General features: G+C 38.7%; 3 protein-coding genes across 8 annotated transcripts; all 3 read left to right on the top strand.

The window, feature by feature from the left end:
- The first annotated feature begins 18,353 nt into the window (after positions 1–18,353).
- On the top strand, positions 18,354–24,473 carry LOC137739638 (factor of DNA methylation 1). Of its 2 annotated transcripts, none has more exons than XM_068479279.2 (8): positions 18,354–18,806; positions 19,383–20,283; positions 20,433–20,614; positions 21,290–21,379; positions 21,499–21,786; positions 22,624–22,836; positions 23,539–23,776; positions 24,214–24,473. In XM_068479279.2, exons 2-7 carry the CDS (start codon positions 19,383–19,385, stop codon positions 23,767–23,769), a joined length of 1,905 nt encoding a protein of 634 aa, XP_068335380.2. In that variant the 5' UTR covers positions 18,354–18,806; the 3' UTR covers positions 23,770–23,776; positions 24,214–24,473. The 2 variants fall into 2 exon arrangements, with proteins under 2 accessions (XP_068335380.2, XP_068335381.2); XM_068479280.2 differs by having other exon boundaries at positions 18,555–18,806; positions 24,057–24,473.
- Positions 24,474–25,814: 1,341 nt separating this feature from the next.
- On the top strand, positions 25,815–27,391 carry LOC137739936 (putative CCR4-associated factor 1 homolog 6). Of its 2 annotated transcripts, none has more exons than XM_068479692.2 (2): positions 25,815–26,153; positions 26,303–27,391. In XM_068479692.2, exon 2 carries the CDS (start codon positions 26,434–26,436, stop codon positions 27,256–27,258), a length of 825 nt encoding a protein of 274 aa, XP_068335793.2. In that variant the 5' UTR covers positions 25,815–26,153; positions 26,303–26,433; the 3' UTR covers positions 27,259–27,391. The 2 variants fall into 2 exon arrangements, with proteins under 2 accessions (XP_068335793.2, XP_068335792.2); XM_068479691.2 differs by having other exon boundaries at positions 26,300–27,391.
- Positions 27,392–29,710: 2,319 nt separating this feature from the next.
- LOC137740285 (sister chromatid cohesion protein PDS5 homolog D) lies at positions 29,711–40,641 on the top strand. 4 transcript variants are annotated; one of them, XM_088700223.1, is made up of 13 exons: positions 29,711–30,087; positions 31,890–32,093; positions 32,233–32,414; positions 33,824–33,950; positions 34,070–34,267; positions 35,102–36,148; positions 36,278–36,367; positions 37,205–37,278; positions 38,319–38,370; positions 38,646–38,726; positions 38,837–38,880; positions 39,493–39,567; positions 39,738–40,641. In XM_088700223.1, the coding sequence occupies exons 1-13, from the start codon at positions 29,983–29,985 to the stop codon at positions 40,276–40,278; spliced, it is 2,820 nt and encodes a 939-aa protein (XP_088556349.1). In that variant the 5' UTR covers positions 29,711–29,982; the 3' UTR covers positions 40,279–40,641. The 4 variants fall into 4 exon arrangements, with proteins under 4 accessions (XP_088556349.1, XP_068336245.2, XP_088556351.1 ...); XM_068480144.2 differs by having other exon boundaries at positions 39,729–40,641; XM_088700225.1 differs by having other exon boundaries at positions 29,957–30,087; positions 31,838–32,093; positions 39,729–40,641.
- Positions 40,642–71,786: the final 31,145 nt, after the last annotated feature.

Genomic DNA, 71,786 nt, shown 5'->3' with positions numbered 1-71,786 from the left:
TATGAACGTTTAGGCACTCTTCTCTTCCTCGTTGTTGTAGCACAAGGTCTAAGATGAGGTTTGGTGGTGTGAATGGTTTGGGGAATGGTGTTTGGATTAATAGGGAAGAGAAAAGTGTTTTGGTGGCTGCTGCAAGGGTGTGGAGAGGTTTTGACGAATTTCTGGAATATGGAAGAGTGAATGAGAATGAATCCATGTTGTGTGAAGTGTGTATGGTTTTTATAGGGAGATGAATGGATGGGAGAGGGAACATGACAGCTAGGTTAAGTGAATGCATGTGCAAAACAGCTAGGATGGCTGAAATTGTAAGGGGAATGCATGTGCAATGTTGGAAATCTGATGGGAGAAAGGTGGATGCATGTGTTGGCTGATTTAAAGAATGTGAGGGAATGATGAAAGGGGAAACATGACAGCTAGGTTATGATGATGAGTGCATGTGCAATGTTTTAAAGGATGGAATGCATGTGAATTAAGTTGGAAATGCATGTGGAGTGGCTGATTAGAATCTAGGGTGCATGTGGGTTGGAAATGATGAAGGAAATGCATGTGAGTGACAAAGTGTGAATGATTATGAGTGCATGTGGGTTAATTAATTAAGTGTATGATATGATAAGTGAATGATAAGTATATGATATGATAAGTGTATGATATGATAAGTGGTGAATGATAAGTGGTGAATGATATGTGGTGAATGATATGTGGTAAGTGATATGTAGAAGTGGTGATGATAAGTGTATGATATGTGATAAGTGATATGTAGAAGTGGTGATGATAAGTGTATGATATGTGATAAGTGGCTGAAATGAAGGAAATGCATGTGCAATGACAATGTGTTAGAATGGATGTGTGTTATGCATGGCATGATTGGGATTAGGAAAGGTTTAAATGTCCTAAAACTAAAGGGAACAAGGTTCCAACACTTTGGTCTTCAATTAGGTCTTCAATTTCGTCCAACACTTTGGCTCCAAGCATAAGCTATCCATCCTTAGCCCAAAAATGCTCCAAAAGTCTCCAAAATGCATCTTTTTGCTCCTTTAGCCCTTTGGACCTACAAACACACGAAAATAGCTTAAAGTACTAAAATAACTAAAGAAACATAACATAAATGCATGAGAACAAGCTATTTAAGTCGCATGAATATGCTCCTATCAGTAGCACCACCCATGCCGCAGCCATCTAAGCCCTCCCATCCGTCCATCTCAGGTAATGTTGTCCCAAATGTTGTGATTTCGAACACTAATCTGCCCAATGTTCATTTCCCTCGCAGATTTGCACAATCGAAGAAGGAAGAAAGCAAAAAGGACATTTTGGATACCTTTCGAAAAATCCAAGTAAACATTCCCTTACTTGATTCCATTAAGCAAGTGCCCAGGTATGCAAAGTTTTTAAAAGAGTTATGCACAACTAGGAAAAGAATTTCAAACAAAGAAGTTGTGAAAGTAAGTGAAAATGTATCCGCGGTTTTGCAACGAAAGTTACCTCCAAAGTGTAAGGATCCAGGGAGCTTTACTATCCCATGCATAATTGGAAACACTAGATTTGAACAATGCATGTTAGATTTAGGTGCTTCTATTAATGTCATGCCATATTCCATTTATGCATCTATGAACCTTGGTGAGTTAAAACAAGATGGCGTTATAATTCAATTAGCCGATCGTTCTAACGTTTATCCCAAGGGAGTCCTTAAGGATGTTTTAGTGCAGGTCAATCATCTCATATTTCCTGCAGATTTTTATGTCTTAGAAATGGAGGATTCGAGCCATGCTCCATCATTGCCAATCTTGCTAGGCCGTCCATTCATGAAAACAGCCCAAACAAAGATTGATGTGGCCAAGGGAGCACTAACAATGGAGTTTGGTGGTGATATAATTAAATTCAATGTTTATGACTCTATTAAGAATCATAATGATGGTCATTTTTGTTTTGCCATTGATGTGCATAAGGATATAGGGCCAAAATGATCTATACCTATCAAGAATGATGTATCAAGAACCACCATTGGAGAGGAACTTGGAGTGATTGCCCTACAACCACCCAATATGGCCGAAAGTAGCCATAGTGACATTGTTGATAGGGCTGCCGCTTTTAAGCCTTCACCATAATATGTTTGTAAGTCTTCAATCCCAATTTCAATTCTCATTTCAACTAATAGGTTGTTACCTTCTTTGGTGCAAGTGCCCAACCGATTTCAAGGTGGTGGGAGCATTTACATGGACTTTCGAAACCAAAACACCACCATCAGGGAGGATCACTATCCCCTCCCATTCATTGAGCCATATTATGCAAATGTTGAAGGACATGATGTGGAGGAGACCACCCACTATGCCGTGGGTTCCCATGAAGGTTAATCAATGTGGCATCGTCCGACTGCAAGACGTAAAAGAAAGCACTACTCGGGAGGCAACCCATGCAATCAACAAAGGAAGAACTTAGGAATCGCTCCAAACTCAGATTTGCGTCCCTAAAACTTTTCCTTTGTTGCTTACTTTATGTTATGTGTGATGTGTTTATTTGTGTGTTCTTTTGCTGTTAGTTTAGTTTAAGTGTAGAGGGGTAACATTCTGTTTTGATCTATTTTTTGCATGAAATTCGTAGGGTATTACACCTAACATGTCTAAACTTGTTTCCCACTGTTTTAAGTGTTTTTAACATGCTTTGAAGTCTTTTTATGTGTTACTTTGAAAAAATCCGAAAAACAGTTTGAAACAACTAAAAAGAGTCAGTTTGAGTCAGTTTTGTGTTTGTTTTTGTGTGTTTGTGTCTTAGGATACCTTCCAACACAATGATGAGGATTTGATTTTTATGTGCATGGCTGTGAAAGAGAGTTATAAACATGGATGGAAGTTTGATATATTCTTGGTTTATACTTGGTTATAGTTGTTGTTTATGAATTCATGTTTAATCCCAAAGGAAAAAAAAAAAGTTTTTGTAATATGCTTGAAGGAAGGAACTTAGAATAACATTACAACCCTGAGAGACTTGAGCTTTAAACATTCTTTGGAGAGTATTAATCTGTGATTCTTGTTTTCAAACTCGTTGCATGATCTCATTATTCTTGCTTGGTTGCTAATTAGAAGGCGTTTCATCATTTAGTTCCAAATGCTACAACTTGCATCCATTCCATTCAAAGCATGATTGCATAATATATATCAAGATGAAGTGTGTAGTGAAGCCATCAACCAAACAGCCAACCCATGCACTATATATTGTAGGTCATAACCCTCATTGAGCCATTGTTAGCCTTTGTTCTTTGTTTACCCATATCATCCTTACCTAGCCTAGATTAGGACCACCCATACCCTTGTTCTTGAAGCATAGTAAGCATGACTTAGAGGGAATACATTCGATTATGCAAAACAACAAGTGTGGGGGAATTTTTGTGTGTGTGTTGATATGCCACGAAAAGAAATAAGGCATGAGTGAAAAGAGAAAAAAAAAAAAAAAATTCGTGGAAAAAGAAAAAGAAAAGAAAAAGTTGTGAAAAGAAAGAAAAAGAGTATGAAATAAGTGAAAATAAGCTCACATGTTTGTGGTAGTTGAAGAAAGGGTCCAAAACGTTGAATATGGCCCTAAGAGTGGTGTGAATTCTTCCCTTGTGTGTCTAAGTGAGTTTCTACAATCATAAGTGATTCTAAGTGTCAAATTTCATTACTTTGCTTGCTATTGCTTAAAGAACGTTTGTTATCCTTACCTTTCATTGTTAGTCAATCACCCTTACCCCATTACAACCCTTATGCTTCAATCTTGATCATTATGTTTTCAATAATGTGGAGTTTGGAATTGATGTAAGCATATGGTGTCCCTGGTTCTCGCATCTAATTAGTAGCATTCATGAGATCATATTCATATACATTCCAGAAAAGTGTTTTCCTTGTTATAAACATATGTGAGTGTTTAGTTTCATATTTACATCAATCTTCTCACATATACTTAGTGTAGGGTGTGTAATCCGAAATTCTGTGTGAAAATAAGAGAGTATCTTGTAAGGAATTAAGTGAATTCTCTAAGGCATGTTACTACACTCAAATGTTGTTTTAAATTGATTAAATGAGAACTAGTAAGTAGTGATTATGATTACGTATGTGCCTAAGCGTAAGGATGACTAAAATCTATGTGAGTAATGATCTTGAACATGTCATGTGCATTAAGAATCCCTGAGACCATTGTTGGAAGGTTTAGGTTTTGTTTTGTTTTTCCGTTTTGCTCGAGGACTAGCAAAAGCTAAGTGTGGGGGAATTTGATAGGAGCATAATTATGCGACTTAGTTTGCTTGTTTTCGTGCATTTATGTTATTAATTCTTAGTTATTTTAGTTCTTTAAGCTTCTTTTGTGTGTTTTCAGGTTTATGAGACGTATTTGGCGAAATGATGCATTTTGGAGCCTTTTGGAGCACTTTTGGGCACAAATTGGATAGCTTATGCTTGGAGCAAAAGGAATGGACGAAATTGAAGAGTTGATGTCGCAAGGATTCCTACTACGAGGAGGATTCCAATTACGAGAAGGTTTCTAAATTGAAGGAGGTTTCCCACTCACATAAGGATTCCTAGTTGGACGAGGATTCCTAATTACACAAGGATTCTTACTTGAAGTAGGAAAGTTAAGCCACTAGGCTAGTCGTGTGGGGTTGATAAACTAAGCCTATTAGCCGAGTTCCAACACTTATTTCATCACTCATTAATAAGCGTCTGGACCATGTAAGATTGATCGTTGAGGATACTGAGTTATGACGATGACTGTGTAAGCTTGAAAATATGGTCTGATATTCCGAGCCGCAATAACTAACACCAAAATTAATTTCTCAATCTTTGGATATCTGGTTTCCACATCGAAAGGAGCTTTAGAAGTGCAGAACATCGATAGTTGAGCCCCTAGCTCTATTCGTATGAGGGAAAAGTTGATTGCTACTTCCGAGAATGCCAAGTAAATGTATAAATCCTCCGTTGCTTCCGGTTTGGATAGTAAGGGAAGTGATGTCAAGTACTGTTTCAGGTCTTGGAAAGCTTTTTCGCACTCATCATCCCATTTGTCTCATTGTGCCCTTTTAATAACTTTGAAAAAAAAGCATATATTGATCGGTGGACCATTAAAGGAAACGATTGAGTGTGACTGCTCATCGGGTCAAATTTTGGATCTCCTCAAGATAGTTGGAGATTTCATCTCTAGGATTACTCGGATTTGCTTAAGATGTGCTTCGATTCCTCATTGGATTACTATGTACCCTAAGAATCTACCTGAAGATACTCCAAAAGTGCATTTGGCGGGATTGAGCTTTATCTTGTATTTTCTAAGGATGTCCAAAGTTTCCGCCAAGTTATCGATGTGGTCTGATGGCTGTTTGCCCTTCACCATGATGTCATTGATTTAGACCTTCATGGTTACTCTAATTTGCTTCTTGAACATCATATTTACTAATCGTTGGTAAGTGGCTCCAGCGTTCTTGAGGCCAAAAGGTATAATCTTGTAGCAATAGGTGCCTCGCTCGATCACAAACACGGTTTTCTCCTTATCGGGCTCGTGCATGGCTATTTGGTTATAGCTAGAGTATGTATCCAAGAAATTGAGCAGCTAGTTCCCAGAAGTTGAATCTACTAGTAGATTGATTCGGGAACTGGATATGGATCATTTGTGCATGCTTTGTTAAGGTCGGTGTAGTCTATGCAAACCCTTCATTTGCCTTTCTATTTCTTCATCACTAGCACGATGTTGGAAAGCCATGCTGGGTGTGCTACATCTTCTATGAATCTAGCCTCCAATAGCTTACTGATTCCTGCTTCGATGATCGCTACTTGTTCGGGTGCACAATGTCTCCTCTTTTGGATTACCGATTTGGCAGCGGAGTCGACGTGGAGTTTATGGCAAGCTATCTTAAGGTCAATGTTGGGCATGTCGGAAGATGACTATGCAAAGACGTCACGATTTTCCCGAAAGAAAGCTGTAAGTTCCTTCTTTTTCTTCTGGCTCAGACGTAAGCCGATTCTAATAGTCTTCTCCAGCTACTAGTATCAAGAATGATGTGCTCAGCATCCTCTTCAGGTTTCCATCCCGTCTCGTCTGTTGGTGCATTAATTTGGACACCATCTTCTTGATTTGTCTGTTATAATTGCTATTTGGTAGCTTCGCCATCCCTTTGGACCTCGGTAGCCTCTACGGGTGTAAAGGTCTTCTTTTTTTACTCCTTTAGTACTTGCATAGTGCATTGTCTAGATGTGGCCTGCTCAGACTTGATTTCTCCAACTCTTCCTCTTAAGATGTAGAGTCGAATTTTTTGATACTTGACGGAGGTTACGGCATCCAGCTTTATCAGCCAAGGTCACCCTAGAATCCCATTGTAAGAAGATAGGTCGCTTACTATTGTGAACATCTACTTTGAGACGACTAGGCGGTGTTCTCACGTCAAATGTAATGTTGCCGATGGCAGTCGTGGTGTAACCGTTGAATCCGGTGAGTACCTCTGCTACCTCTGCTCGGAGTATGATTGTGTTTTTCAGGCCCATCTTCTAAATTACTGAGAGCTAAAGTAGGTTAACTACACTTCCATTGTCAACCATCATTCTGTCAATTATAGGTTGAGCTAGTTGGACAGATATCACTAGTCTGCTCGCTGAGCCTCATCCCAAAGTGCATGCTTCTCTTCCAGGGCGAAAGACTCTGCCAAAGTTAGATCTTCATTCATGATTAATTCTTCAAACAACAGATGGTCTACTAGGAGTCTTTTTTGGAAGGCCATATTAGTTATCGAGTCATCACATTCGACTATCTTTGACTTATCTGCTTTGAACCTCTTCACATAGTCAAGGAGCGACACCTTTGGATTCTTCTTCACATTGAACAATTGGTTGAACTTTTTCTTGATCGACCGGTAGGATGAGTACTCTTTGGTGAAAACCAAAGAAAGCTCACCAAAATTTCGAATTGATTATGGCGGCAGGGTGTGGAAGCATCTTGTGCCTCGCCTTGTAAAGTGGTGACGAATATCTTGCACATAAGAGCATCATTGTTCCGATAAAGGATCATTGTGCTTCAAGTGTCTTTCGGGTCTCCATCTCCTTTAAAGGACATGAAATGTGGCATGCTGAACTTACGTGGAGCCTCTGCCTGCTCGATCTCGTCTATGAAGGGTGATGTGAAATGTAGCGCCTCATCAGTGACCTCGTTACGTTGAAAATCATGCAATTGTTCAATCAAAAGCCTCTCTACTTCTTCTTGAATTTGCATTTGTTGGGGGTGGCTGAGCTCTCGACTACCCCCAGTCGTGACCTACTAGTCTAGGTTACTCTTCCATGTGTTTGGCTCGTCTATGCCGCAGCTGCAGTGTATGTGGTACATTCTTAGCATGCAAGCGAATTTCTCGCAGGCTACCGGTTGAACTTGAGCCGGATTGAGTGACTACTTCTCTCCGTCCGTCATGCTGCCTACTCCGATGTAAGGTGGATGATGCTCCTTGCAGGCCTAGCCACAAATGAACATTTCGCCTGAAAGGCTGCTCATGTTGATTATCAGAATATAGCCCCAACCGTGAATGTATGTTCGTTTATGGGCCTAACCGAGAGTGCACGCTCATCCGCGCGCTAAGAAAAAAATTATACACTATCTCAGGGGCTAGTCGAGAATGTACACTGCCAGAAAGTTCGATTCGTGACTGGTCGAGTGGTTGCTTATCGGGATGTTGTTGGAGAGGTTTCTCATCTGCCCTTGTCCTACTTCAGGACACCTCATCTGGGGCACGTTACATCTCAGAGTGCTGTAAAAGTTAATTCACCAAGGTCGTCTGCTGTGTGAGGGCACTAGTCAACTCTATGACTTGTCAAGACAAGTACGGTTCACCATTTGGGTTAGAAAAGCTTGGACGGTATGCGTCACTGATAGGAGCATATTTAGGCGACTTAGTTAGCTTGTTTTCTTACATTTTTGTTGTTAGTTCATAATTGTTTTAGTATTTTAAGCTATTTTCGTGTGTTTGTAGGTCCATATGGCTAAAGTAGCAAGAAGGTGCACTTTGGAGCCTTTTGGAGCAAAATTAGACTTGGAATGGATAGCATATGCTTGGAGCAAAAGGAATGGACGAAATTGAAGACCTAAAGATGTTAGGATTCCTAATCAAAGAAGGATTTCTAATCAAAGAAGGATACCTAATCAAAGAAGGTTTCCTACTTGAAGTAGGAAAGTTAAGCCAAAGTTTCCTATTTTGGTTTGACCTTTTCTAATTCTAAAAGACCTAAGTTTGAGCAACATTGAAGGTCTCTTATGCATTTTAGGACATAAACTAAACCTTCCTTGCACCTATATTGCCTTTGTCGTGGCTTGCCCTAACTTTTCCTTTCCTTGTCGTGCAAGGGGATTGCTTATTCCCTATTTGTGTCCCAAGATCACATTCCTTTTTCACCTTAGTCAATGCCGCACCTTACATTCCTATTCTATCCTAAATCCTTGCCTAATTCCAGCCTTAAACACATTCTCTTTCCTACCCTTTTTCTTGCCCCATGTCACCTTCCTATTACCTTGAATTTCTGATCTTAATTACTTATTTTGAGGAGATTCTGACCCTTAATGCTCTTGGACAAAATAGCTAAGTTTCATTGACCTTTCCTAACACTTTGCCGCACCATACTGATGCGAGTTTTATACGCGCACAAATTAAACCCTCGTTTGACAATTGTAGTATAGTTATAAGTAGGGATCGTTCTTGGCCGGGGATTAGGAGGGATTGCTAATCTAATGAAAACTGACTCAAAGATGTAAAAATATACTTCAAAACACGTAAACAAAATCAAAAGACTCTTAACTAAACTTGTATGACTCAAAACAAACTTAAAAGACTCAAAACAACTCAAAACAATAAAAAAAGACTCAATTTAGACTCTAGGACTTGACTTGGACGAAAATAGAATTGGTTTTGACTCAAAAACACTCAAACTCACAATTAGGACAGATTTGACACAACTAAATAAAGGGGATTAGGTTTTTGACGAATTTAAAAGAAAAACAAGTAACTAAAAGACTTAAGTAAACTTTGGACGAATTTGGGGATATGGATGGGTGATTAGCTAGCTAGAGGGTCCTTCTCCACACATGACACACTTGCATACAAATTGATTTCCAGTTGCTTTTCGATAAACCATGAACCTCAACACCCTAGATTAACCGTGACATCACTAATTAACCCTCAGATTTTCCTTAAGTTATTGGATTGGATGACATCATACGACAACCCAAAGCATTCTTCAAAAGTCCCCTACATGACATCATAATAGAGATACAATCAAAGATCATTACGTTCTATGAAAATCATAAGTATTGACAAAGCAATTGTAACTATGACATCATGATACTCATGCTAGGAATTTACTTAACATGATTGTGAAAACAACCTTAACTACTTGTGAATATAAGTTTGTAACGATTATGTGAAACTCCCTTATATTCTAGCCCCAAATTCATGCATGCAAACTAAGTGTGCACCCTTAATCAACAAACAAGAATAAGTTATCCATCAAACGGTTAAGTAAATTGCATTCACAATTTATGAAATCACAACTGGAATTAATCAATTCATATTGCAAATATAATCATGGTTTCAAAGTCTCCCCTAGCTAAAACAAGTTTAGCTCCTCATGTTTACAACAAAACAAAGAGAATATAAATTAAACATTGAAAACAAAGATTGAATACACCTAGAAACGCTCCAACAATCCAAGCTTGAATAGCCAAAACGACCAAGGCTTCTCCTCTCTTCTTTCTCCTTCTTTGTTGCGGCACAATAGCATAAGGTCTAGGGACAATTGGTTTGGGGGATGGAAGTGTGGAATGGAAAAATGGTGTTTGGATTATAAGGGGAGAGATGGGAAGCTCACGGCTAGGGAAGGGAGAATGTGTTTGTAATGTGTTGTGTATGAAAATGAGATGTTCATGAATGAATGAATGCAATGGTATTTATAGGAGTAGTGGAGGGAACATATGGCTATGTCATTTGTAGGTGAAGTAGGTGGATGTTGTAGGTGAAGTGGATGTTGTAGGTGAAGTAGGTGGATGTTGTAGGTGAAGTAGGTGGATGTTGTAGGTGAAGTGGATGTTGTAGGTGAAGTAGGTGGATGTTGTAGGTGAAGTAGGTGGATGATATGTTAAGTGATAAGTGATAAGTGATATGATATGTGGTTATGATATGATAAGTGGTTAAGTGGTGATGATAAGTGATAAGTGATTAAGTGATATGATATGTGGTGATGATAAGTGATAAGTGCATGTGGGTTAACTAATGAAGGAAATGCATGTGCAATGACAATGTGTTAGAATGGATGTGTGTTATGCATGGCATGATTGGGATTAGGAAAGGTTTAAATGTCCTAAAACTAAAGAGAACAAGGTTCCAACACTTTGGCTCCAATTAGGTCTTCAATTTCGTCCAACACTTTGGCTTCAAGCATAAGCTATCCGTCCTTAGCCCAAAAGTGCTCCAAAAGTCTCCAAAATGCATCTTTTTGCTCCTTTAGCCCTTTGGACCTACAAACACACGAAAATAGCTTAAAGTACTAAAATAACTAAAGAAACATAACGTAAATGTACGAGAACAAGCCATTTAAGTCGCATAAATATGCTCCTATCACATACACACATCTATTCAGTCATATACACAATTAACCATCATTCACGAGGACCACCAACCTTTGCCGCAGCCTTCATTCACTCTTACATCATTCCCATACTTTCATACCTTTAACCACACATCCATACACCATTCCTACCCCTTGCCGCACTCCTTCACCAACCTAAATCCATTCCTAACCCAGAAACACATCTAAAACCATCCCTAAACCCTTGTGTTGCAGCATAGCAAGGAAGAAGAAGAGAAGAAGAAGCCTTAGACGTTTTGCATTCAAGTTGGATTGTTGGAACGTTTTTAGGTGTAATCTATCTTTTGTTATTCAATGTTTAATTCAAGTTTTCTTTATTTTGTTGTGAACATGAGAGGCTAAACCCGTTTTAGTTAGGGGAGACTTTGAAACCATGATTATGTTTGTGATATGAATTGATTAATTCCAGTTGTGATTTCATAAATTGTGAGTGCAATTTACTTAACCGTTTGATGGATAACTTATTCTTGTATGTTGATTAGGGAGGCCTACTTAATTTACATGCTTGAATTTGGTGCTAGAATATAAGGGAGTTTCACACAATCGTTACAAACTTATATTTACAAGTAGTTAAGGTTGTTTTCACAATCATGTTAAGTAAAATTCCTTGCATGAGTATCATGATGTCATAGTTACGAATGCTTTGTCAATACTTATGATTTTCATAGAATGTAATGATCTTTCATTGTATCTCTGATGTCATGTAGGGAACTTTTGAAGAATGCTTTGGGTTGTCGAATGATGTCATCCAATGCAATAACTAAAGGAGAATTTGAGGGTTAATTAGTGATGTCACGGTTAATCTGGGGTGTTGAGGTTCATGGTTTATCGAAAAAGCAACTGGAAATCAACTTGTGTTCAAATGTATCATGTGTGGAAAAGAATCCTCTAGCTAGCTAATCATCCATAGTTTTCCCCCAAATTCATCCAAACTTTGCTTAAGTCTTTTAGTTACTTGTTTTTATCTTAAATTCGTCAAAACCCCAATCCCCTTTACTTTGTTGTGTCAAATCTATGCTATTGTGTATTTTTGAGTATTTTGAGTCAAAACCAATTATATTTTCGTCCAAATTAAGTCCTAGAGCCTAGTTTGAGTCTATTTGATTGTTTTGTGTTGTTCTGAGTTTTTTGAGTTTGTTTTGAGTCATATAAGTTTAGTTAAGAGTCTTTGAGTTTGTTTAAGTGTTCTTAAGCATATTTTTGTATCTTTGAGTCAGTTTTCATTAGATTAGCAATCCCTCCTAATCCCCAGCCTAGAACGATCCCTACTTACATCTTTACTACAATTGTGAATAAAAGGGTTTAATTTGAGTGCTATTATTTATCACATCAAATTTTTGGCGCCGTTGTCGGGGATTAGCAACTTTGCTAATCCCCCGTTGTTTCTTTTTGTTTCTTTTTCATATATTTTGTTTTAGTTGCTGACCTTGTTTTCTTTTCTTGTTTGTAGGTACTAGTTTATGGCTCGTAGCTCTCAACCTGTTCGTGCAAACATCTTGGACTTTGATGACGATTTTGAGCGCACTTTGAGAATGAAGAGGAAGGAGCCAGAACTTAACCCATCAAGTTGTAGCAAGAACAACCCACAGCAAGGGAGGAAGAAGAGGTATAAGTCATGGTAGCGGACAATCGAACAATCAAGGAACTTTCCGCCTCGGGAATGGACAATGCCGCACCATTATGCATCCAATACCCTAAGGCGGCTCAAGACAAGACCGATGAATTTGAATTGAAGTCTAGTTTGTTGCACCACATCCCAAAGTTCCATGGGCTGTCTATGGAGGATCCAAACAAGCATTTAAAAAAGTTTGAGGTGGTGTGTTCAAGCATGACTCCAATTAATGTTGATAGCAATATTTTGAAGATGAAGGCCTTTCCATTCTCTCTATTGGAAAAGGCTAAAGATTGGTTATATGAATTAGCACCCGGAACGGTCACTTCTTGGGAGAGCATAAAGAGGGCGTTTCTAGAGAAATTCTTCCCTACTTCAATAGTCATTCTCTTGAGGAAGAAAATTAGCAGAATCCAACAAAGCCAAGGAAAGTCTTTTCTGGCGTATTATGAGCGTTTTAAAGCCCTTGTTCCATCATGTCCCCAACATCAAATGAAGGAGGAGCTTCTACTTCAATATTTCTATGAAGGCCTTCTTCCAATTGAAAGGCAAATGCTCGATGCTTCAGCGGGAGGTGCATTGGTGGACAAAACTCCTATGGTAGCCAAGACCTTAATTGCAAACCATGCTTAAAATGCACAACAATACGAAGGAATTGGGCAAAGAGACCCCCCACGGCAGCAAGTGCATGAGATAAGTTCTACATCTGACATTCAATCTCAATTAGCTAATCTTACTTTTATTGTGTCTCAGATGGCCGAAGGAATGAGGATACAAGGACCAAGTGTATGTGGCGTGTGTTATATCCAAGGACACCCTTCTGAAAAGTGCCCTCAATTGATTGAGAATGGGGGATGGGAGAGTGTGAATGCTATTGGATTTCCAAGCCAAAATCAGCCACAGAATGATCCCTATTCCAACACATACAATCCGGGTTGGAGAGATCATCCAAATTTCAAGTGGAGGGAACCTCAACAACCTCAACAACGAGGAGGATTTAGGCAACAACCCCGGAGGTTCTACACCAAGCCATACGCACCAAATCAAGCCCAAACACAACCTGCCCAAAACAATCAAGGTAGTCTTTGGACAATGATACACTTATTAAGTTACTTACCAATTTGTCTCAGGGGCAAGAGAATCAAAACAAAGCCATGAAAAATTGAGACAAAAGGGTGGATCACTTGGAGAAACAAATTGGGTAGATAGCGGAGTTTGTAGGACAATTCCGAAACCAAGGCAAACTCTCTAGTTCAACCATTGTCAATCCAAAGGGAGGATTCGAATCTGCCAAAGCAATCACATTGAGAAGTGGAAAAGAAGTTGGCACTAATCCAAAATCATCAAAATCAAGCCCCAATGAAGATGAAAAGCTGCAATTGGAAGAAGATGAGCAAAGCAAAGCCACGGCAAGGGTAGAAGCACCCTTGCCGCAACCTCTTAGGGACCCCAATTCATCTAATTCGGCCAATATAGGTAAGTTGGGTTCAAATTCGATTAATTCTAACCCTATTCCACCCAATGTTCCTTTGCCTTGCAAATTTATGCAAGCAAAGAAAGAGGAGAATGTCAAAGACATTCTTGAGATGTTTAGGAAAGTACAAGTCAATATTCCGCTCCTCGATGCCATCAAGCAAGTTCCCAAATATGCCAAAATCTTGAAGGAACTTTGCACCACAAGGAAGAGGGTTTCGAATAAAGAGGTAGTTAGGGTAAGTGAAAACGTTTCCGCTGTTTTACAAAGAAAGTTACCTCCAAAGTGCAAAGATCCAAGTAGCTTTACAATCCCTTGCATTATTGGCCAAACTAAGTTTGAACATGTTATGTTAGACTTAGGAGCTTCAATTAATGTCATGCCATATTCTATTTATGCATCCATGAACCTTGGAGAATTGAAAAATGATGGTGTGATTATTCAATTGGCCGATCGATCTAATGCCTATCCAAAGGGAGTTTTGGAAGATGTTTTAGTGTAGGTTAATAACTTGATCTTCCCGGCGGATTTCTATGTTCTTGGGATGGAAGAAACCACCCATTCCACATCCTTGCACCTCTTTCTTGGAAGGCCATTCATGAAGACGGCCCGCACCAAGATCCATGCTTCTCTATTGATATCTTTGATTCATTGGCGCAGGAACATCTTGAACAATTGCATGAGGATGCACTTGAAACGGTCATTACAAGTGGAATAGAATTGACAAATCAAATGGTAGCACCAATAGCATCCCACGACACCAATTTGGAATTCCATGTCGTGCCCCTTTGTGATGATGTAATTGAGGTGGTGGTTGCCCTAGAGTCATTGCCACGGCTCAATGGTAAGTCCTCAATCCCAATTTCAATTCTAATTTCAATTAACAAGTTGCTTCCTTCCATAGAACAGCCACCTACCCTTGAGCTTAAACCGTTACCAAACTATTTGAAGTATGTTTTCTTGGGCGAACACGAGACATTGCCCGTCATAGTGGCCTCCTCACTCACGGCACAAGAAGAGGACAAGTTGGTGAGGGTTCTAAAGGAGCACAAAACAGCCATTGGGTGGACTTTGGCCGATATCAAGGGAATAAGCCCTACTACATGCATGCACCGTATACTCATGGAGGAAGGGGCTAAACCATCTAGAGAAGCTCAACGCCGACTCAACCCTCCAATGATGAAAATCGTGAAGAAGGAGATTATCAAACTCCTTGATTGTGGCGTGATCTCCCATCTCGGATAGTTGTTGGGTTTCACCGGTCCAAGTAGTTCCAAAGAAGTCCGGAGTCACAATGGTGAAGAATGAAGAGAATGAGCTTGTGCCCACACGCATCCAAACAGGTTTACTTGAGCCGTTTATACTATAACTACCTTATTATCTTGCAAGTATTTTGTGTATTTTTATCTCTACTTTTGCAGGTGGTAAAAATCTCTATCAAGAAAGAAACCTACATCTTGAGGAGGGGGCTTCCCTTGAATCACGTGTGGAGAAAGGCTAGCTTAAGCATTCAAAGCGAAGCCATTAGAGTCAACAACATGAGAGGAAAAGGGGGAATAAGGAGGTTGGTAGTCGAAGGTGATTGGTTTTCAGTTGTGGCTAACAACAATATGCTACACTTCGATACACTCTAGAGAAGTTGACCTACTAAATTAGTTTATTGGAACCAAATTCGAGCACCACCCATGTGCGGAGAAGATGCACAAACTCGACTACTTGTAAAAGAACAAACGATCATAAGATCATTTTAGAACCGGTGGGGTACCAGCCAAAGGCTCTTCAACGGTCAAGTTGGCAAGCAATTTATGAGACTCAAGCAACAACCAAGACAATAGAGCATGTGATAATTGCGTTTCTCAAAATGAATCCTAGAATGGTGTATTTATACTAGTCGAGAGAGAGTCATTTTAAGACATAAAATATGTATTAAGTAAGGAGAATCCCAAATGATATCTAGAAGTAGATATTGCATCTTCTTAGAATTTTGATTACTTACGGCGCATGCCAATCCATAGATTGTAGGAATTTTCAAGAATATAGAAACTTATCTGATCCATGACCGGATCAAGTTTCTGTATCTTATGAAACAAGAATGGTCAATCTTAGCCTTTTTGGGACACAAGATAATGGTGGCATCGCTAGTCTGTTTGTACAGCTTAAGCTGATTGGAACTGTTGGGTACATCACCAGAATTGTTAGGTACTTATATTTCGATCCATCTTACTCCAACCCTTGAAAATCATGGTCCCACAATTTCCCTTAACTATTTATCTAAAGGGTTGCTCCGCTTAAAGATAGATAATTATCCAAAGATCATGCCTTTCGGAGTAAATCAGAATACATACTGTTTATAGTTCTTCTGACGCGTGGCTATCCAACCTCATAGTTGTTGCCTATTGCAAGGTAATTGAGATGTTCCGAAATCATACGTGTGCTCCTGAAGAGCATGCCATAAATGCTACAATAGAAGGGATGCCTTAGTTGTGTGTGCGCAAGAAATGAGGAACTACTTTTTATGTTTCTAACCTATTTAGACTGTCGGATTCGTAGATCTCAAGGCATGACGATCCAGAATCAACAGTAGGATGAATCTAAAATATCTTCTATAAATATCCTCAAATTTCTTCTTTGTCTTCTTCACACCTCAAAGTGTTCAAGCCTTCAACTTTATTTTAAGATTTCTACAGAACCTTCGATTATTGAACCTTCTACTTTCATTGCCGAAAATTCTCACTTCCAATGTTTTCCCCACACCTTTCAAATCGAGATATGACTTATTTGAATGTTCTTCATGCCTTTGTATCAAACTATGACTCTTACTAGAACCTCATGTGGTCAAAGTACGGAGTAAAGAAGATGATGAAGCCTTCGTTCGCCATTGCCGAGATCTACTAAATGACTACAAGGTCTGGTTGGAAGCTAACCAAAACATCCGAGCAGCTTTGCCTGATTCTTCTGATCCTTGTCGTCCATGTACTAGAATCCACCTATGGTACTTATATTTGAGTCTAAAATTCCCTCTATCTGCACTCCTGAAGGAGATTCTGGTATGCTAAAATTCCCTTCATCTGCACTTCTTGACGTGGTGAAGAGAATGGTACCTTTTTCGAAGGCTAATTTGTCATGGTTTGGTCGAAAAACAGCTCGAAAGTGGCTAACTTTTCGACCAAACCACAACGAATTAGCTTCGGGTAAGGTATTATTCTCTTCGTCTCGTTGAGAAGTATGATTTTCGTTTTTGAATCACTTGATTTTGTTGAGTATTGAAGAAGTTATGATCGTTTAAAGTTTGCCCAGTTTTCGGCAAGTTTTTCAATTTTCCCGCGAACCAGTCACCTTTCAGGCTATTTTCCAGCCGTCTCCGGTAATCATTGGGCTTCCAAATATGTATAATCTTGTTTTCTACTTTCCTATCTTCATTTTGATATATTATGAGTTGAATTTGGTTAAGAAACAATAAAGTTATGAAGCTTTGAAAATTGCCTAAACTTCCGGCCAAGAGCTCCAAGACACTTAATGGGACACTTAATGGATGATGGACAATCTCAGGGACTATTTCTATTGATTTTCAATCTCAGGAACGAAAATGATGTGTTATGTAAATGTCAGGAACTATTTTGGTTAAAAAGCCTTTTTATATATGAAAAAAGGGGTGTCTTGAAATTTCAATGCATCAAGAGTGTGTCTACCACCCTAGTAGAAAGAGGAATTTCCTCTCACTGGCTCACTTCTCTGTAAGAGCAGCTTCAGCGGGAGTAATTGTTCGATGGACAGGCTTCAGTACAGGGCCTAATTGCCCGAGGGAGGAAGTCCAGTGTTGGCTGGTGAGGGAGCTCGAGCAAGCCCAAGCGCCAGGTCCGTGGATTCGTGTCGGCCCGAGCGCCTGAGTCGAGTCTGACGTCATACGCCTATTTTAATTTTTTTTTTCTGTTAGGAGACCACATAGCCCTCCTATTTCGACGAACTCCAAACCACCGTCACAACCTCAACATCATTGTGAGTTTCACGAAACCAGGAAATAGGGGGAAAATCCCTAAGGTCCATTAATCTCTCCATTCTCTCTGCCCATAACCCTCATTGTCTCTTTATATCCTTGCAAACACAGAGACACTGACAACCACCACCTCGCCGTCCTAACGAGCTTCATGCCACGAACAATACCCACCTGCAAAGTCTTCGATCACCGAAGTCTTGCAACATAATATCAACCAATTTCAGGGCTTCCCAACTAAAATTCAAAAATAAAATTAAACAAAAAAATGAAGAAAAAAGTGACCTCATCCTTAAGCAGAAGGTGGAAGGAATGGGAACGGAGTCAGGGAAAACATCAGTGATGTGAGGGATGTTGAACCGCTTCTCGAAAATCCTCTGGAACCTGGATTTCTAGTCGGGATCGCTGAAATCGATCTGTTGCCTGCTCTGGCTCTTGCTTTGGGCGAAGATGCGGTTGCTGTTCTTGGCGACTCCCTCGAAAGTAGTCAGTAGTCTCAGAGACGACAGAGATAATTGGTGAGAAGTGCGGTGGTGGACAGCGAGTCCCGGCGGGGCGATCGCGTGCGAGAGAGTGCCCATGAAACGGAGATGTTGAGGTGCAGTGAAGTTCTGAGTTTGCTTGTTCGATAAATGCGAGTGTTTGGAAGATTTGCAGAGAGACAGAGAGTGAAATAAATTAAAAGGGAAAATCGAAAGCACGAGGAATGGTCGTACGAACTGACTAATTAGTAGGAAGCAGAGAGGGAGTGGGGCCTTGGTCACCTATTATTTTATTGCCTATTGTCAAGGCTATTGAAATGCAACTGTGTAGATAAAAAAACGGTTACTGTTCATTAAGGGCAGTTACTGTTCATTAAGGGCAGTTACTGTTCATTAGCTGAATAGGATAATGAATTGCGGGTCCCACGCTGGAACTGTAACGAATAATCGCCGGGCGAGTGTAAGCAATTCACGTGATCGTCATCTCACCTTCGGATACTCGGAAACAGTATCTAGGGCTTGCTACTGAGTGCTGACCATTCAACTCTTTCGCCCTAAGAAGAAGACGAAGAGGGGGAGAGAGAGACCCATTTGCCCTCATTGACTGTCACTCTCCACTGTAAGTGTCACTTTCTCTCGCTACAATCTCAGCTTAAGGACTCAAAATTTCTTTGATTATGGCAACCCTTTGCTGTATGCATGTTGAAATGTGGCCTCAAATTTTGTGGGTTAGCGAATTTATGCATTTATTTTTTCGCATTTGAAATGTAGTTTATGCGATTGAAGATTGAAGCATTAGATTGAGATTGAAATGTAGTTTTATTGCAATACAAATTACTTTGTTCAGAACATGTTTAGAGAAACCGGGTTTTGTAAGTATGAAGAGAAACTGTTCAATTTTTGGGTTTTTGTAGAGAAACTGTTGTCATTCTTGAGTAATTTGCAGAGAAACTGTTCTGATTGTTGGGTTTTTGTATTCATTAGCTTCAAACTCGCTTAAAGCATTTGATTGTTTATTCAATTTCTCGTTATGCTGTAATTATTTATCACCTTGACCTTTAGGAGTGGACATGCTGTAATGTCCATTAAACTGTCTCCTTGCAAGTACTCCAGTTTTGTGTGTTTGGAGTTTTTTGGATTTACGAAACCAAGTCTGTTTTCAAACAATGATTTGTGATGTTTGTATACAATCCAGATGGACTACAGCTCTGAAGATGAATCTGATATTAGTGATTCCGAGATCCATGAATACAAAGATAAACCTTACGAGCAGTTACGGGAGGGAAAATATAAAGTAAAGGGTCCTAATGGGACTCTTAGATGCCCCTTTTGTGCGGGGAAGAAGAAACAAGATTACAAGTTTAAGGACCTCCTCCAACATGCTTCAGGGGTGGCCAAAGGTTCTGCTCTCAGAAATGCGAAACAGAAAGCCAACCACCTTGCCTTGGCACTGTACTTGGAGAATGATCTAGCCAGCGAAGGAGACCAAATACAGCGTCCACCGTTTCCTGCTCCTGTTGCTCAGCAAGAAAAGCAAGAAGACCTCTATGTGTGGCCTTGGACTGGCATTGTTGTAAACATAGTGAGCCAGCCAAAGGATGGAAAAGATCTTCTAGATTCTGGATACTGGATGAGAAAGTTTTCAAAATATAAACCTTTAGAAGTTCGTACTTTGTGCAATGAAGGCAATCCAGCTGCATGCGCTGTAGTATATTTTAGTAAAGATTGGAATGGTTTTGGGAATGCTACTGATTTTGAGAAGATGTTTGAAACCGACTGTCTAAGTAAAAAGGATTGGAATGCACAAAAGGAACAGCCTGGCTCAAGCATCTATGGGTGGTGCGCTCGTGCTGATGATTATCATTCCCAAGGGCAAATAGGGGAGTTTCTTCGCAAGACAGGAGAGCTAAGAACGGTATCTGACATTGTACAGGAAGCAGCTAGAAAAAGAAATGATGTTGTGGCAAGCCTGGCCAATGAAATTGATATGACAAATGAAAATCTGGATGAACTGCGATACAAGTACAATGAGAGGACACTGTCTTTAAGTAGGATGCTTGAAGAGAAAGACCGGCTGCACAATGACTTTGTTAAAGGTTTTGCCCTGCCCCTTCTTCTATGCTTTGTTTTTTATGTGCATGCGTATAGCACATCCTCTTGTTTAAATGTACCTATGCATTTGGATTTTATTATCTTTGCTTGATTTGTTGGGGGTTCCTTGACAAACTGTTTTCGTGTTTATCAGAAACGAGAAAGATGCAGCAAATGGCAAGAAATAATGTGCAGAGAATATTAGAGGAACAAGAAAAATTGAATTATGAGTTGGAGTCTAAAAAAAAGAAACTTGATACCTGGAGCAAAGAATTAAACAAACGGGAAGCACTGACTGAGCGTGAGAGGCAAAAACTTGACGAGGATAAGAAGAAGGTAACATATATGACATACTTGTACCACTCCATATTTTGCATTAAACGAATTTAAAGTAAGCATTGAATCTACTTGTTTACTAGCAGTCCATACGTTGCATTTCTGTTTGCTATCCTTGTATTCTGGCAGTTAGCTACAAATAGAGACAAATCTTGTTTAATTGGAATTGATTTTATTAGTTAATCAGAGCTGTAGATATTTCAAGAATTTGAATTGTCAAATTCTGTAACTTAGAATCATTTCCTGTCTGTATAAAATTTAAGTCATACCCAGTTTCATATGTGATTAATGTGAGATTGGAACAATTTGAGACCTCAATAAAAGGGGTTAATTGTCTGCATTAGGAGTTAAGTAGTAAATAGTCAGTTAGCGTTTATAAAAAATGATTCATTATTTCCGTTTAATTTCTAGGATGCATCAAAATTTGACTTCTGTTTCATATTGGTTTTTTATTTTATGGGGTTTGTGATATCCAGTTTGGTTTTTAAATTGGTCAACAGTTTATCCTCATAATCATACAAGTTAAGCTCTGGTAAACTTGTCCCTGTAATTCAAACACAGTCATGTACATAAGCATTGCCATGTGTTAAAAATTCAAATTTAGAAATGTGCAGCCAGTAGGTAAAGCCGTTGCTTGGTTTGTGTTCTGGGTACTAATATAGTTTGCCCCTCCAGAATGATGAGAGAAACAATTCACTCCAATTGGCTTCCGAGGAGCAGAAAAAGGCTGATGAGAGTGTCTTGAGGCTGGTTGAAGTGCAAAAGGTGTGGAAATTTAGTGTTAAACTCAATAGAAACTGCAAAACTTCCTTGCTATATCTGTCTTTTCCATGCTATATCTGTCTTTTCCATGGTTTTCACTGACTAGAATCTGAACTTTTCAGAGAGAAAAAGAGGATGCCTTAAATAAAATACTTGAGTTAGAAAAGCAGCTGGATGCTAAACAGAAGCTGGAGATGGAGATTGAAGAGCTAAAAGGGAAATTAGAGGTGATGAAGCATCTAGGGGATCAAGATGATGATGCTGTTCAATCAAAGATAAAAGAAATGGAAGATGAATTAGGGGAAAAAGTTGATGAACTTGAGGATTTAGAATCTCTAAATCAAACTCTTATCACCAAAGAACGCCAAAGCAATGATGAGTTACAAGAAGCGCGTAAAGAATTAATAGCGGTATGCATTTTTTCCTCCTTTTTATTTTGAACTTTACTTATTAATAGTTATACTTATTTTATATACCCCGCTACAAGGATGCCCCCATTTTAAGAAAAGTAAGGACCACATTGTTGAAGCTGGGCCCACACTGTGGTTCCACAATGAAAACTGTCTGGTTTTTTTAATACTCAATTAAGAGCATCCAAGAAAAACAACCGAATTGGAAGCCATTTTGGTTACCATCTGATCTTACCTGGTTTGTTGAAACACTGGTCGTCAATTTCTTTGTCAAAAATTCTTTAACAATAGGTTTTAGATTTTGTTGATTTTTCGCAATGATGATTGTGGGGAAGCCTGTATATTGATTAATAATTAATACATACATTTTTATTTATTTATTTTGTATAGACTTAACGTACTTCTGATATTCTATGAAACATATATCCCACTTTCGAATGTTTAAATAGTGACTTATTATGACTATTCTCTCCTTGTTACATTGCCTTGGAAGGTAATCGAATTGGAAGCTAGAAAAAGTACATTAAGAAAGAGGTGCTTTAGAGTGATGAGTTGGTAATCTATGGTAAATTCTGTTTTAGTAATCATCTAACCTCTCGTACTTTTTGTTTGGCATAATCACAGCTCAGACGAGAGTATAAGATAGAGATTGGAAAATGCTGGTTGTCGTGTTTTCTGTTTGGCATAATCTTGTGGTTCATACTTATAAAAACAAAAGTATACTTCCATTATCTTGTCAGAGAAGGAACAAATAAAAAAATTATTTGTAATTAGCATATTTTCGTCATATGATAAAGAGAGATAATGAAGTCATGAAAACTCTTACTGTTTATTCAGGGTTTGAGTGAAATGTTGAGTGGTCGATCTAATATTGGGATAAAGAGAATGGGTGATCTTGATCAGAAGCCCTTCATGAACACATGCAAGGAACGATTCACTCTTGAGGAAGCACAGGTGCAGGCCTCCACTCTATGTTCCTTGTGGCAGGACAATCTAACAAATCCTGATTGGCATCCTTTCAAGGTTATAACAGTCAATGAGGAGCCCAAGGTATGATTCTTAAATACCTTCAAATTGATGGTTTCGGAACTCATTTATATACCAACAATGCAAGTGGAGATGTGCACTCCAACTTGCAGTGGTATCATGATAAAAAGCTCATCTAGTAACTCGTTATTTCAACAAATACACACAGTATTCTTGTTTTGTTAATTTTTGTTTTCAACTATTTCCTGGTGTTTTTGTAATCATTATACCAATTCTGAAACATAAAATTAGTATCTGGGAAGAACTAGGCACCCTACAAGAGTTTCAAAGATGGAAAATTTTAGGATTCTAATCATAGGTGTGCTGTGTTTGGCAACCAACACAGTTTCTACAATTATATATATGGTGGGAGGAGTTATGCTATCTGCTTGTGATAATTTACATTGGCTCTGCTACGTGTATATTTTTATTTCTTATACCCAGGTATAAATCAGAGTTACCTTGCAAATGTATTGATAACTACGTAATAGGAGTTTGTTTTTTCCATCTGTTTTGTGTTAATAGATATTGGGTAAAAGTTGTGCTGAATAACAATTTCCTGGTTGAGATGCAATGCAGTGTGAAAGAAACTTAGAGATTGAAGTTCTTATGCATGTGAAGATACTATGTGTATTTATGTAAATGTCGTGTTAAATCACCCATTCATAATGACGATTGGAGGGTGGTTAGAAGATGATTAATTTTCCGAGATGCCATGTGATGCAGGAAATACTTGATGAGGAAGATGAGAAGCTACGAAATCTGAAGGAGGAGTGGGGCAATGAGATACATGAGTGTGTCGTTACAGCCTTGAAAGAACTTAATGATTACAATCCAAGTGGGAGGTATGTTATCTCTGAACTTTGGAACTTCAAAGAAGGAAGGAAAGCCACACTGAAGGAGGTTATCAGTTTTGTCTTAAAGAGTATGAAGACACTCAAGCGAAAGAGAACATGAAACGAAGGTTAGTTTCATTATTATTTGGAAGTTAAATGCTTCTCAAGATATTGGATTACTGTTCTCTTGTTGGGGCAATTTGTTAAATTCTCTGTTTGGATGCATTCATGATTGCACCAATGATAATCCTCGGCTGTATTTAATCTTATTAAAATGGATAGATTTGAGACATGCATTTGATGTCCTCGGCAATTCATCAGACCACTTTAGATATTGCTGTTGATTCGTACTCCACTTTGTCTTTCTTTTGTTTTATCTCAATGCATCTCGTGCGAATTCAACCTCAGAATATCGTTGTTGCAAGCACTCAATTGCGTTTAAATGACTTGAATCTGAAGGATTCGAGTAACGCAATAGTGTATAGAATCGTTGACTGTTGGAATCAGAACCATTCTTCCCGTTGTTAAGAATTGTACTCCTACTATGTGAGGTGTATTGTGGCAGGCCTGGTAGCAAGAGGTAGAAGATGAACTCCAGAGCAGCGAGGGTCGATGGTAAATCTACAACCAGTGGGCAGTGGTTGGATCGGATGGCAGGGAAATCATGTTTCGCAGGGAGACACTCACTTTGTCTGATTGCATCTACTCTACTCCTATGACTACTTGTGAACCTCTATTGACGACTCTACTACATTTTAATTTTAAATGCCGAGAGAATTCCTCCTGGACAAAATGATTTATAATTTGAAATTTAATTTTGGATTAGAGATTTGAATCCAACGCGAAAGTTATGCTTCGAATCAGAAAATATTTTCGAGAAATTTGAATGGAAATGTAAAATGTATGTAACCATAAATGTAAACAACTATGCAAATGGCGGATCATAGTGATGGGGCATTTTTATTCAATGCATTGCTGTCCAAACATTTCCCCTCCACATGACGACAGGAACTTTCGTTGCATATAACGTCACGCTTACAATAAGTAGTTGTCACGTAAGTTTCTCTACTATTTTCGTAGGTGTGGGCCATCGAGTACATTGTCACGATGGTATCATGGTCTAATAATAAGTTAACTTTATTTTGCTACACATGACATTGTGCTATTTCAGGGCAACATTGCGACTATGTTCAGCAACGTCCATGACCCAAACCCGCACCACAGGGACATTTGGAAAAAAAAATAACTAAAATTTGGCCTCCCTCTACGCCTCCAAACCCGTCTCCTTTTCCAGAACAGAGATTAATTCTGTTCTTCTCCTGGCATTGTAAAATTCCTCATCTTCTTGGTCGTCCATGACTACGTCACTGCGCTCTGGCACTTGACCTATGTGGTCTCCGTGCTCAAGCCCATCTACGTTTTCGGGTACTCGACCATCTGCGAGATAATTGATGCGGTTTTCGGGTCGGTTGTGGTGCACAGCGGGTAAGGTCCGTAAGGATTATGGGGCTTTTCTGTGAGGATTGTGGTTGGTGGCTATTCTGGTGATTGTAAATTTAATAGAATGACTTTAATTGCGACTTAGTACTACGTTTTATTGTTATTTCTTTTTACATGTAAGTAAAAGGAATATCACTAGATTTCTCACTTACAAGAAAATAGGACCACTAGATCACAATACTAGTTTCATAAAAAAACTGATATTAACGCTCTATAAATCTCATTTTACACTTCACACAAATATATTTTTCTTTTTAATTATATAAAGTTTAAGAGTGTACGAATGCATAAGCGCACTGAAGAAAATGGAGGTACTCCTGTTTGGATGCTCTTCTCATGCCTTTCTATTTTGTGCGATCACGGTTAAGCGACGTTAACATTTTATATTGATTTTTTTATAGAGATAATAAGACAAAAAACAATAGAAATATAAAATGTTGACGTATCTTAACCGTGACCTTACAAATAGAAAAGGATGCGAAGGACATCCAAACAAGAGCGCAGACAATCTGCCTTGGAAGAAAATTCAAAGAAAAGAAAGTGACATAGTGGATCCCACGGCCACCTGCCAACAATACCATGTCATTTTCACCTGAAAAAATACAAAAATAAAAAAAATAAAAATCCTCGGTGTCTATATTTATTTCATATTATCGCTTTGGTATCCATTCATCCTTTTTGTTTGTTCTTCGTTCCTCTCTCTCTCTCTCTCTCGAGTCTCTCTGCCTCTCGTTCAGCGCAAGAAGCCAAGAACAAACCAAAAACACCAAAAAATTAAAACAAAAAAACTGTTAAAAAATCAGATTACCGCCATTTTAAGACCCCATAATATTTATCTCCTTCTTCCTCCACCGACCTTCTTCTCTCCCACCATACCTCTCTCTCTCGATCGAAACCTCAACCTCGCTTTCTGGCTTCCTTCTCCTTTGAATCCGCAAGTTCTCGATGCACTTCGTTAAAAACCGTCGGATTTTTTATGCCATGTTGATGTTCCTCTGATTTGAGGTTGGTCTCAATTCCTTTTCATTTATCTCAGTTTTTTCTTTTTGGTTTTTGTGTGTTTGTATGCATATTTCGATCAATTAATAAAAAATTTGGAGTTTGGTTGATTGATTTTTGATGGGTTTGTGTTGTTTTTAATTGTTGTGTAGCAGAGTTGAACGGGGTTCATGTAAATCCCGTCGATTCAATTGGATCCGCTGCATGCGTATTTGATTGAATTTGTGACTTGGGTGTTCAAATCTCACGGTTTTGGTCCAACTTCTTGGTGGATTTTCACTGCGGAATGCCGCTCTTACCGAAAATTGATTCGATTCAAATTCGTGAGGTGTGGAACGACAATCTTGAGGAGGAATTTGCGTTGATACGCAAAATTGTCGATGACTACCCGTATGTTGCCATGGACACTGAGTTTCCGGGCATTGTTATTCGTCCGGTGGGCAACTTCAAGAACAGCTACGACTACCATTACCAAACCTTGAAGGACAATGTGGACATGCTCAAGTTGATTCAACTCGGTCTCACGTTTTCCGATGAGCAAGGGAACTTGCCCTCTTGTGGAACTGATAAACAATGCATTTGGCAGTTCAATTTCCGCGAGTTCAATCTCAACAAGGATGTATTCGCCAGTGATTCTATTGAGCTTCTGCACCAAAGCGGCATCGATTTTAAGAAAAACAATGAAAAGGGAATTAATGCAAAGCGGTTTGGGGAGCTCCTAATGTCGTCTGGGATTGTGTTGAATGATAATGTGAATTGGGTCACCTTCCATAGCGGCTATGATTTTGGATACTTGCTGAAGCTTTTGACGTGCCAGAACTTGCCCCAAACTCAAGCAGGGTTCTTTAATTTGATCAATATATACTTTCCGACAGTATACGATATCAAGCATCTGATGAAGTTTTGCAATAGCCTCCATGGTGGATTGAACAAGCTCGCGGAACTGTTGGAAGTGGAGAGAGTTGGTATTTGTCACCAGGCAGGTTCGGATAGTTTGCTCACGTCCTCTACATTCAGAAAATTGAAAGAGAATTTCTTTAGTGGTTCTTTGGAGAAGTATGCCGGTGTCTTGTATGGTTTAGGTGTGGAGAATGGACAGAATACTTTCTGAAGAGAAAACAACAGGAAAAAGAAAACAAGACCCGAAAGCGGTTTCTTTCTTAACCTTGTCTGTGCCTGATACTGCATATTCATGTATTAATTTATGAGTTTACATATTTTTATTGAAATCTTCTTGTGCACAACTTTGGTACTTGTCACTTGTCGTTGCATGCACTTTGTTCGATCATTGGATTGACGGATTGGGTTGCATTCGCGTATAAAACCATTGTTTGCGTGTGGAAACAACTGCGTCTGGTGGAGGTACCAATTTTATCACTGGCGGGTTTTCGGGAAACTCTGTTTCTGTTCAAGTTGATCTTTCTCCACCTATTTGTGCTCTCGATGGTTTATGCACGTTACGTTAGAATGCGTAGGCTGCTTCTTTTGCTATTTTCTGTTGCTAATTCCGTTGAGTTTACAACACGTTGGATTTCTTGTGCCTTACGCTTTGTTTAAAGAGCATGCCTTCCTGCTAATGTTGCCATTCCCTTACATTTTGGTCACTTTACATGGCCTTGTCTTTCTTGATGTGAAATATGCCTTGATGAACATTTTAGTGCTTATAAAATAAAGGTTTTTTTAGCCAAAATGGTCTTTTAGATTTGCATAACTCCTCATTACAATCAGTTACATACTAGTACGCGGCCAGTGCCAACTTTTGCCCCCTTTGGGACATGCTACTCGTACGCACAGATACTCTCCATGTGACCCATTTTCAAACAAACACTACGTACATTCCCGGAAATACACACCTTATAGCTTGAGAGAGCTCTGCCTTTTAAACAGACACAAACTAAAAAATTGAACAAAAATTTCACAAATCAATCAGTCTATCAGTAACATTAGAGAGAGCTTTTGCCTTCACATCCTTCAGCTGAGCCAAAAGATCTGCTGGTTTTGTGCCTGAGCTCATGGACTTTAATCATCTCAATTACATAAAAAAATTAAGAAGACAAAGAATTAGACAAACCCAAATTCGATTTCAAAAGAAATTAAACGAGGAAGATGAGAATTTAGCAGATGATACCAGTTGTTGGAATTGGGTTGCGGCGGCAGGTTGGGGAAGCGCAGCAGCGCGGGTTGCCAAAGCTGACGAATCAGCACGGGTTACCAAAGTAGACAAGGCAGCGCGGGTTGCCAAAGCAAATGAAGCAGTGCAGGGTCTTACACCGTCTCCAAAGCAAGGAGTTGTCAAATTTTAAACATAAAATTTACATTTGAAAGCTTATGTGGTATATTGGTTTTTTTTATAGATTTTATTCTCTGCCCGATATGTTAAATTTAAACTATTATTTGTTATATTATTTACTCTTCATAAATCATAAGTGTGATTAGTATTTTTAAAACAAAGGATAATAATAATAAATTATAAAAAGCATTTATTACTCACTAAATATAGATTTGAAGCTAACTCTCTCTGTTGCCATTCCATGTCATGCTACTTAGGAATTAACATTTCGGTTGGAAAACACCATTGTTGGCTTTTTTTTAACGCTATTGCTGATGTGGACTTTTTGACATCTCATTTGGAGATGTTCTTAGCGGTCTTGTGATATTTTGGGGGAAGGGGGGGGGGGGGGGGGAGAGGTTGTTAAGAACTTCTAGCGAGGGGTTGAGTTTGAGTGAGTCGTGGGTAATCCCATTAAACATAATCTAGCTGCCTAACAAACACGAGATTAGATTAATAATTAGTCCAATCCAGTCCAATAAAAGAAGTGAGTCCAAACAAACACACCCTAAGATGACAAGAAGGTAGAGAATAAAAAATCAAATTGACAAAGAATGATATCATTGTGTAACTTGGCTGAATAGGGATTAAGAGTTGTCATTTTTATGAATTTGTTGTCGTTCTAGCCAAACATGGTGATTGCGATAACCATTTGGAGAATACTTTTGCATAATGTTGACATATCAATGTCTAAAATCGAATAAAAATTTATAAATTGCACTTAGCTCTCGTGATTAAAAAATTACCTTTCTCGTGTGCATCAGTGGGCGTAGTGAGATTAATAGTAATAATAATTTGGCATGTGTTATATGCATTCTACCAAATTGGTCATCCAAATACTATTTTTGACATAAATTAAAAAATTAACAAATTATACAACTTTAAACTCTTTGCCTACTAACTAGAAATGCTTTTCTCTCTGATTGTTATGAAACTGGTAGCGGTAGAAGTTTCTGTCTCTGAATAAATTATTTTTCTATAATAATGAGCACTCTTGAAAAATAGACGGTCCGGATCGTTGAAATTCGATGTGTGACATATAGCATGCGACTTATTTCACCTAAAATTGGTGCTACAAGAATTTTAGTAGCCCATGCAATACAAGCAAATTATCATCCACCATTGCCCCTCCAAATTCAAACATTACAAGGGCAAAGTTGTAATTTGGCCAAAAATGGCACTCTTTTACTTTAGGCCAGCAATCAAAGAACGAGCATTAAAGCGCCAATATGCACATTCAGATGGCGTGAGAGGCAATACCCAAAAAATACCCAGTACAGTAAACTAGAGAGAGAGAGAGAGGGAGAGAGGGAGAGAGAGAGAGAGAGAGTGTAGCGGAACAGCCCCCATTTGTACCTTGTGTTTGTATGCCCGAACACATGGGCTTAAATCCCTAAAACTTGGCTGTTTGTTTTCTGAGTTGGTATCTTTGTCTCCTTATCGTTTTTGGGGAGATATAGATTAATGGTCTTTCAGCTTCCACTGTAATTCTGGGTTGTTGTCGCAATGTCTTGTTCCTCTGAGAAAGAGGTGGAGCAGCAGCTCAAGGAGGCTGGAACTACTCTCCTCAACCCTCCTTTTGCTACCGACGAGCTTCTCAAAATCCTTGGCGTAATGCCGCCCTGAGACCCTCTCTCTCTGTTGTATTTTATTGTTTAGACAAACACACAGATAGATACACACATATATGTTCATATGCATGTTTACTGAGCTCATTTTCTTTGTTGGGTTTGATGAATTCACCGAAATGCTGAAGTGGGTTGATCATCATTTTGTTGAATTAGTGATTGTTGGTGTGTTGTAAGTTTCTGTGTGTGTATTTGGGTCTCTTTTGTGCTAATTGAAAGCATTAGAATACAAATAAGTGATGGCTTGAGATGGGTTGATCATCATTTTCTGAATTCTTTGGAGTCGGGCTTAAATGGGGGCTTATTTTTGCCGAATTTTTACCAAAAAGTCTGGCCTTTTAATGTTGTTTCGGTTTCTTGTTGATGTTTGTTTGCTCCAGTCAGTATTGTGTTTTAAATGAACAGATGACTTTTATTTCCCAATTTTTGTATGTAATGTTTAATTAGCTGATTAGCTTATGGATTATGAATTTATGACCGATTGTGAGCAATTTCCTGGCATACGATTTTTAAATGTTTTGATGTATACTGTTGCTTATTAAAAGGTGATGTGTGTGTATGTGTTGAATGGCTTGACAATTATACATTAAACCAGATGTGAGCTGTTTGTTTTCTATGATTTTTCATATTTGAATATTTGATTCACATTGTTGCTTATCAGAAGATATTGAATGTATACTGTTGCTTGTTAACAGATGTGTGTGTGTGTGTGTGCGCACGCGCGCGCGCATGCGCATGGGGTGTAGGTTCTTGAACCTTCAGCATGGTGCTTAAATAAAATCATACTTAGTTATTGATAGGTCCAATTGCAAGGCATGCTTGTTTACTTGATAAGGGTATAGTTCCAAAGGCTTAAACTCATTGATGATCTTTCCTCATTGTTAGAGCCTGTTTGTTTGTCTGGTCTTGGACATGATTATCTGTGATTTTTTTATTGATTTTTTTATTGTCTCTTTAGTTTCACAAGGCCCTGCATATTTGGGGTAATTAGATTCACCTCCATTGAGTGTTTATCTTAGAGCATCAATTTGGCTTGGCCATGTGATCTAGTGGTTGTCAGGTTCAAGCTGTGAAAGCCGTCTCCCTGGAAACAGTCGCAGCAGGCTGCCCTGTTTTGGACTGGCTTGCGTGTGAGAGGCATTTAACCTGTTTTGAACTCGATATACACTTTTCCCCTACTTCCAACAACTATGGCATGGGACTGTCATTTGCTTAAATTAGATAAAGTTGATCTTCAATGCCATTCAGTTGGTATTGCCTCTTTAGTATTTTCGTCTGCATTAAATCATATTGCTCACATATGGCTTATTTCTTGGACTCCTATTTTCTCTAGAAGGGGAAATGCTGGCCAAGAAATAGCCAGTGAGAACTGGAAGATGGAAGTGGTTTCTTCATGGATAATGGCTCGTAGCTAAGGATGTTACTGTAGTGATATTGCTGATTCTTGTGGTGGTTCAAGTATCATAATAGATGCAAATATCAGGCTCTTGTTCACCTTGCTCTTTCACGGATGTTACTAGATGATTACAAATGCAGTAGTTGATTGTTCTGTCTTGATGGTATGCATAAATCTATTTATGATTTGTTCTCATTAGTTGCGTAGTCGTTAAAACTATCTCTATGAATATGTTTTGTTGAAACTCATCAGAAAGTCTAGTCTGTTGTGAAAGACAATGTTTCAAGCTGTGTTAAGCATAGCTATAGCTTATATCTCACTTTTTTTTTCTCTTTAGGTCTTTAAAGATTGCGAAAACCTGGGATCCTTTGTTTCTTTTTATATTTTAGGAAGCTGAGGGTTTGTTGTCAAATGTTGAGCAAGCACCACTCAGATCCATGCAAGATGCACTTCTACCAATAATGAAGGCATTGATTTCTGATGAGCTGTTTAGGCATTCAGATATGGATGTGAAGCTATATGTTGCTTCTTGCATTACTGAACTTATGAGAATAACAGCACCGGTTCCTCCATACAACGATGAATGGATGAAGGTATAACAGCTCCAGTAAACTGTCTAGGATCTGAAGTAATCATTAATCATTTTGAAGTCCTACATCTTGCATCCTCCAATGCTTATATTTTAATTTTATGGGCTCTTAGGACTTCATTTCTCATTTATTGGTTGAACAGGAAATCTTTCAGCTGACTGTAGCAGGTTTTGAGAAGCTTTCATATGTTTCCAGTCCCTTTTATAGAAAGGCAGTTTCCATTCTTCACATTGTTGCAAAGGTTAGGTCAAGCTTGCTGATGCTGGACCTTGGTTGCAGTGCATTAATTATTGAGATGTTCCAACATTTCCTTAAAATAACCCAGTAAGAGCTTTATTCATGTTGTTTATTACTTTTTGACTTCTGATGGTGCTTTGCTGGAAAGTGATTTGTCGTTACAACAACAACAAAGCTTTATTCCCCTAAGTGGGGTCGGCTATATGAATCCTAGAATGCCGTTGCACTCGGTTCTGTGCGGAACGTGATTTGTCGTTGAATTGAAATATGAAATTTGTTTGTATCATGAGCATGGGAATTTTGTTGTCACAAATTTTTATATTGTGCATGGCATGAGTAAAACTGTACTGCTCCATTTCTTCTTAATAGTTAGGCAAGTGTTTGCATGGAATTGTAGAGGTTTCTTGTCTTTATACGTTTGTATCACGAGCATGCTATTCTGAAGTGGGGCAGAATTTTCACTCAATATTGGGTTTACTTTCCTTCAAAACACTGTTAGCTAATCATAGTTATCGAGAGTGAAACTGTATGTTTTATGCATCAAAAAAGTATTGATGAGTTTGTTTCTTCAGAGTGTATGAGCACTGAATTTGAGAGTGAATAATCCACTTTCTTTTTCTTGGAAAATTTATTCATACTTCTTAAGAGTTTGAGGCAGAGATACGTAGGGTTTCCCATCTGCACTCCAAGAAGAGGGAATAAGAAAAAAACATACGACTGAAAACTTGATTCATAGAATTCGATTGTGTAATGAATTTAGACAATTTCACTCATCAGATCGTCATCTTTACAATTTCTCTTGTTGATATTCTGCTCTCAAAGGTCCATTTTGAATATATTCCTCTCATCTGACTAGAAAACAAGGGGCAAAAGAAAGTAGCCAAGAAGACCACTAAAAGAAAAGAAAAAAGCAGGAGAGAAAGAGAACCAGCCTAAAACCAGTCTAAAAAAACTATAGCACCAGTGTCTTTCAGTCCCACCAAATATAAGAGAAAGAAATAATCCTAAACCCTTAGAGACAGAAGTCCAAAGAGCCCAAAACTGAACTTTATCCCAGAGCCTTCTTGTTTCCCTCAACCCAAACCTGCTAACAAAGAATAACCGTTTTTACTTTTTATGTCAAACCCATACCATCAAAACAGATGGACTCTACACCAAATTTTCAAAGTGAAAGAGAAAAATTAAATAATATTGCTGAGTATTCTCACCTGAATCTTTTCCCAGAAGACATGATTGTGGAGGAAATAAACAGGGTCTTCTTTGTTTAGTCCTAATGAGAGAGCAAGTTTACGAAGTTAAAAAATAGATAGTCATTGTATCTGTGGGGTTCAATTTATTATTTTCTTTATAACTTATTCATATAAACAATAAGTTATAGAATAGACAATCTCTCTGTGTGTGGTGTGTATTGATTTTAATGATAACTTGAAGCCTTGTCTTCCATCTCAAATATTGATTTTAATGATAACTTATGCCTTCTCCTTCTTACTGTTAAGGTTCAATCATCCGCATTCTGTATTTTCAGCCATGGAAACTATTATGACCATGGTTTTAGATGAAAGTGAAGAAATTCCCGTGGATCTTCTCAAAGCTCTTCTATCTAGTGTTAGAAAGGAAAATCAGGTCATAATCTTCTCCTTTACATCTTGTTTTGTTTGTTTTGTTCTTTTCTTTTTATTTATTTTTAATTTATTTTTTTATAATTCATTCTTCTTTATATAAGAGGCCTGTTACTGTTTCAGACCGTTTCACCTTTTTCTTGGAAATTGGGGGAGAAAGTTATAGACAATTCTTCAGCTAAGCTTAAACCTTATCTCGTGGAAGCAGTGAAGTCCATGGACGTCGCTTTGGACAATTACACTCAAATAGTGGCTTCTGTGTGCCAGAATGGATCTGATGCTGTCAAACATAATCAAGTCAATGATTCTGCGAAGAATCTGGTAAGCCAAACTGGTGATACTGTCTACAGGCTTGCCTGTTTAGTGGAAGTTATTCAATACCGGCATATAGATTTGTTTGTTTTTTAGTTTTTAGTTTTTTGTTTTTGTGTTTGTGTTTGCTGAATCTTTGTTCTTCTCTTGTTCCCTTTTTTTTCTTTTTCCTTTTTTTTTTTATGTTTTCTTTCGGCGAATTGAAAGCAGAACTTCTCTTGCTAACTAAGAGAAGAACGAAATCTCTCCTTCCCTCCCTCCCTCCCTCTCTCTCTCTCTCTCTCTCTCTCTCTCTGAGGTAATCATATTATCAAATTCTCTCTAATGGGAAGGCCTGTTGTCTCCCAGTGTTCAGTAGCCATATTCTTTTTTGTGCACAATGGTGTCTACTATTTGAGTAATGTTAAAAATGTTCTGTATGACAATAATAAATAAGAGACTAATGTGGATGTATAGGATTACACTGAATTGAAGATGCTAGCCGGTACCCCAGATTTATGAAATCAACATGACATCGGGGAAAAATTAATAACAAGTCAATTCCCCCTCTTTTTGTGTACCTAGCTATGCTACATTCTATGTAGAGATTGTTAGAGAAATTGGAATAGCATTGCTTTGCTTAAATTACATGGCATGTCAGGAAAAATTATTGGGAGGAAAGTTGTTTGATCTGGCTTATGACATAAGTCTTTGTGCATGTGTGCTTGTATGTGAATTAGGAAGTTCTGAATGATTTGCTCATGTATGTTACTGTTATGTCCATTCTTCTCCTCTTTTGTTCCTTTCTTTTTTTCATCTTCATTTGATATTACACCTGTCTAAGAAAATTTCTTCATTATCCAGGTGACTGAGGGGCGTAAGCCCAGTGCTTATTGTCCTACAGAAGTTGAAAAGACTGTAGCTGCTTCTACTGGGGATGAACACGTCAGACATAAAAATTCTACTGCAAGATTACAGCATTGCCATCATACTAAACCCTCCAAGGTTATTGATTCAAGAGATAGTGCTAAACCAGACAACTTCTCTTCAAAAGCTGTCAAATCAGCAACGGAGCCATGCTTGGCTCTCAAGAAGAGAGTCCAGAAGTCAAACTTTCTGAAGGATCCAAAGGAAGGGTATGACAATGCTCAACCCAACAATTCACTCTCTCTGAACATTCTTAAATCAGAAATTGAGCCATCCCCAGCTGCCAAAAAGAGAGGCAGGAAGCCAAATTCTTTAATGAACCTGGCAGAAGGCTATGACCATTCTTGGATAAGTTGTGGGAGAAAAACTCAGAAACCATCTTCCAGCAGTAAGTCTGATTACAGGGGGTCTAATCCTTCACGTACAAAAGATTGTCTTTGTGCAAAAGCAGATGTGCCCTTGATGCTTCAAAGTGCTAGGGAGCGACCTGGTTCCCAACCTAAAACTGAAGGGGATATTGGAGCTTTTTGGTTTCTTCCGAACAATCCTCTTGGTGGATCCCAACACAGAAAGGGCTGGCCGAAGAAGAAAGTTGTAGCAGACCATGCTGCTAATCCTAGTTCCCTTTCAGCTGTGAAGCAAGAGCTTGCTCAAGTTGAGGAGAGAACTCCACAAGAAGAAAAGCCCAAGCTGAGAAAGAAATATAAGGGGACTGTTAACATAGGAGAAAGACTACGGGAGCAGCTTAGAGATATTAGACTCGCTGAAAAAACAAATGGGGGCTACACTCTCTCTTCTGCAAATGTGGTCACAGATAAGGAATCTGAAGTTCCCATTGATCCTGGTAAAAAATCACATCAACACTCGTCTTTGGACGTAGAAACGAAGAGTACCACTGATCAATCATCCGTCCGTCAGGTTATTTATAAATATAAGGGGAATGGTACTTCTGGAAAGGACAGTACTGAAGCATCTGGTAGCAAGGTACTTTCTCTGACAATTATGCAAAAAAGAATAGATATTGAAATTTTAAGTTGTCACCTGTAATGACTTTTACTTGTCTTCTATTATTTGGCCGGGTCTCCCATCTGCAATTGTCCACTTTTGCAAAAGATTTCCAAGTCTGCCAAAAAAATGAATAAAGATAATGAAGGAACCCCTAAAGTGGTTCTCAAGAGGAAGCATTTCATTGAAGAGGAAGAGGTAAGGATTCTTAACTTCATTTGCAGTTTAAAGTCTACTTAGTTATGCTTTGGTGCTAAATCATACTTATATTTTTTTCTCTTTTGAAAAAAAGGTATACCTTTGTTATTGTTTTTTTCTCTTTGGTCATTCAACTCAACTATTAACCTTTATCACTTTGGACCATTTTCCGAGTAATATAGGTTGGTTGTATACTGTATTGGCCCTAACTTTATTATTTCAATCTAGATGACCCTATTAGCATCGTCTTGTAGATGAAGTAGTGCAATGAACAATATTAACAGTGTTATTGGATTACACACGATATAAACCGAGTAAAATCTCAGTGATTAAAATGTAAAAGGTGTTCTCAATGACCCATACATAAAATGTGTTCTCAAATAAAATGCTGTTTCTGTTCAATTTGATCTTTGTATGTCCGAATATTCAGTCCAACAATAAAGTTCTGAAATCTGGGGTATTTGAGTTAAGTAGTGACACTATATTGATGATCCATGCTTTCTTTTCGTTGATGATAAAGAAAGTATTAAACTAATAGCAAGGCCGATGCATTGGAATAAGGTGTTGCGTCTTATACTGTTATTCCGCATTTCTTACTCCTTTAATGGGCCTTTAAAAGAGCAGAAACAGTGAGGTAGGGGCAGCCTCTGTGGGTTTCAATTTTCAACTGGAGATTTAATATCTTAAGGAGCTCACATTGGATTTGGGACCATGGTGTACTTTTTGAACTTGGGTATCCTCCAAAGTTAACATGTATCCTCGTTGATCTATTCATTTACTGATATATTTTATAATTTTTTGTTTTTAATTATTGTAAATTTTACTTTTCTAATCTAGGCCTCTCAAATGCCTGATCTTGGTGAACGGTTGGTTGACAGAAGAATAAAGGTTTGGTGGCCACAGGATAAAAAGTGAGTATTGCAGAATTGATGATAAAAATGACATGATATATTTGTAATTAGTCAATATTTACTTGCATCTTATACCGTCAGTGGTTTTCATGTTTCTATGTTTGATAGTTTTTATTGATCAGTAGTGCCTTTAGGACTTGGAAACATTGCGTATCCAAGAATATTTTGCTATAATTATAAGGATCCATGACATTTAGTGGATTTGGGTAGACACTGATGAATTATGCTTGTGCATATTATAATTGGGTATGCTTAGCTCAAGAGGGAACTCGCCATTTTGTTTTTAGTTTTATAAATACTCTAGTTAGGCTTTTGCAGAACCATGTGAGGGCTCAGCTGTGAAATTTTATACAAGATGAATTTACAGTTAACATAAGATAAAAATTGATGTAAACTCTTTAGTAGGTGTGAAACCCAGTCCGGGAAACAGAGAAAGGCAATTGGGTGGCAGTTTACATTTTGGTGAAATTGTGGGCATGGCTTGAAAATGCAGTATATGCATCAGTGATGGATTATGAGGCAATGCTTGGATCAAGTTATGTTGGATTCTTCCAAAATGAAAAAAGGGATTGCAAATTATATTTTAATGGTAATTTAGGACTGTCAACTGAAATTATTCTGAATGGGTTTTGTTTCTTGAATAAAGGAGAAGGTTGATATAGTGATATATGTCATACAACAGGACCTTTTGGGGTGTAAAAAATGGTGAATGTGATTTTTTGGCACTGAATTTTGGATTTGTATTGTTTGCCGGGGAAACCATATCTCTGCTCTTGATCCAATGCAAGAAGTCAGTATTTTGGCCATGACTTGCAGGAGGTCTTCATGTGTTATTTTGTTTCCAGTTCTGATCTTCAAAAGGTATAGGTGAAATTTCTGGCTTCCCAAGCTGCTAGAAGATTCAAAACACCCTTGGGTTAATGCTTTATTCTTCATGCCATTTGTCTATTCCCTTTTTATATGGCCCCACTAACGTCTGTGACGGTGGAGTTTTAAGCCCCAAATGATTATTTTCTTGCCTGAAAATTCTGTCTCTGCAGGTTTTATGAAGGTGTTGTTTCCTCTTACGACCCTGCCAAAAAGAAGCACTTGGTGAGTTGGATTTATGGCCTTCATGCTATATTGTCTGTCTTCTTTTGTGTATCACAAAGATGAAATGCTGGATTGAAGATCTCCCAATACTAGAGTCCTTGAGTTCTAGGCATGACCTCCTTGGCCCTCTTATAGTATTTGACTATTCGTCATAACATCAACTTGGAGCATGATCTGGTCATCTAGCCTGACATCTGCCATGATAACTTCAGTTACGGTTCCTTTCAAAATTTTCTTTGCATGATGCATAGTTTTTTGTTTGACTACTTGCACAGGTGTTGTATACTGATGGGGATGAAGAAAATCTGAACCTCAAAAAGCAGTGCTGGAAACTGATTGGAGATGGTTTGCCAGATGTATGTGTTGTGTCTTAAATTGAACTTTTTTGTTATTCATATTTTGATCATTGGTGTTAAACTTATTCCCTAATGAATTATCCTGCATAATTTTTCTTTCTCTTCAACAGGTCGAAATGGAGAATCTGCTAAAACCAGATGCTGCTTCTGATATGTAAGTTTTATTCTCTAAATAATATCTGTAAACTTAATAGAAAATTTAGTCGTTTGTGCCTCTGACAAGTGTTCGTCTTTTATGGTTAAATGGTGTTTGCAAAATCGATTATTTTTTGCCACTTTAGACGATTAAGGGAAGCACAACCAATCCTTCTAGTCATCATTACTCCTGAAGTTCTCTTGTTATGTTCTGGACAAACATTCGATGTTCTTTGCATTTTGCACGACTACATGGAAAAAGGTTATCTTGAATATTTGTCACAATAACATGACAGTAATGAGCTCCCGTAATTGCTAGAATTTTCAATGTATTTTCGGTATAAAATTTGTTTCCGTTTGAGTTTTCTTTTAGTGGTTAACCTAATAATGCAGATGCAATTTCATACTACTTAAAGAGTAGAATGTTCAAGCCAAAGGATCAATGCAATAGGAGTACTCTAGCAATGGAAAAACAAATTAACCACAACTTTAATTCTATACAGTCAAAGTCTTTACGCTACCGAATGGTTGATATCCTAATTGCCTCGCCTAGCACACTTTGGCTGCTTCCATGTGCATGCCTCTCTGACTTAATCATCTTATTTATCATTTGGTTGTGCTTTTTTATCAGATCACCACAAAAGAGAAAACGGAAGCCAAAATCAGAGCCATCAAAACAAACGCACGCTGGTCTGCCCTCAAAAAGGTTGGATTTGTGTATTTTCTTCCTCTTTCACCTACTCTTAGATCTGCTTTGAGGATGCCACATGAGCATCCAATTAAGAAGCTTGCGGAGTGGGTTGGTTGCTTTCATATTTTAATGAACTGTTATTTTCTATTGGTCTTGAACTGAAACTTTGTTTGAAGGATATCTAGACGTGGAGACTCAGCTGGAAGTAAATCTGCAGACTGTTCTGTACTAGGTGGGAATAAAATTATTGATGACGGTGATCAAGCCAAGGAAAGTGACAGATTGATGGATGATGACCAAATATCTGCTGGTAAATTGGAGGCGGATATGAAGACTGGTATTGACTCTGCCACAGTAGGCGAGCATAAAGTTATTGAACGTGAGGATGATAAGGCAAAGGAAAACGACGGATTAAAGGATAATGGCCAAATTTCTGTTGGTGAATTGGAGGCCGATATGAATACTGGTATTGACTCCGCCACAGAAGGTGAGCATAAAGTTATTGATGAAAGCGTGGGCGATCAAGCCAAGGAAAATGACGAATTGAAGGATAATGGCCAAATATCTGCTGGTGAATTGGCTGCACAGCTGACACCTGTGACTATGACCTTATCAAAGGGAGAGAGTCCCAAAGTTGATATTGAACCTTCTGGTAGGGAATGCTTCAAAGAACTAATGGAATTGGGCAAGGGTGCAGAGAATGCAAGATCACTTAACGTTAGTTAGAGTAAAGTGTGTCTAGAGATGCAGGTAGTGATTGATGGGCAGGCTCAAAAGTGCGTGATTTTAGCTCTAGTACTGAAAGCGTCGGTTAGTCTCTGTTATGTTTCTTTTGTAGAGACAGTGACATGCACCCAGTGGGGTTTTGCCTTTGATGTAGGTTTAATATGAAGTAATATACTAACAGTGGCAAAAGGGCTGTTCGCTCTCACTTAGGTGGTGCATTCCCATCACATATTATGGCTTTTTACTTCAAACATGAGTATTGTATGATTTCATATCCAATCCAAGGGTGCATGGCATTACCTTGGACTGGATAGTTGGTCCGATTCAAAGTAAAATGCAGGACTGTATGGTGTTTTTTATTTATTTGTCTGGGCTTAAACCCTACTCAGCATTTGTCATTATCTCGGTTCATTTTTCCAGTACCATCCTGCCAGGTATTCCTCTGCCCTCTCTCACTCCAACACACACTCACTCTCACTCCCTCAGTTCTATGTAAGAATATCGTTCATTTTTTGTGGTTGCCCTTTTATTTCATTGCTCAATAAAGCGGATCAGGAAAAAATAAAGTTCATTGTGCCAGGCCTTAGGCCAATTTTTAGCCCCTTTTTTACAAAATCCAACTCCAGTGGAGAGCTGCCTGAAAACCAAGTGGATCTCATCAAGCGAAATTAGAGCCTTTTGGCTATCGGGCTGGGTATGTTGAGCCCGCCTAACAGCCTGTTTGTTTTGGCGGGGTTTTGGGGATGAAATTAAAAAAAAAAAAAAAAAAAAAATTCTAATTTTTTTTTCTTATAAATACCTAAGCTATTTGTACACTATTTCTCACATCTTTTTCCACCATTCCATACTATCTTACCTCATTTTAATCCAATTCATTACACATTCTATTCATCTCAAACACTCTTCATATACACCCCTCTCTTACGTCTTCTAATAATTTAAATTTAAAATTTTCAATATTTTTTCAAATGGCACTCAAAATATGTCTGGATAGCCTTATTGAATTAGCGACAAGTGAAGCTCAAAATGTCTAGATAAACTTATTTTAATATGGTAGTTTAATTCAATTAACCAATAAAGAACAAACTTAAAAATAATAAATTATTGAGGGAGCTAAATGATGCGTGATTTATACGCACACAAACTAAACCCTCTTTTTGACAATTGTAGTATATGTATAAGTAGGGATCGTTCTGGACCGGGGATTAGGAGGGATTGTTAATCACTTGGATTTTGACTCAAAAACGTAAAAACAATATAAAACACTATGCTAGACTCAAAGAATGCAAAAATATTTTAAAACACTAAGACAAACTAAAGACTCAAAATGCTTTAAAAACACAAACTAAATTGATTTCTAACTAAATTGAACAATAAAGTAAAAGGGGGATTGATTTTGGACGAATTTAAACTAAAATGGATAGATTGTAAAGAAAACAAATTGTAAATATGAAATTGACGGAAATGAATGGATGGTATGGCTAGCTAAGGGGTTCATCTCCATACATGTTACACTTGCATAATAAAATGATTTCCAATTGTATTTCAATAAACCATGAATTCTCAACACCCCGGGTTAATTAGGTCCGCTTAAATTAACCGTCAAGTTTTCCTTAAGTTAATGAATTGGATGATTGCATACGACAACCCAAAGCATTCCTCACAAGTTCCCTACATGAATTGCATAATAGAGATACAAGCAAGAATCATTAAGCATCATGAAAACTATAAGTGTTGACGAGGCCTTCGTTACTATGGAATACGCATGAAACTAGTGCCAAGAATTCATTTAACGCGATTGTTTATAAGCAACCTCCACTACTTGTGAATATAAGTTCATAACTATTAGGTGAAACTCACTTATATTCTAGCGTCATATTCATGCATGAAAATTAAGCGTGCACTCTCAATAAACATACATAAATAAGTTATCAATCAAACGGTTAAACAAATTGAAATCACAACTTATAAAACGCAATTAGAAGTAATCAAATCAAAATGCAAGCATAAACATATATTTCGAATCCCCCCCTAGCTAAAGGGGGGTTTAGTTCCTCATGATTACAAAACAAAGAGAATCAAAATTAAACATTATAATCGAGGAAAAGAAACACCTAAACATTCCAACAACTCAAACTTGAATTGTATGAACGTTTAGGCACTCTTCTCCTCCTCTTCGTTGTAGCATAAGGTCTAAGGGATGTTGTTGATGTGTTGAATGGATTGGGGAATTATGGAAATGGATGAGGAGTGGTGTGTTGTGTATGAAAATGAGATGTTGGATGAATGAATGCAAGGGTATTTATAGGAGTAGTGGAGGGAACATATGGCTATGTCATTTGTAGGTGAAGTAGGTGGATGTTGTAGGTGAATTAGGTGGATGTTGTAGGTGAAGTAGGTGGATGTTGTAGGTGAATTAGGTGGATGTTGTAGGTGAAGTAGGTGGATGTTGTAGGTGGATGTTGTAGGTGATTATGAGTGATAAGTGTATGATATGTTAAGTGATAAGTGAATGATTATGATAAGTGATAAATGAATGTATGATATGATAAGTGGTGAATGATAAGTGATAAGTGGTGGTGATATGTGATAAGTAATGAGTGGTGATGATAAGTATGGAGCATGTGAATTAACTAATGAAGGAAATGCATGTGCAATGACAATGTGTTAGAATGGATGTGTGTTATGCATGGCATGATTGGGATTAGGAAAGGTTTTAAATGTCCTAAAGCTAAAGAGAACAAGGTTCCAACACTTTGGTCTTCAATTAGGTCTTCAATTTCGTCCAACACTTTGGCTCCAAGCATAAGCTATCCATCCTTAGCCCAAAAGTGCTCCAAAAGTCTCCAAAATGCATCTTTTTGCTCCTTTAGCCCTTTGGACCTATAAACACACAAAAATAGCTTAAAGTACTAAAATAACTAAAGAAACATAACGTAAATGCACGAGAACAAGCCATTTAAGTCGCATGAATATGCTCCTATCAAATACCCCCACACTTATCTTTTGCTAGTCCTCGAGCAAAACAAAACAACAAAAGAACACGAAACTAGACAAAACGAACAAAACACAACCTACACCTTCCAACAATCGTATCAGGGACTTCCAATGCACATGACAAATTAAAAATCATTATTCTCACAGATTTGAGCCATCTTTACACTTAAGTACATTCTTACTCATAGTCACCACATACTAGTTCACAATTAAGCATTTAAAACCATGTTTTGAATGTAGTAACATGCCTTAGAGAATTCCCTCAATTTCTTACTAGATGTACTCTCGTTTTTCACACAGATTTTCTGACTACACACCCTACACTAGGTATATGTGAGAAGATTGATGTAAACATGTAGACGAACACTCACATATGTTATAATAAGGAAAGCATTTTCTGGAGTTAATAAGCATGTTTAGTTATGATCTCATGAATGGAATGCTACTACTTAGACGCGAGAACCAGTGACACCATAAGCCCATACCAAGTTCAAACTCCACAAATTGAAATACACAACACTCAAGATAGAAGTCAAGGGTTGTAACGGGGCTTGGGGTATGTGGATAACAAAGAAGGGATATGGAAAACAAAGGTTTTTAAAGAAATAGTGAGCAAAGCATTTGAATCAACTTAGAATTCACTTTTGAATGAAAACTCAACTTTTGAACAAAAAGGGAGAGTTTAGACAAATTACACCCAGAATTGGTGTTTTGGAACCTTTCTTCAATCACTTATTCTTTCATTTTTTTCTTTTCTCTTTTTTTTTTTTTTTTTTTTTTTTTTTTCTTCTTTTGAATCTCAAAACATCAACACTTAAACATTCTCTCCCCCACACTTATTTTTTTTCATAATGTAACTCAAAAGGAATTCAATTAAGTCATGCTCACTATCTTTTAAGAACAAGGGTGGGGATTGTCCTAAACTAGGCTAGGTGAGGAAAATGTGGGTAAACAAAGAATAAAGGCTAAACAAGGCTCAACGGGGTTAAAACTTACAACATATAAGAAGTATGGGAAGTAAGGCTATTTGGCTATGGTGGTGGTCACTACACAACTTCTTCTTGAATATGTGTTATGCAAATCAATAACATGCTTTGAATGAAATGGGCATGAGTTCTAGCATTTGGAACTATATGATGAAACGCCTTCTAAGTAGTAACCAAGCAAAGAATAATGAGATCATGCAACTACTTTAGAAAACAAGAAATCACAGATTAAACTCTCCAAAGAACGTTATAGGCTCAAGTCTCTCAGGGTTGTAGCGTTTGTTTGAGTTCCTTCCTTCAAGCATGTTATAAAAACGAATTTTTTTCTTCTTTTATGATTGCATGTGAAGTCATACATTATAACCATAACCAAGCATATACCAAGAGTAAATCATACTTTTCTCTATGTTTATAACTCTTTCTAACCGTCATGCAATTATAAACCAAATCCTTGTCATTGTGTTGGAAGGTATCCTAAGACACAAACACACAAAAACGACTCAAAACACTCTTTTTAGGCTTTTCAAAACAATTTTTTTTTTCAAATTTTTATGGTATTTTCGGAGTTATAAAAATAAAACATACTAAAATACTCTAAAACAACTTAAAAACGCCTTAAAACAGTAAGGAACAACATTTGAAGTTATGGGTGATAAAATCTCACGAATTTGTATCAACAACATTAGTTACCCCCCCCACACTTAAATCAAACATTGTCCTCAATGTTTTAAGCTTAAAATCACACCAAACAAAAGTAAATATAAAAACAGCAACTAAACATACTAAACATGGCAGAATGTAAATAACAAAGAGAAGAGTTTAGAGACGCAAATCTGGTTGTGGAATGTACATTCCATCTTCTCCTTGTTGATTTCATTGAGGCTTGATGTTGTTGATTCCACAGGGGTTCCTCCCATCGTTGATTTTCCTTTGTGCTACTTTTGAACTGGGCAGCAGGATTCTTTTGGTCTCCCCCGGAGGTCTGAGCTTTCCCCTTTTATCTGTTTCTTTGTTCAATCTTTGCAGGAGTGGTCCCTTCTCTGGAAGTGTATCAACCGTTGAAGATGACTACTCGAGAGCAACGCTAGGTAAGCAATCAGGAATAGATTCCAGGCAGTTGGCTCCAGATCGGAAGACTGGTTCCAAGTGCCGGCTGATTGCTTCTTTTACCTTGCCATGCGAGTAAGAACAAGGACAAAGAAAAAGACAGGGAAAGAGCATGATATGAGATACTTTTGCTTTTGACCTTGATGATATGAGATACCTTTGCTTTTGAAGAAGCGGTGAATGAATCAGCACATGTATTTGTTGTGCTGTTTCCTCCTGGGTCATATGTACTCCAGACATCTGGTATCATCTTTGGGGAAGAAGAAAAAATTGAGTAATTCGAAAGGCTTTGCTGGGAGTGCGCCCTCAGAGGTGAGGGAGAGTTGGGCATTTTCTTCAGGTTTGCCCTGCCATAAAAGACGAAGGTCGACATATATAGAGATAATATCAAGTGGTGGTACTTTTTACCTTTGTCGACAAACGTTTTGATCCCGCAAATCCGGCTTTTTGAAATAATGGCGCCTCTTCGATCTCTGAACACGCCTCTTCGATTTCTGAGCAGGCGCCCCTTCGATTTCTGAACGACGCCCCTTCGCTTTCTGAACGACGCCCCTTCGCTTTCTGAACGACACGTGGTAGTGCAGATGCGGCTCCTTTTGACAAAGCTGCACGCGTCTTCTGAAAAGCTGAGAAAGCGTCGCCGAACTTTGCGCTTGTCGGCTAAAGATGTGTAGTTGCGATGATGGCCTCCACGTGTTGTCTGAAAAGAAGAACTCTTTTGACAAAGTTGAACACGTCTTCTGAAAAGCTGAGAAAGCGTCGCCTAAATTACGCCGGAAATTCCGGCTTTTTGAATTGGTGGACGCGTCGCCTTGGCTTTTTTATTGAGCTATTGATCACCACAACAAACACACTCTGAAGATTTCCCATTCTTGATAATCGACTCCGGCCCTTTGAAATTTAACTCCATCCCTTCTCTTTGAACACTTTTGAAAAATGGCAAACTCATCGAACCTTAGCTTGGAATTGAGCCTTAGCAGTGATACGGGCGCGCCGCGTCAAGGTAACGTATGGCGCCCTTCTTTCTTTTCTTCTAACGGTCCTCTCACAGGTGAAGACTCCGTGATGCAGGACGCCACAACAGCTACAATAGTAGCTAGGAACCTCCTCACTCCAAAAGATAGTAGGCTGCTGTCAGGACGGTCCGATGAGTTGGCCGTTCAAGAGTCCCTCGCACTTAGTGTTCAGTGTGCGAGCTCTGTGTCCAATATGGGCCAACGCCTGCTTGCCCGCTCCCGTCAGGTGGAATCATTGATGGCTGAGGTGGAAAGTCTCAAGCAAGAGATCAAGCAGCTGAAGTATGAGAATAGAAGTTTGCATGTGCTTGCAAACAACTATTCGACGGGCATGAAGAGGAAGCTTGATGAGCTGCAAGAATCCAATGTTCGAATGCAAAGTGACCGTCAAAGTGACCGTCAAAGGCTTTCGGCTTACTTCCAGAGGCACATTTTTCCTGGCTCGTCCAGCGTTTGGCCAAGTATTGGGGCCTGGAATGCTCCCGCTCCGATGCCTTCCGCTCCGATGCCTTCTGCTCCGATGGCTTCCGCTCCGATGCCTCCTGCTTCTATGCCTTCCACTTCTATGCCTTCCGCTCCGACGCCTCGTAGTGGGGCTTCACGTAAACAACCTTTGTGAAGCTCCATCTTTCTCCATGTTTATTTTTATTCTTTTTTTTTTTTTTTTTTTTTTTTTTTTTTTTTTTTTTTTTTTTTTTTTTTTCAAACGGCATGGAATTGATCTTTGAATGGAAGGTGATACTTGAAATGATCTGGTAATGGTTTAAATTCTAGAGTGGATGCCTGAATCATTAACAACATATTAGTATAAAAGAAAATTGAAATTCGGGGAGGCGGCTTACCTTTGTGCTCCGAAATGAACTTAAGAATAAACACCCCTTCGAAAGTTATGACATGTCCCGTGTCATAAAATCCAACTTCTTTGGGAATTGTTGTCTCAAGTATATCCTCTTTGATGAATTCATGAAATTCCATACTTTGCACCTTTGGAAGGGCTTCCAAGATGTCTTCTTCACTTTCTTCTTCCTTGGAATTCATGAACCTGCAAGGAATAGGGATATTTGTTGGAACGGGGTTAGAAATAATGCAATTTGGAACAACCTTACCTGAATTAGATGGCGTAGGAGCGATAGGTGCCTGCGGTAAAGGTGTTTCCACCCTTTCCGTGGGTTGGGTGTATTCCTTTTCCTTGTGATTTGATTTTGATGGTTGAGGGTCCGTTCCAACCTCCTTGTCACTTCTCAACATGATAGCATTGGTGGTTTCAAATTCTCCCTTCTGATTTGCAATGGTTGAACTAGGGAGTTCGCCTTGGTCGCAAAATTGTCCTTCGAACTCCGCTATCTGCCCAATTTGCTTTTCCAGAGTAGTAAGTAATTGAAAAATCGTATCATTATCATTTGAATTACCTACATTACTTTGGGCAGGTTGTGGTGGCTGCATAGGCGTTGAATAGAACTCCTCATACGGCTGCCAATATCCTTCTTGTTGAGCCTCATTGTCTTGATTTTGTAAGCCCTGCACCAAACAAATTAATTCATCAAGCTTTTGATTATAATCTATTGACGAACTTAAATTTGGTTGGGCATATTGAATATGAGGTTGTGGTGGCTGCATAGGCGTTGTATAGAACTCCTCATATGGTTGCCAATATTCTCCTTGTTGAGTCTCCTCGACTTGGTTTTGTGAGCCCTGCACCAAACAAAGTAATTCATTAAGCTTTTGATTATAATCTATTGACGAACTTGAGTTTGGTTGGGCATATTGAATATGAGGTTGTGGTGGATGCATAGACGTTGAATAGAACTCCTCATAAGGCTGCCAATATCCTTCTTGTTGAATATGTTGAGGTTCCCACCATATAGAGTTTGAATGATCACTCCAATCGGAATTGTAAGTATTGGAAAACACGTCGTTCCTTGATTGATTATGATCAAATGTACCAACTCTTTGCGTTTGGTACTCTTCCATAAGCTGTGACAAAAGAGAAGCACTATCAAGTGCCATGTCTTGCGTCTAAAATAAAACTAAAAATATATACACACAAACGAAAATAAAACAATCCAAGAGATTAGCAAAGTTGCTAATCCCCGGCAACGGCGCCAAAATTTGATGCGAGAATTATACGCGCATAAATTAAACCCTCTTTTTGTCAATTGTAGTATATGTATAAGTAGGGATCGTTCTGGACCGGGGATTAGGAGGGATTGTTAATCACTTGGATTTTGACTCAAAAACGTAAAAACAATATAAAACACTATGCTAGACTCAAAGAATGCAAAAATATTTTAAAACACTAAGACAAACTAAAGACTCAAAATGCTTTAAAAACACAAACTAAATTGATTTCTAACTAAATTGAACAATAAAGTAAAAGGGGGATTGATTTTGGACGAATTTAAACTAAAATGGATAGATTGTAAAGAAAACAAATTGTAAATATGAAATTGACGGAAATGAATGGATGGTATGGCTAGCTAAGGGGTTCATCTCCATACATGTTACACTTGCATAATAAAATGATTTCCAATTGTATTTCAATAAACCATGAATTCTCAACACCCCGGGTTAATTAGGTCCGCTTAAATTAACCGTCAAGTTTTCCTTAAGTTAATGAATTGGATGATTGCATACGACAACCCAAAGCATTCCTCACAAGTTCCCTACATGAATTGCATAATAGAGATACAAGCAAGAATCATTAAGCATCATGAAAACTATAAGTGTTGACGAGGCCTTCGTTACTATGGAATACGCATGAAACTAGTGCCAAGAATTCATTTAACGCGATTGTTTATAAGCAACCTCCACTACTTGTGAATATAAGTTCATAACTATTAGGTGAAACTCACTTATATTCTAGCGTCATATTCATGCATGAAAATTAAGCGTGCACTCTCAATAAACATACATAAATAAGTTATCAATCAAACGGTTAAACAAATTGAAATCACAACTTATAAAACGCAATTAGAAGTAATCAAATCAAAATGCAAGCATAAACATATATTTCGAATCCCCCCCTAGCTAAAGGGGGGTTTAGTTCCTCATGATTACAAAACAAAGAGAATCAAAATTAAACATTATAATCGAGGAAAAGAAACACCTAAACATTCCAACAACTCAAACTTGAATTGTATGAACGTTTAGGCACTCTTCTCCTCCTCTTCGTTGTAGCATAAGGTCTAAGGGATGTTGTTGATGTGTTGAATGGATTGGGGAATTATGGAAATGGATGAGGAGTGGTGTGTTGTGTATGAAAATGAGATGTTGGATGAATGAATGCAAGGGTATTTATAGGAGTAGTGGAGGGAACATATGGCTATGTCATTTGTAGGTGAAGTAGGTGGATGTTGTAGGTGAATTAGGTGGATGTTGTAGGTGAAGTAGGTGGATGTTGTAGGTGAATTAGGTGGATGTTGTAGGTGAATTAGGTGGATGTTGTAGGTGAAGTAGGTGGATGTTGTAGGTGGATGTTGTAGGTGATTATGAGTGATAAGTGTATGATATGTTAAGTGATAAGTGAATGATTATGATAAGTGATAAATGAATGTATGATATGATAAGTGGTGAATGATAAGTGATAAGTGGTGGTGATATGTGATAAGTAATGAGTGGTGATGATAAGTATGGAGCATGTGAATTAACTAATGAAGGAAATGCATGTGCAATGACAATGTGTTAGAATGGATGTGTGTTATGCATGGCATGATTGGGATTAGGAAAGGTTTTAAATGTCCTAAAGCTAAAGAGAACAAGGTTCCAACACTTTGGTCTTCAATTAGGTCTTCAATTTCGTCCAACACTTTGGCTCCAAGCATAAGCTATCCATCCTTAGCCCAAAAGTGCTCCAAAAGTCTCCAAAATGCATCTTTTTGCTCCTTTAGCCCTTTGGACCTATAAACACACAAAAATAGCTTAAAGTACTAAAATAACTAAAGAAACATAACGTAAATGCACGAGAACAAGCCATTTAAGTCGCATGAATATGCTCCTATCACTAAAAAATAGCCCATTCAGTTGGAGATGATATATAAATATGGCATGACACTGTTCATTTAAAAATAATTTCTTACAGGGTTATAACTCCAGACGGGGCTAAACATAGCCTCTTAGTACTACGGTCTAGTAATATTCATCTTCACTTGTAAATAAGAGGTTTTAGGTTATTCTCGCCAAAGGCGATTTGGAACCACATTATTGCTAACCCATTGTGAAGCTAAGCCCACCCCTTTCCTTAAGTGTAGATACTATCGTTTGTTCAAAATAATAATAGTAATTGTACCAGATTTATCGGGGGTTACCTTGTAATGTGGTCTCATGATGTGTTTATTTTTTAGATCCTTGTTGAATGATTACAAACAACGATAACAATCAAATGATAGCCTTTTCAATCAAAAACAGTCATGAGTCATAAAAATGTATCATGTGTGGAGCAAAAAATAATCAAGAAAATTATGGAGGTGACATGTGTACATTTGGGTTAAAAGGACAAAATTACTTTCGAGGCACACTAGAATTCCCATGCGCATGCAACAGACAATAACGACTCAATCAAGGAAGAGTCAAAGGTGATCAAAATGGTATTTATTCAAAACCCTCTCATCACTCCTCAACAAATCCTCACTCAAAAGGTAACTCTCAATTTTCCTATTCAATTTGGGATTAATTGCCAAGTTAATTGCAAGATATTATTTCACATAATATTTTGCAATTACACTCACAATTTGACCATATATGGCCGGCCCCTATTCTCCAAATAGGGCCGGTCACTCCTCTATAAATAGCCATGTTTCCCACTAAAATGCTAGGCCATTCTCTCCCCAAAAAATCCTAAACACTCTTTCTCAAATTCTAACTTTGGCATCGGAGATTCTTCGGCCAAAGCCTCCGCCCCTGCCCCCCTAAATTCATGATGGGCGCATAAGGGTGGAAATTTTCCTCTAGAAATTGGTACTTTCATTGAGAGTTTGATTCACACGCTTGAAGAAAACTCTCGCATTCAAAGTTTCTCATTTTTCGTTCATTTCTAGATTTTTTGTACGTTCTTATTCCTAGAATTTTTTTTTTTTTTTAAAATAAAGTTCTTTGAATAAGCGTAAAATAAAAGTACAATGACTAGAAATTCATAAACCACAACGAGCGGAACTTCCTACGTTCAAGGATTTGGACCAAGCAATGGAGATTGAGGCATAGCCCCACTAACATGATCCACGAGGCTTAATACAATGGCTAGTAGAGTGGCACCACCCCCACGGGGCACCATCGTGGTAGCCACCACAACAGTAACCATCCATCACAGCCTTTGGTGAGCCCTATGCCTACGGTGAGCAGGCAGCCATGTAGCAGCAATCCCAGGTTTGCGCCACCTCGCAGCAACAGACCCAGGCCAGCACCACAAGGCACAAGCCCAATATTTTTTCTAAGCAGCCCAAAATGTTGCACCCTAGCAAGCCTAGGAGAAGCAGACCCAAAACTAGGCTGCTGCAGGCCCAAGGCAACAGTGCCTAATGCCACTCCAGCCTACATGGGCCTATGCCCAAGGCAAGCAGGCCCGAGCTGAGCGAGAAGCAGCCAGAGCTACGATTCAGCATGAACCCAGCACGCTCCAAGCCCAATGTAAGCCGAATTCACCCTTGGCCTAACATTCAGCAAACCAGGCCGTACCACTCCCACGTAGGCCACACGTGGGGCAGCCTACGCACATGGCCTAGCACATTTCCTTGGCCTCTAAGCAATCCCAACTGGTCCAAGACCAGTTCAATCGTCCCGGCTTCAGATTTCTCAACCGACGATTGAACTAGGGGTATTTTCACCCTATTTCTTCGCAGATTTGACAAATCCCAACTCAAATCTCGTGCTCAGATTCCATCTCACTTTCACTACTCACCATCCAAGCTTTTCCACCCCAAATGGTGAACAACACTTGTCTCGACAAGTTATAGAGTTGACAAATGCTTTTGTGCAATAGACTACCTTGGTGAAACATCTATTGCAACATACCAAGATGCAACATGCCCTAGACGAAGTGTCTCGAAGTAGGACAAGGGTAGACGACAAACCTCTCTAGTAGCATCCCAATAAGTAGCCACTTGACTAGTCACGAACCGAGCATTCTGGTAATGTATACTTCTAACTGGGCCATTGAGATAACATATACTCTCGTCTTAACGCGCAGAGGAGCGTGCACTCTCGGTTAATCCCACGGACAAGCATACATTCATGGTTAAGGCTAAACTCCACCTTATATCAGAGTAGGTAGCAAGAAGGATAGAGAGAAGCAATCACACAATTTGGCTCAAGCTCAACCGGCAGCCTGCAAGAAATTCACTCGCCTGCTAGGAACGTACCATATGCACTGTAGCTGTGACATGGATGAGCTAAACACATGGAATAGCAGCCTAGACCAAGTAAGCCACGAACGGGGGCAGCCGAAAGCTTCACTACCCTAATAAAGGCAAATTCAGGAATAAGTAGAGAGACTCATGATCGAGCGATTACGCGATTTCCAACGAAACAAAGCTACTGACATGACTAACATAAACAAGTCACATTTCATTGACAAGATCGAGCAGACGGAACCATCCCATATACACTGGAGGATACGATGATTACTTTTGTTTCGACAAACGCAGCAACTCAGCCTAATCACTTGCTGGGGGTAGCATGTACCAGAAGGGCACATCGACCTAACCACCAAGAACCAGTCTTGTTTTCAACTTCGTGCTCAAAGTTATGCCTACCTACTCCATGGCCCTCAGCAGCCTTTAATATGTCACCATAGCTCCTAGTCATGCCGATCTTGCACCATGGCTCCTAGTTGTGCCACCTTGCAGCTCCAAATCGCGCCTATCAAGCCGATGGCACTCCAAACTTCAAAGCATCCAATGATAGAGCAGAAGACAAAGCTTTATTAACAGCCCCTGCTAACGAAAGACTTAGCAGTGAAGAAACTTGCAATCTATTCAGATTCTCAGTTGATCACCAACTAAGCCTCAAAAAGGTACACGACGAAACATCTAACGATGGCGCAATACTTGAAAAAAGTCTGGGAGCAGCTCACCGCGCTTCCCACGTACACCTTTCAGCTAGAAGTCTCAAGAAGGTCGCCGAATAAGACTTCACAAGTTGAAAGTTATTTCAATTTTCTAGTAGTCTAGTTTTCCTCAGCTGCGTTCACAACAACGACTTCCATGCTCTCCAGTGTGAGAGGGTAAACTAATTCCTTGACACCCATCTAGTTAAGCTCTCCAGTGTAAAACGGTAAACCAATTTCCTGACACCTATATGGGTCTGCTCTCAAGTGTGAGAGGGTAAAATAATTGCACTCTAGTGCGAGATGGTAAGCTCTCCAGTTCGAGAGGATAAACTAATTACTCTCCAGTGTGAGAAGGTAAACTAATTCCCCGACACCCGTCTACTCTCCATTGTGAGAGGATAAACTAATTGCTTTCTAATGCGAGAAAGCCACACAGCTCAAAAGATCGAATACTTAAAGACCAGCTAAGCAGTAAATGGTTAGGGGGCAACAACCATTTCACACTTAACAGTTCACTCAACTGACACTTCATCTTTAGCAGCTCTGATCTTGGCAGCTCCATCTTTGATTGCTCAATATACGGCAGCTGAGAAATCAAACTCAAGCAGTTTTCTCATTCTTGGCAAGTAGCCTAGACGTGACGGCTCAAACTGTTGCCTATGCCACACCATTTCCTCTGCCTATGCTGAGCCAGCCCTTGGCTTCAGTCAAGTTGAGCAGCACAAGCTATGGCCTCTTCCACACCACTTCCTCGGCCCATGCTAAGCTGAGTCCTAGCCTCTGCCGGCCGACGTGTCACACCAACTTGACAGTTGCCCCATGGCAGCACCACCCAAGAAGAAGACAAAGAAAATTAAGTTTTTCTTACATTGGTGCGGCACGGAAAAGATAAAGAAATCAACGAAAGACAGTTCTCTGCATGGGTAAGCAAAGAAGAGTGCTAGGGGAAAGGGAACAAATATCCTCTATCTTTCTCTCTTTCTTGTAGGGATAAATAATTGCCCTCCGAAGTTGATTTAATCCCCTACTTAAGGTAGGCTTAATTAGGCTTTGGAGGTGATTTATTTAATTTTCCGAGAAGAATCTGATTCCAAGTCCAAGTGGGAATCTACATCAGAGTTGGAGATCTTTACACCTGTTACCCTTTCTAGCGAGCAACCCAACATTCGTGGGGGCATTTGTGGAGCAAAAAATAATCAAGAAAATTATGGAGGCAACAAGTGTACTTTTGGGTAAAAATGACAAAATTACAGTCGAGGCACACCGGGATTCCCACGCGCATGCAACGGATAATAACGGCTCAATCAAGGAAGAGTCAAAGGTGATCAAAATGGTACTTATTCAAAACTTTCTCATCACTCCTCATCAAATCTTCACTCAAAAGGTAACTCCCAATTTTCCTATTCAATTTGGTTATTTCACATAATATCTTGCAATTACACTCATAATTTGACCATATGTGGCCGGGCCCTATTCTCCAAATATGGTCAGTCACTCCCTTATAAATAGCCATGTTTTCATGCTAGGCCATTCTCTCCCCAAAAATTCTTAAACACTTTCTCTCTCATATTCTAACTTTGGCATCGGAGATTCTTTGGCTAAAGGCTCCCCTCCCAAAAAAAAAATTATCATGGGCACGTGAGGCTTTTAGCCTTAATTTTAGGTGTTATTATTTTGCAGTTGTTTTTTCATGAAAGGAGAAGACGGCGGAAATTTGCATCCACATCATGTATGAACAATTTGTTTGATAATGCAAGTCTATGCATTTATTTTGTTTTAAATTTTGATTTAGCTTATTGGATTACTGGAATCTGGGATTTGAATTGCTAAAAACCCCACATGTGAACTCCATTGGATTGATTTAGTGCCGTATCCTCCCTATTCTTTCTATCTTTTATGTCAATGGGTGGTGAGTTTGTTTCCCGTATTAATGAAGATGGCACTCGATTACTGTTTTTGTTTCTTTATCTTTATTTTTAAGCAAGCAACATTCTATGTTAAATTCATATAAAAAATGGAGAACTCAGGTGCAAGGGGAGATGCAAAATGCCTAGAAGTTTTGTTTTAATTGAATGGGATATGAAAATTAATGAACGAGTACTTGTTTTTGTAGGTGTACAAGCTCATATTTAATTAAAGGGAGTTTTTCAATAAATCACTAAAAAGTTTACTAATTACCCATATATCAATGCATAAGGTTTTGTTTTAGAACTTTAATGAAAAGGGTTTGGGCCAACTTTTTCTTAACCAAAAACTACCATAAACTTTTATTTAACCAAAGAGGCTTGAGATTTAACCATAGGACAAAACTATTCATATACCAGCCTTACAAACAATAAAAACACGGGCTGGCAACCTTCAATAAAATATTTTTTCCATAATTACTCCTAACAAAACCTAACCCAAGCTTATTTGCCAATTAAAATATCACGATTTTACCAAATGAATCCTCACTGCTCGTACAATGCCACAAATACAAATCAAAAGTGGTTATTGTATCATGGTACGAGCGGTCAAGATTCAAATAAAAAGTGGTTATTAGTTTAGTTTAAAAAATAGTGTGGGTTCTTTTACGTTAGTTCCAGAAATAGTGTAAATTATTTTGGTTCAGTTTCAGAAATAATGTTAGCTATTTTGTTGTAGTTTCATAAATAGTATGAGTTATTTTGCTATAGTTCCAGAAATTGTGAGTTACTTTTTGCTGTACTTTCAGAAATAATATGGGTTATGAGTTATTTTGATGTAGTTTCAGAAATAGTATGGATTATTTTGCTTCAGTTTCAAAAATAGTGTGGATTATTTTGCTATAGTTTTAGAAATAGTATGAATTTTTTTTGTTTAGTTTTAGAAATAGTATGAATTATTCTGGTTCATTTAAAAGAATAATCAATTAGCCAATACAAATTTCAAAAGTATGAATAATAATAATAATAATAATTTGTTGCTATGATATTTATTTAATCTTCCTTCAAATTTCTGTTAATTACGACTTTGAGTGTTGGTGTTATATTTGCAATTTCATAGTAACTTTGTTGCAATGTCTGTTTATGTTCTGTCTTAGTGATTTCAGTCCCTTTTTGTTTGTTTTAGGATAATGGAGCTTTATGTGATGGCAAAGTGTCTACACAAAATGGATTTGTGTTGTGCATGGAGAGTTTCATACTTAGGTATTCATTGCTTGATTGTGTACTACAAAATGAGAATGACTTTGATATGATGTTGGCATGTTTAAAAATAGAAAATGCAAAATCAGTTGATATATTGGTAAAAGATGTAAGTGTGTATAGTGAGGTTTTGTCAACGAATAATGATGTACTACAATCGAATAACGGATGGTGGTAAGGGGTTTGGGAATGAGTGTCGCACGTGTATATCAACTTCCGAAGAACCAGGAAATGGACACTGCAACGAATGTAGTGTCTAAATCCAGATGTAAAAAGCAGAACTAGAAAATGAATACTGTATTATAGTGTTTGAATCCAAATGTCAAAATAGAATCAGAAAATGAACACTGCAACGCAGCGTCTGAAGTGAAATATAAAAAACTGACCCAGGAAACAGACACTGCTTTGCAGTGTATGAATCCATATTGACCTATTCTAAAATGTCAAAAAAATATGAGAAAGAGGGTGCTAGCTGCAGTGGCAGGTTTTTAATTTCTTTGTATTTTAAATACATTAAAGTATCACAATACATGATTGATCTATTTTTAACCTTTTTTTTTTATTTTTTATTAACAAATGAGTTATTAAGTATCGAATTGCTGCAAGCCCAATAATGTCACTAACGATCTGATGGATATGCCAAGGGGGTTTCCACACTTCACGCCCAAGCTAAATGACAAGTAAAGAGTCCCCCTCAACCAATAATCTTTGGACACCCTTTCTCCTGGTAAGCAATAGCCCCTCCTTTAAAGCAGTAGCTTCAGCCACACTGATGGTGGTTTCATCAAGACTCAAAGCTCCAGCTCCAATAGGAATCCCCTCATGATTTTGCTGAAAAAAAGCTGTGGCACCCCTACTTACAGAAGCAGAACCATCAAAATTTAACTTAACAACATTCGGAGAATGAGGGATCCACTTAATTATATTATTGTTCTTATTTGGAGCCCTCATCATGACCGGAATATTATTTGCAAGGAAATAAGCATTTAATGTCGATGCAAATTTTTGCCGTCTTCAATCTTGACGAAAATGCACCTGCAAAATGATGCGTGATTTATACGCACACAAATTAAACCCTCTTTTTATCAATTGTAGTATATGTATAAGTAGGGATCGTTCTGGACCGGGGATTAGGAGGGATTGTTAATCACTTGGATTTGACTCAAAAACGTAAAATAAAGTTTAAAACACTATACTAGACTCAAAGAATGCAAAACTAAACTTTAAATCACTAAGACAAACCAAAGACTCAAAATGCTTTAAAACATAAACTAAATTGAACAATAAGGAAAAAGGGGGGAAGAGTTTTGATTTGACGAAAATTGAAATAACAAAACAAGTTAATAAACTAAGCAGAATGTAAATGTGAATATGGATGATGGAATAAATGGAATGAAGGCTAGCTAAGGGGTTCTTCTCCACACATGTTATACTTGCATACAAGATTGATTCTCAGTTGGTCTTTCGATAAATTATGAAACTCAATGCTCCAAGTTAATTAGGTCCGCTTAAATTAACTTTCAGATTTCCCTAAATTCATTGGATTGAATGGAATACGCATTACAACCAAATTATTCTTAATCAAAGTCCCTAACTATGGAATACGCATGATAGAGACATTCAACAAAGATCATTAAGTTCAATGAAAATTAGAAGTGTTGACGAGGCATTCGTTACTATGGAATACGCATGAAACTTATGCCAAGAATTCGTTTAACGCGATTGTTTATAAGCAACCTCCACTACTTGTGAATATAAGTTCATAACAATTAGGTGAAACTCACTTATATTCTAGCGTCATATTCATGCATGAAAATTAAGCTTGCAATCTCAATGAACATACATAAATAAGTTATCAATCAAACAGTTAAACGAATTGAATCCACAACTTATGAAATTCCAACCAAAAGTAATCAATTCATATTGCAAATATAAACATAGTTTCGAATCACCCCCTAGCTAAAGGGGGATTAGTTCCTCATTACTTTGAAATCAAAGAAACACCTAAACATTCCAACAACTCAAACTTGAATTGTATGAACGTTTAGGCATTCTTCTCTTCCATTCCTCATACGTACAAAACAAAGAGAATTGAATTTAAACTTTGAAATCAAAGAAACACCTAAACATTCCAACAACTCAAACTTGAATTGTATGAACGTTTAGGCCCTCTTATCTTCCTCGTTGTTGTAGCACAAGGTCTAAGGTGAGGTTTGGGGAATTATGGAAATGGATGAGGAATGGTGGAAGGGGGACTCACGGTTAGGGAATAATGGAAGTGTTTGAGGGGTGTTGTGTTGTGAAATGGAATGAGATGTCCATGAATGAATGAATGCAAGGGTATTTATAGGAGTAGTGGAGGGAACATATGGCTATGTCATTTGTAGGTGAAGTAGGTGGATGTTGTAGGTGAAGTAGGTGGATGTTGTAGGTGAAGTAGGTGGATGTTGTAGGTGAAGTGGGTGGATGTTGTAGGTGAAGTAGGTGGATGTTGTAGGTGAAGTGGATGTTGTAGGTGAAGTAGGTGGATGTTATGTTAAGTGATAAGTGATAAGTGATATGATATGTGGTTATGATATGATAAGTGGTTAAGTGGTGATGATAAGTGATAAGTGATTAAGTGATATGATATGTGGTGATGATAAGTGATAAGTGCATGTGGGTTAACTAATGAAGGAAATGCATGTGCAATGACAATGTGTTAGAATGGATGTGTGTTATGCATGGCATGATTGGGATTAGGAAAGGTTTAAATGTCCTAAAACTAAAGAGAACAAGGTTCCAACACTTTGGCTCCAATTAGGTCTTCAATTTCGTCCAACACTTTGGCTTCAAGCATAAGCTATCCGTCCTTAGCCCAAAAGTGCTCCAAAAGTCTCCAAAATGCATCTTTTTGCTCCTTTAGCCCTTTGGACCTACAAACACACGAAAATAGCTTAAAGTACTAAAATAACTAAAGAAACATAACGTAAATGTACGAGAACAAGCCATTTAAGTCGCATAAATATGCTCCTATCAAATACCCCCACACTTAGCTTTTGCTAGTCCTCGAGCAAAACAGAAAAACAAAACAAAAAGAACAAAACACAACCTACACCTTCCAACAATCGTATCAGGGACTTCCAATGCACATGACAAGTTAAAAATCATTATTCTCACAGATTTGAGCCATCTTTACACTTAAGTACATTCTTAATCATAGTCACCACATACTAGTTCACAATTAAGCAATTAAAACACATTTCAAATGTAGTAACATGCCTTAGAGAATTTGCTCAAATCCTTACAAGATATGCACTCGTTTTTCACACAGATTTTCTGACTACACACCCTAAACTAGTTATATGTGAGAAGATTGATGTAAACATAAAAACGAACACTCACATATATGTATTTCAAAGGAAGCAATTTCTGGAGTTAATAAGCATGTTTAGATAAGATCTCATGAATGGAATGCTACTACTTAGATGCGAGAACCAGTGACACCATAAGCTCATACCAAGTTCAAACTCCACAATTGAAATACATAACACTCAAGATTGAAGTCAAAGGGTAGTAACGGGGCTAGGGTATTGGCTAACAATGAAAGGTGAAGGATAAACAAACATTCTTAAAGCAATAGTGAGCAAAGTTTTAATTAGACACTTAGAATTCCCTTAAGAACGCAGAAGTCAACTTTGAACACCCAAGGGAAAATCACACAAAACTTAGGGCCATATTCAACTTTTTGGACCCTTTCTTCAACCATCAACGCTCGTGAGTTCATTCTTACTTATTTTCACTCCTCTTTTTTTTTTTTTTTTTTTTTTTCTTTTCTTCTTTTTCTTTTGAATCTCAAAACATACATATAAACGTAAGAACAAACTTTTACTCCCCCACACTCATTTTCTTGCATAATGTAACTCAAAAGGAATTCATTTAAGTCATGCTCACTAAACTTTAAAAACAAGGGTATAGGAAAGTCCTACTCTAAGCTAGGTAAGGGGTGATGTGGGTAAACAAGGAATAAAGGCAAAACGATGCTCAACGGGGTTAAAACTTACAACATATACGAAGTATGGGAAGTAAGGCTATTTGGCTATGGTGGTGGTCACTACACAACTTCTTCTTGAATATGTGTTATGCAAATCAATAACATGCTTTGAATGAAATGGGCATGAGTTCTAGCATTTGGAACTATATGATGAAACGCCTTCTAAGTAGTAACCAAGCAAAGAATAATGAGATCATGCAACGACTTTTGAAAACAAGAAATCACAGATTATACTCTCCAAAGAACGTTATAGGCTCAAGTCTCTCAGGGTTGTAGCGTTTGTTTGAGTTCCTTCCTTCAAGCATGTTACAAAAACGAATTTTTTTTCTTTTATGATTGCATGTGAAGTCATACATTATAACCATAACCAAGCATATACCAAGAGTAAATCAAACTTTTCTCTATGTTTATAACTCTTTCTAACCGTCATGCAATTATAAACCAAATCCTTATCATTGTGTTGGAAGGTACCCTAAGACACAAACACACAAAAACGACTCAAAACACTCTTTTTAGGGTTTTTAAAACAAGTTTTTCAAATTTTTATGTGATTTTCGGAGTTATAAAACAAAACACACTAAAACACTCTAAAACAACTTAAAAACACCTTAAAACAGCAAGGAACAACATTTGAAGTTATGGGTGATAAAATCCCACGAATTTGCATTAAATAAACTTAGTTACCCCCCCACACTTAAATCAAACATTGTCCTCAATGTTTTAAGCATATGGTTCACACAAAACATAAGTAAACACACAAAAAACATTTAAACATACTAAACATGGCAGAATGTAATTAACAAAGAGAAGAGTTTAGGGACGCAAATCTGGTTATGGAGTGTAAATTCCCTCTTCTCCTTGGTGATTGCATTGAGGCTTTGATCTTTGTGATTCCACAGGCTTACTCTTGAACTGGTTTCCGCCCATCGTTGATTTTCCTTTGTGCTACTCTTGAACTGGGCAGCAGGATTCCTTTTAGGGTCTCCCCCGAAGGTCTGAGCTTCCTCCTGTTATCTGTTTCTTTGTTCAATCTTTGCAGGAGTGGTCCCTTCTCTGGAAGTGTATCAACCGTTGAAGATGACTACTCGAGAGCAACGCTAGGTAAGCAATCAGGAATAGATTCCGGGCAGTTGGCTCCAGATCGGTAGACTGACTCCAAGTGCCGGCTGATTGCTTCTTTTACTTTGCCATGCAAGTAAGAACAAGGACAAAGAAAAAGACAGGGAAAGAGCATGATATGAGATATTTTTGCTTTTGACCTTGATGATATGAGATACCTTTGCTTTGAAGAAACGGTGAATGAATCAGCACATGCTTCAATCCGCCGTTTCCTCCTGGGTCATATGTACTCCAGGCATCTGGTATCATCTTTGGGGAAGAAGAAAGAATTGAGTATTTCGAAAGGCTTTGCTGGGAGTGCGCCCTCAGAGGTGAGGGAGAGTTGGGCATTTTCTTCAGGTTTGCCCTGCCATAAAAGACGAAGGTCGACATATATAGAGATAATATCAAGTGGTGGTACTTTTTACCCTTGTCGACAAACGTTTTGATCCCGCAAATCCGGCTTTTTGAAATAGTGGCGCCTCTTCGATCTTTGAATACGCCTCTTCGATTTCTGAGCAGGCGCCCCTTCGATTTCTGAACGACGCCCCTTCGCTTTCTGAACGACACGTGGTAGTGCAGATGCGGCTCCTTTTGACAAAGTTGAACGCGTCTTCTGAAAAGCAGAGAACGCGTCGCCTAAATTACGCCGGAAATTCCGGCTTTTCGAATTGGTGGACGCGTCGCCTTGGCTTCTTATAGAGCTATCGATCACCACAACAAACACACTCTGAAGAATTCCCATTCTTGAAAATCGACTCCGGCCCTTTGAGAATTAACTCCATCCACCCCATCTCTTTGAACACTTTTGAAAAATGGCAAACCCATCGAACCTTAGCTTAGAATTGAGTCTCAGCAGTGATACGGCCGCGCCGCGTCAAGGTAACGTATGGCGCCCTTCTTTCTTATCTTCTAACGGTCCTCTTTCAGGTGAAGACTCTGTGATGCAGGACGCCACAACAGCTACAATAGTAGCTAGGAACCTCCTTACTCCAAAAGATAGTAGGCTGCTGTCAGGACGGTCCGATGAGTTGGCCGTTCAAGAATCCCTCGCACTTAGTGTTCAGTGTGCGAGTTCTGTGTCCAACATGGGCCAACGCCTGCTTGCCCGCTCCCGTCAGGTGGAATCTTTGATGGCAGAGGTGGAAAGTCTCAAGCAGGAGATCAAACTGCTTAAGTACGAGAATAGAAGTTTGCACGTGCTTGCCAACAACTATTCGACGGGTATGAAGAGGAAGCTTGATGAGCTACAAGAATCCAATGGTCGGATGCAAAGTGACCGTCAAACTGACCGTCAAAGGCTTGCGGCTTACTTCCAGAGGCACATTTTTCCGGGCTCATCCAGCGTTTGGCCAAGTATTGAGGCCTCTTCTTTGATGCCTCCCGCTCCGATACCTTCCGCCCCGATGCCTTCCGCCTCGTTGCCTTCTGCTCCGATGCCTTCCGCATCTATGCCTCCTGCTTCTAGAGTTTTGCCCAGTAATGGGGCTTCAAGTAAACGCCCTTTGTGAAGCTCCATCATTCTGCCATGTTTTTTTTTTTTTTTTTTTTTTTTTTTTTTTATAAATAAAATCAAACGGCATGGAATTGGTCCTTGAATGGAAGGTGATACTTGAAGTGAACCGGCATTGGTTCAAATTCTAAAGTGGGTGCCTGGATCATTAACCACATGTTAGTATAAAAGAAAATTGAAATTCGGGGAGGCGGCTTACCTGTGTGCTCCAAAATGAACTCCAGAATAAACACCCCTTCGAAAGTTATGACTTGTCCCGTGTCATAAAATCCAACTTCCTTGGGAATTGTGGTTTCAAATATGTCCTCTTTGATGCCTTCTACATCTTCTCCAGCCACTACCTTCTCTTGAATCATTCTTCTTGGTGTACAAAGTCCTTTGAAGAATTCAACACCATCTAAAACTTGCTGTGTTGCACCAAGAATTTGAATAGCATTTTTCACCTTTGGGAAGGCTTCCACGATGTCCTTTTTACTCTCTTCTTGGTTGGGAATCAAAAACCTGCTAGGAAAAGGGACATTGGGTGGAATAACATCAGAATAACATGGAATTGGGACGTCCTTACTGGTGGTGGGTGGTTTAGAGGGCTTAGGGGGCTGCGGCAAGGGTTGTTCTACCCTTGCCGTGTGCATGTCTTCTTCCTCCTCCTCAATTAGCAGCTCTTCATCCACTTCTAGGCTATGTTTGGACATTTTTAGGTCAGCTCCAACCTCCATAGCACTTCCCAAAGTGATAGCATTATGGATTTCAAAATCTTCCTTCGAGTTTTCAATAGTTGAGTTGGAGAGTTCACTTTGCTCTTGAATTTGTTTCATGAACTCCATAATCTGCCCAAATTGCTCGTCCAATTTACCCAACTCCTTGGCTTGATTTTGTGACCCCTGCGCCAAAGAGGTTAGTAATTGAAAATTTTTATCATTATCCATGGACATACTTGAACTTGATTGGAATTGTTGTGGGGGAGGTTGTGGTGGCTGCATAGGTGTTGTATTGAACTCCTCATATGGTTGCCAATATGCTTCTTGTTGAGCCTCCTTGGCTTGATTTTGTGACCCCTGCGCCAAAGAATTTATTTCATTAAGAATTTGATTATAATCTATTGGCGAACTTGAATTTAATTGAGCATATTGCATATGAAGTTGTGGTGGCTGCATAGGTCTTGAATAGAACTCCTCATATGGTTGCCAATATGCTTCACGTTGAACTTGTTGATCTTCCCACCATATAGAGTTTGAATGATCCCTCCAATCTCTTTGTGGACATTGATTGGCTTGAAATCCTTGCCTATATGAAGCACCAAATGTAGGGACACTCTGCATTGTGGTCCTTTCGGCATACGGCGACAATTTAGAAGTAAGATTTGCCAATTGAGCTTGAATGCTAGCAAAATCCATATCTTACTTCTCTAGTACCTAAAATCAAAGAAAGAGAACTAAATCAAATATCAAAAGTAACAACAAACAAAGAAAACAACATTAAGTTAGAAACTAAAACGAAAACAACTAAACCAAAAAAAAAAGAAAAGAACCAAGGGATTAGCAAAGTTGCTAATCCCCGGCAACGGCGCCAAAATTTGATGCGTGATTTATACGCACACAAATTAAACCCTCTTTTTATCAATTGTAGTATATGTATAAGTAGGGATCGTTCTGGACCGGGGATTAGGAGGGATTGTTAATCACTTGGATTTGACTCAAAAACGTAAAATAAAGTTTAAAACACTATACTAGACTCAAAGAATGCAAAACTAAACTTTAAATCACTAAGACAAACCAAAGACTCAAAATGCTTTAAAACATAAACTAAATTGAACAATAAGGAAAAAGGGGGGAAGAGTTTTGATTTGACGAAAATTGAAATAACAAAACAAGTTAATAAACTAAGCAGAATGTAAATGTGAATATGGATGATGGAATAAATGGAATGAAGGCTAGCTAAGGGGTTCTTCTCCACACATGTTATACTTGCATACAAGATTGATTCTCAGTTGGTCTTTCGATAAATTATGAAACTCAATGCTCCAAGTTAATTAGGTCCGCTTAAATTAACTTTCAGATTTCCCTAAATTCATTGGATTGAATGGAATACGCATTACAACCAAATTATTCTTAATCAAAGTCCCTAACTATGGAATACGCATGATAGAGACATTCAACAAAGATCATTAAGTTCAATGAAAATTAGAAGTGTTGACGAGGCATTCGTTACTATGGAATACGCATGAAACTTATGCCAAGAATTCGTTTAACGCGATTGTTTATAAGCAACCTCCACTACTTGTGAATATAAGTTCATAACAATTAGGTGAAACTCACTTATATTCTAGCGTCATATTCATGCATGAAAATTAAGCTTGCAATCTCAATGAACATACATAAATAAGTTATCAATCAAACAGTTAAACGAATTGAATCCACAACTTATGAAATTCCAACCAAAAGTAATCAATTCATATTGCAAATATAAACATAGTTTCGAATCACCCCCTAGCTAAAGGGGGATTAGTTCCTCATTACTTTGAAATCAAAGAAACACCTAAACATTCCAACAACTCAAACTTGAATTGTATGAACGTTTAGGCATTCTTCTCTTCCATTCCTCATACGTACAAAACAAAGAGAATTGAATTTAAACTTTGAAATCAAAGAAACACCTAAACATTCCAACAACTCAAACTTGAATTGTATGAACGTTTAGGCCCTCTTATCTTCCTCGTTGTTGTAGCACAAGGTCTAAGGTGAGGTTTGGGGAATTATGGAAATGGATGAGGAATGGTGGAAGGGGGACTCACGGTTAGGGAATAATGGAAGTGTTTGAGGGGTGTTGTGTTGTGAAATGGAATGAGATGTCCATGAATGAATGAATGCAAGGGTATTTATAGGAGTAGTGGAGGGAACATATGGCTATGTCATTTGTAGGTGAAGTAGGTGGATGTTGTAGGTGAAGTAGGTGGATGTTGTAGGTGAAGTGGGTGGATGTTGTAGGTGAAGTAGGTGGATGTTGTAGGTGAAGTGGATGTTGTAGGTGAAGTAGGTGGATGTTATGTTAAGTGATAAGTGATAAGTGATATGATATGTGGTTATGATATGATAAGTGGTTAAGTGGTGATGATAAGTGATAAGTGATTAAGTGATATGATATGTGGTGATGATAAGTGATAAGTGCATGTGGGTTAACTAATGAAGGAAATGCATGTGCAATGACAATGTGTTAGAATGGATGTGTGTTATGCATGGCATGATTGGGATTAGGAAAGGTTTAAATGTCCTAAAACTAAAGAGAACAAGGTTCCAACACTTTGGCTCCAATTAGGTCTTCAATTTCGTCCAACACTTTGGCTTCAAGCATAAGCTATCCGTCCTTAGCCCAAAAGTGCTCCAAAAGTCTCCAAAATGCATCTTTTTGCTCCTTTAGCCCTTTGGACCTACAAACACACGAAAATAGCTTAAAGTACTAAAATAACTAAAGAAACATAACGTAAATGTACGAGAACAAGCCATTTAAGTCGCATAAATATGCTCCTATCACAAAACAATCAACACCTTTGATTAGAGACCTAAGCCTCATGTGCCCATGAGGTTTTTGGGGGGGGGGGGGGTTAGCTCAACAAATCTCTAATGCCTAAGTTAGTTTCTCTTAGAGAGTAAAGTGTTTAAGGCTTTTTACGGTTGCAAAAGACCTCAAGATTTGGTAGAATATAAGGTATTTATAGGGATTGGGCCGGCCCTATAGTGTTTAATGGAGAGATATTCTCTAAATATTCCCAAGATATTTAATAGGAAATAATATCTTGAGATAATGGAGTAATTATCCCTAATTGATTTAAATTAGGATTACTTACTTGATTGGAGTCAATCATCAATTAGGAATGTATTAAAGATATAATTTGGGTAATTAATCATCTTTAATTCCTTGCTAAGGGCAGGTGAGCTGTGAGCAGTCATATTCAGCTGCTAAGACCTTCAGGGGTGTAAGCTACACGTGGGAGCGTATGAGAAGCCTGCCCATTTATTGAAGGCATCCTTGTCTTCTTTGAATAAAAGTCCACGTGTCGCCTTTAGAATTTTTTGGGATTATTTTAGGTTCAAAATTTTCTGCCAAAGGATAAGAGTTTTCTAGGGACAAGTTCTTGCCCATAATAATTCTTCGAAAAATGGGTGATCTACTGGGAGCCCCTTTTGGAAAGCTGAGCATGCGATGCTGTCATCGCATTTGACGATCTTCGACTTCTTTGCATTGAATCTTTTGACTTAAGTGCTGAGTGACTCATTCGAGTCCTTCTTCATGTTGAAGAGGTGGTCAAACTTCTTCTTGAGCGAGCAGTAGGACGAATATTCTTCAGTGAAAACCAAGGAAAGTTTGTTGAAGCTCCGAATGAGCGTGGCGGTAGGGTGTAGAGGTCATGGCACTTCGGTAGTGCATCAAGTGTCTATCCGGGTCTTCATTTCCTCTGAACGAGGTGAAATGTGGTGGGTTGAACTTCCACGGTGGCCCTGTCTACTCGACCACTTTTTTAAATGGTGACCAACTCAGGTTGGCCATGTCTTTGCGGAGAGCATCGTTGGTAGTGTTAATGCGCTGGAATCCACACAACTGCTCTGCTACGAGCCTTTGTACTTTCTCTAGGATTTGCGCTTGGTGGGGCAGTATAGCCTTCAGCTACCCCCAGTGTTGACCTACTGGTCAATGTTGCTCTTCAGCATGTCTTGCTTGCATGTGCCGCTGTTGCGGTGCATGCGGTTAACCTTGTGCTGCTCCTCGTCACTTTAGGTAGAGCCTGCTAGTGGAACTTGAGCTGGACTGCTCACGTACTATTCTCTGGGCGTTATGCGGTTGGCTACTCCGTTGCCTCGTAGGAAGATCTCCTTGTGGACCTAGCCTTGTGTGGACGCTTCTCACGAAATGTCCTGAGTGCTTATCGGAGTATAGACCCAACCTCGAAAGCACACTGACTCATGAGCTTAGACATGAATGAACGTTTCTCTATGCATCTAGGCAGGAGACGACATTTCCTCGAGGGCCCAAACGAGAGTGTACACTACCTGAACGCCTGGTTCGTGGAGAGCTGAGCAGCTTTTTGATGGCACGTCGCTGGAATGAATCACATTTTTCTGCCCTTGTTCTGCTTCGGGACACCTCAGCTGGGGCGTGCTGCATCTCGATGCGCTCGAGGAGTTGGTTCACTAAGGTGGTCTGCTGCGTGAGGGCGTTTGTTAAATTGGCGACTTGTTGGGGCAGGTGGTATTCGCCATTTGGATTGGAAGAGTTTGGAAAATGGGCATCTCTATGAGTGGTGGAAGTATAGTAGACTGCACGTACAAAACTTCAGCCCAAAGCGAGCATTCCTGCAGAAAAGTGGGGTGAAAGTAACCTTGAATTGATTACGAGACCTGTGGTCGGAATCTGGATCACTGAAGGTGGCCTTGGAATGGATTGGGCCGTGGGCAGGGTCGTCGGAGCGGGTCGCAGGGAGCATTGGGTCGGCGTGTGCTCGCATTGGGCCTACATGACCGTGGGCCTTTCTGGTTGTTGGGCTGCCACATCATGGCCTACTGGTTGAGTGGCATGGGCTTGGGCTTGTTGAGTTACTTAGTTGGCAGCAGCTACCTCGCTCTGGGCTTGGGTTTGGGCTTGCTGTGTAATTAGGTTTGCTGCGGCATTGGGTTGGGCCTTCTGCCTAGGGCTTGTCATGGCAGTTGCCAAGTTCTGGGCCTCTTGCCTATGGGCTTGGAAGTGGACCTGGGCCTCCTACCTAGGGTTTGGTAGGGTGCGGTGCTGCAGCGGCATCAGTGGTGGGAATGACGTTGTGGCCTGGTGGCCTTGCCGTGGCTGCCAAGCCACGGTGGTGGTTGTGGTAGTGGCGTGGCTTCGCAGCGGTGAGGCTCCTCTTACCGTCGCGTTAAGCCTTGAGGATTTCCATCGTGGGGCTATGTCTTCATCTCCACTCTCTGGTCCAAATCCTTGCACGCAGGAGGTTTCGTTTTTTGTCGTTTCTGAATTTTCTATCATTGTATCCTTTCTCTATGGATTGATCAAGAAACTTTTCTAGGAAAAATTAATTAATACGACTTGTGAGAAATTCAACGTAACAGAAAATTCAAGAAACCAAATAAGAGAGGCTTCTTAAAGTATTTTGAATCAGTTCTCAATGGAAGCACCAATTTGTCGATGCAAATTTCCGCCATCTTCAGTCTTGACAAAAATGCACCTGCAAAACAATCAACACCTTTGATCAGAGACCTAAGCCTCACGCGCCCACGAGGTAGGGGAGGGGTTAGGTCAACGGATATCCAATGCCTAAGTTAGTTTCTCTGAGAAAGTAAAGTGTTTAGGCCTTTTTTAGGGTTGCAAAAGCCCTCAAAATTTGGTAGAACATGGGGTAATTATAGGGATTTGGCCTGCCATATAGTGTTTAATGGAGAGATATTCTCTAAATATTCCCAAGATATTTAATAGGAAATAATATCTTGAGATAATGGAGCAATTATCCTTAATTGATTTAAATTAGGATTACTTAATTGATTGGAGTCAATCTTCAATTGGGAATGTATTAAAGATAGGATTTGGGTAATTAATCCTTATCTTTAATTCCTTGCCAAGGGCAGGTGAGCCGTGGCTAGTTGTATTCAGCTGTTGAGACCTCCAGTGGTGTGAGCTGCACGTGGGAGCATCTGAGAAGCTTGCCCATTTATTGAGGGCAATCTTGTCTTCTTTGAATAAAAATCCATGTCGCCTCTATAATTTTTGGGATTATTTTAGGTTCAACATTTACCACTTTAGAAGCTATAAAAGCACTTCTGAAAGGATTTGGATCAATGCTATTAAGAACCTTGTCATTTTGGTCTTGCCAAACTTGCCAACAATTTAAGATTCCCTTACTCAATTCACTTGGCTCATTATCGTCATTATAATTTTGGTTTTCCATCTAGTCAATAACTTTATTAACATGAAGATATTTATTCTTTGATAGGAGCATATTTATGTGACTTAGTTAGCTTGGAAGATAAGGAGCATATTTATGCAACTTAGTTAGCTTGATAGGAGCATATTTTCGTGTGTTTGTAGGTCTAATTGGCAAATGTGGCAAGAAGCGCAAGAAGCGCTAGGAATGTGCTTAACATCTGGAAGAATCAATTTAAGACTTGGAAGATAAGGAATCAGCTATAAAGAAGGAAACATTATCCAAATTACCTTATCTTATCCAAACCTTATCCAACCTTATTTTATGTTATCCTAACCTATTCTCTTTCCACCTTAATTCCAGCTACAAGGAGGACATCTAAATGACATTAGAACACCTAAATATTAGGTTTCTAGAAGCCCTATCCCTAAACGTATGTCGCGTGTACTCTTCTAGAAGCTTTAGAATCTGCCGCAAGGACCATTCCTTGTCCTCCTTGGAGTCTGATTCAAAGTGTCCTTGTTCTTTATTGATTTGGAGTCTTAATCCCCCTCATTCTCAGCCGTAGCCGTGCTTTCCCTTCTCCCTATAAATACATAGTGCCGCACCTATCATTCAGCACCCATCTCTCACCACAATTCGCACCACACATCCATCATGCACATAAATCTCTCTAGTGCCGCAACCTTGCAAGGAGAAAGGAGAGGAGACCCTTGGAGCCGTGCCTTGCCATTCAAGGGTTGAGTGCTGAAACGTTCTTAGGTATATTCTATCTTTTGCTTTCAATGTTTAATTTAAGTTATCTTTGTTTATGTGCGAACATGAGGAACTAAACTCATTTTAGCTAGAGGTGGATTCAAAGCCATGAACATATATGTGATATAAATTGATTTCCTCCAGTTATTGTTTCGTAAAACATGAATGGGATTTACTTATCTGTTTGATTGATAACTTATTCTTGTATGTTGATTAAGGATGCATACTTAGTTTGCATGCATGAATTTGATGCTAAAATATAAGAGAATTTCACCTAATAGTTATGAATTTATATTTATAAGTAGTCGAGGTTGCTAGTCACAATCATGTTAAGTAAATACATGGCAGGAGTATCATGCAGTTCATAGTTACGAATGCCTTGTCAATGCTTATGATTTTCACAAAGCTTAATGATCTTTGATTGTATCTCTATTATGTTGTTCATGTAGGGAACTATTGAAGAATAATTTGGTTGTCGATGCGTTATCCATCCAATTCAATGAAATTAGGAAAATCTGTGAGTTAATTTGTGCAGTTCACGGTTAACTTGGGGCATTGTCATTCATGGTTTATAGGAATAATAACTGGAAATCGATTTGTATGCATATGTGTCATGTGTGGAGATGAACCCTCTAGCTAGCCATTCACCCATTTAAACGCCCAATTTCGTCCAAGTTGTTTAGAGTCTTTAAATCTGTTTGTTTTCACTTTAATTTTGTCAAAACCAATCCCCCCTTTAATATTTCGTGTTTACTTAGTTAGAACATGTTTTAATTTGTTTCTTTTAGTGTTTTGAGTCAAAGTTAAGTTAGAATTCGTCCAAAGTAATCCTTAGTTTCTGTTTTGAGTCATTCTGTTTTGTTTTAAGTCATTAGAGTCTAGTTTAGTGTTTTTGAGT

Source organism: Pyrus communis, chromosome 9 (assembly GCF_041283825.1).
Source record: "Pyrus communis isolate YQ-2024b chromosome 9, ASM4128382v1, whole genome shotgun sequence".
NCBI classification, from domain to species: domain Eukaryota; kingdom Viridiplantae; phylum Streptophyta; class Magnoliopsida; order Rosales; family Rosaceae; genus Pyrus; species Pyrus communis.
This window is presented reverse-complemented; position numbering and strand designations above follow the sequence as displayed.

What these genes read in the sequence shown, in the direction of transcription:
- LOC137739936 (XM_068479692.2), top strand. Translation starts at nt 26,434, where the DNA reads ATGCCGCTCTTACCGAAAATTGATTCGATTCAAATTCGTGAGGTGTGG.
- LOC137739638 (XM_068479279.2), top strand. Translation starts at nt 19,383, where the DNA reads ATGGACTACAGCTCTGAAGATGAATCTGATATTAGTGATTCCGAGATC. An exon ending in GGCTGGTTGAAGTGCAAAAG is followed by an intron (nt 21,380 to 21,498) that starts GTGTGGAAATTT and finishes TGAACTTTTCAG; the next exon opens with AGAGAAAAAGAGGATGCCTT. An exon ending in CGCGTAAAGAATTAATAGCG is followed by an intron (nt 21,787 to 22,623) that starts GTATGCATTTTT and finishes CTGTTTATTCAG; the next exon opens with GGTTTGAGTGAAATGTTGAG.
- LOC137740285 (XM_068480144.2), top strand. Translation starts at nt 29,983, where the DNA reads ATGTCTTGTTCCTCTGAGAAAGAGGTGGAGCAGCAGCTCAAGGAGGCT. An exon ending in CATTTCCTTAAAATAACCCA is followed by an intron (nt 32,415 to 33,823) that starts GTAAGAGCTTTA and finishes CTTACTGTTAAG; the next exon opens with GTTCAATCATCCGCATTCTG. An exon ending in GCTGGTCTGCCCTCAAAAAG is followed by an intron (nt 39,568 to 39,728) that starts GTTGGATTTGTG and finishes CTTTGTTTGAAG; the next exon opens with GATATCTAGACGTGGAGACT.